The sequence below is a fragment of the Triticum aestivum genome, chromosome 5B (genome assembly GCF_018294505.1).
Source record: "Triticum aestivum cultivar Chinese Spring chromosome 5B, IWGSC CS RefSeq v2.1, whole genome shotgun sequence".
NCBI classification, from domain to species: Eukaryota; Viridiplantae; Streptophyta; class Magnoliopsida; order Poales; family Poaceae; genus Triticum; species Triticum aestivum.
In genome coordinates this window covers 464131676-464203764 of record NC_057807.1, presented here as the reverse complement: position 1 = coordinate 464203764, position 72089 = coordinate 464131676, and the positions used below count along the sequence as shown (strand labels likewise).

Genomic DNA, 72089 nt, shown 5'->3' with positions numbered 1-72089 from the left:
GAACTTCTTCAAAATCTTATCAAGGTATGTGCTTTGTGAAAGACCTATGAGGCGTCTCGATCTATCCCTATAGATCTTGATGCCTAATATGTAAGCAGCTTCTCCAAGGTCCTTCATTGAAAAACACTTATTCAAGTAGGCCTTAATGCTGTCCAAAAGTTCTATATCATTTCCCATCAAAAGTATGTCATCTACATATAATATGAGAAATGCTACAGAGCTCCCACTCACTTTCTTGTAAACGCAGGCTTCTCCATAAGTCTGCATAAACCCAAACGCTTTGATCATCTCATCAAAGCGAATGTTCCAACTCCGAGATGCTTGCACCAGCCCATAAATGGATCGCTGGAGCTTGCATACTTTGTTAGCATTCTTAGGATCGACAAAACCCTCCGGCTGCATCATATACAGTTCTTCCTTAAGATGCCCGTTAAGGAATGCCGTTTTGACGTCCATCTGCCATATCTCATAATCATAGTATGCGGCAATTGCTAACATGATTCGGACGGACTTCAGCTTCGCTACGGGAGAGAAAGTCTCATCGTAGTCAACCCCTTGAACTTGTCGATAACCCTTAGCGACAAGTCGAGCTTTAAATGGTAATATTACCATCCGCGTCCGTCTTCTTCTTAAAGATCCATTTGTTTTCTATCGCTCGCCGATCATCGGGCAAGTCTGTCAAAGTCCATACTTTGTTTTCATACATGGATTCTATCTCGGATTGCATGGCTTCAAGCCATTTGTTGGAATCTGGGCCCGCCATCGCTTCTTCATAGTTCGAAGGTTCACCGTTGTCTAACAACATGATTTCCAGGACAGGGTTGCCATACCACTCTGGTGTGGAACGTGTCCTTGTGGACCTACGAGGTTCAGTAGCAACTTGATCCGAAGTACCTTGATCATAATCATTAATTTCCTCTCCAGTTGGTGTAGGCACCACAGGAACATTTTCCTGAGCTGCACTACTTTCCGGTTCAAGAGGTAGTACTTCATCGAGTTCTACTTTCCTCCCACTTACTTCTTTCGAGAGAAACTCTTTTTCCAGAAAGGATCCGTTCTTGGCAACAAAGGTCTTGCCCTCGGATCTTAAGTAGAAGGTATACCCAATGGTTTCCTTAGGGTATCCTATGAAGACGCATTTTTCCGACTTGGGTTCGAGCTTTTCAGGTTGTAATTTCTTGACATAAGCATCGCATCCCCAAACTTTTAGAAACGACAGCTTAGGTTTCTTCCCAAACCATAATTCATACGGTGTCGTCTCAACGGATTTAGACGGTGCCCTATTTAAAGTGAATGTAGCTGTCTCTAGAGCGTATCCCCAAAATGATAGCGGTAAATCGGTAAGAGACATCATAGACCGCACCATATCCAATAGAGTGCGATTACGACGTTCGGACACACCATTACGCTGAGGTGTTCCAGGCGGCGTGAGTTGTGAAACGATTCCACATTTCCTTAAGTGTGTACCAAATTCGTGACTTAAGTATTCTCCTCCACGATCTGATCGTAGGAACTTTATCTTTCGGTCACGTTGATTCTCTACCTCATTCTGAAATTCCTTGAACTTTTCAAAGGTCTCAGACTTGTGTTTCATCAAGTAGACATACCCATATCTACTCAAGTCATCAGTGAGAGTGAGAACATAACGATATCCTCCGCGAGCCTCAACGCTCATTGGACCGCACACATCGGTATGTATGATTTCCAATAAGTTGGTTGCTCGCTCCATTGTTCCGGAGAACGGAGTCTTGGTCATTTTGCCCATGAGGCATGGTTCGCATGTGTCAAATGATTCATAATCGAGAGACTCTAAAAGTCCATCAGCATGGAGCTTCTTCATGCGCTTGACACCAATGTGACCAAGGCGGCAGTGCCACAAGTATGTGGGACTATCGTTATCAACTTTACATCTTTTGGTATTCACGCTATGAATATGTGTAACATTACGTTCGAGATTCATTAAGAATAAACCATTGACCATCGGGGCATGACCATAAAACATATCTCTCATATAAATAGAACAACCATTATTCTCGGATTTAAATGAGTAGCCATCTCGTATTAAACGAGATCCAGATACAATGTTCATGCTCAAACTTGGCACTAAATAACAATTATTGAGGTTCATAACTAATCCCGTGGGTAAATGTAGAGGTAGCGTGCCGACGGCGATCACATCGACCTTGGAACCATTCCCGACGCGCATCGTCACCTCGTCCTTCGCCAGTCTCCGCTTATTCCGCAGCTCCTGCTGTGAGTTACAAATATGAGCAACGGCACCGGTATCAAATACCCAGGAGTTACTACGAGTACTGGTAAGGTACACATCAATTACATGTATATCAAATATACCTTTAGTGTTGCCGGCCTTCTTGTCCGCTAAGTATTTGGGGCAGTTCCGCTTCCAGTGACCCTTCCCCTTGCAATAAAAGCACTCAGTCTCAGGCTTGGGTCCATTCTTTGACTTCTTCCCGGCAACTGGCTTACCGGGCGCGGCAACATCTTTGCCGTCCTTCTTGAAGTTCTTCTTACCCTTGCCCTTCTTGAACTTAGTGGTCTTATTGACCATCAACACTTGATGTTCTTTCTTGATTTCAACCTCTGCTGACTTCAGCATTGAAAATACTTCAGGAATGGTCTTCACCATCCCCTGCATATTGTAGTTCAACACAAAGCTCTTGTAGCTCGGTGGGAGCGACTGAAGGATTCTGTCAATGACCGCCTCGTCCGGGAGGTTGATCTCCAGCTGGGACAGGCGGTTGTGCAACCCAGACATTTTGAGTATGTGCTCACTGACAGAACTATTTTCCTCCATCTTACAACTATAGAACTTGTCGGAGACTTCATATCTCTCGACCCGGGCATGAGCTTGAAAAACCATTTTCAGCTCCTCGAACATCTCATATGCTCCGTGTTTCTCAAAACGCTTTTGGAGCCCCGGTTCTAAGCTGTAAAGCATGCCGCACTGAACGAGGGAGTAATCATCAGCACGTGACTGCCAAACGTTCATAACGTCTTGGTTCTCTGGGATGGGTGCTTCACCTAGCGGTTCATCTAGGACATATGCTTTCTTGGCTGCTATGAGGATGATCCTCAGGTTCCGGACCCAGTCCGAATAGTTGCTGCCATCATCTTTCAGCTTGGTTTTCTCTAGGAACGCGTTGAAGTTCATGTTGACATGAGCGTTGGCCATTTGATCTACAAGACATATTTTGCAAAAGTTTTAGACTAAGTTCATGATAATTAAGTTCATCTAATCAAATTATTGAATGAACTCCCACTCAGATTTGACATCCCTCTAGTCATCTAAGTGTTACACGATCCGAGTCGACTAGGCCGTGTCCGATCATCACGTGAGACGGACTAGTCATCATCGGTGAACATCTCCATGTTGATCGTATCTTCCATACGACTCATGTTCGACCTTTCGGTCTCTTGTGTTCCGAGGCCATGTCTGTACATGCTAGGCTCGTCAAGTTAACCCTAAGTGTTCTGCATGTGTAAATCTGTCTTACACCCGTTGTATGTGAACGTAAGGATCTATCACACCCGATCATCACGTGGTGCTTCGAAACGATGAACTTTAGCAACGGTGCACAGTTAGGGGGAACACTTTCTTGAAATTATTATAAGGATCATCTTATTTACTACCGCCGTTCTAAGTAAACAAGATGCATAAAACATAATAAACATCACATGCAATTATATAGTAGTGACATGATATGGCCAATATCATATAGCTCCTTCGATCTCCATCTTCGGGGCTCCATGATCATCTTCGTCACCGGCATGACACCATGATCTCCATCATTGTGTCTTCATGAAGTTGTCACGCCAACGACTACTTCTACTTCTATGGCTAACGCGTTTAGCAATAAAGTAAAGTAATTTACATGGCGTTCTTCAATGACACGCAGGTCATACAAAAAATAAAGACAACTCCTATGGCTCCTGCCGGTTGTCATACTCATCGACATGCAAGTCGTGATTCCTATTACAAGAACATGATCTCATACATCACAATATATCATTCATCATTCATCACAACTTCTGGCCATATCACATCACATGACAATTGCTGCAAAAACAAGTTAGACGTCCTCTAATTGTTGTTGCATCTTTTACGTGGCTGCAATTGGGTTCTAGCAAGAACGTTTTCTTACCTACGAATAACCACAACGTGATTTTGTCAACTTCTATTTACCCTTCATAAGGACCCTTTTCGTCGAATCCGCACCAACTAAAGTGGGAGAGACAGACACCCGCTAGCCACCTTATGCAACTAGTGCATGTCAGTCGGTGGAACCTGTCTCACGTAAGCGTACGTGTAAGGTCGGTCTGGGCCGCTTCATCCCACAATACCGCTGAAGCAAGAAAAGACTAGTAGCGGCAAGCAAGTTGACAAGATCTACGCCCACAACAAAATTGTGTTCTACTCGTGCAATAGAGAACTACGCATAGACCTAGCTCGTGATGCCACTGTCAGGGAACGTTGCAGAAAATAAAAAATTCCCTACGGTTTCACCAAGATCCATCTATGAGTTCATCTAAGCAATGAGTGAAAGGAGAGATGCATCTATATACCACTTTGTAGATCGCGAGCGGAAGCATTCAAAAGAACGGGGTCGAAGTAGTCGTTCTCGTCATGATCCTATCACCAGAGATCCTAGCATCGAACGGACGGCACCTCTGCGTTCAACACGCATATGGTCAGCGTGACGTCTCCTCCGTCTTGATCCAGCAAGGGGGAAGGAGAGGTTGATGATGATCCAGCAGCACGACGGTGTGGTGGTGGATGCAGCAGAACTCCGGCAGGGCTTCGCCAAGATGCTGCGGGAGGAGGACGAGGTGTAGCAGGGGAGGGAGGCGCCAAGACACAAGGGTGCGGCTGACCTCCCCCTGCCCTCCTTTATATAGGCCCCCAGGGGGGCGCCGGCCCTGGGAGATTCAATCTCCCAAGGGGGCGGCGGCCAGGGGGGTGGAGTGCCCCCCAAGGCAAGTGGTGCGCCCCCCCCCCCCTCGCCTAGGGTTTCCAACCCTATACGCAGGGGGGTCCAAGGGGGGCGCACCAGCCCACTAGGGGCTGGTTCCCCTCCAACTTCAGCCCACGGGGCCCTCCGGGATAGGTGGCCCCAGCCGGTGGACCCCCGGGACCCTTCCGGTGGTCCCGGTACAATACCGGGTGACCCCGAAACTTTGCTGATGGCCGAAACAGCACTTCCTATATAGTTTTCTTTACCTCCGGACCATTCCGGAACTCCTCGTGACATCAGGGATCTCATCTGGGACTCCGAACAACATTCGGTTTGCCGCATACTCATATTCATGCAACCCTAGCGTCACCGAACCTTAAGTGTGTAGACCCTACGGGTTCGGAGACATGTAGACATGACCGAGACGGCTCTCCGGTCAATAACCAACAGCGGGATCTGGATACCCATGTTGGCTCCCACATACTCCTCAATGATCTCATCGGATGAACCACGATGTCGAGGATTCAAGCAACCCTGTATACTATTCCCTTTGTTAGACGGTATGTTGCTTGCCCGAGACTCGGTCGTCGGTATCCCAATACCTCGTTCAGTCTCGTTACCGGCAAGTCACTTTACTCGTACCGTAATGCATGATCCCGTGACCAAACACTTGGTCACTTTGAGCTCATTATGATGATGCACTACCGAGTGGGCCCAGTGATACCTCTCCGTTATACGGAGTGACAAATCCCAGTCTCGATCCGTGTCAACCCAACAGACACTTTCAGAGATACCTGTAGTGCAACTTTATAGTCACCCAGTTACGTTCTGACGTTTGGTACATCCAAAGCACTCCTACAGTATCCGGGAGTTACACGATCTCATGGTCTAAGGAAGAGATACTTGACATTGGAAAAGCTCTAGCAAAACGAACTACACGATCTTGTGCTATGCTTAGGATTGGGTCTTGTCCATCACATCATTCTCCTAATGATGTGATCCCGTTATCAACGACATCTAATGTCCATAGTTAGGAAACCATGACTATCTGTTGATCAACGAGCTAGTCAACTAGAGGCTTACTAGGGACATATTATGGTCTATGTATTCACACGTGTATTACGATTTCCGGATAATACAATTATAGCATGAATAAAGACAATTATCATGAACAAGGAAATATAATAATAATCCTCTTATTATTGCCTCTAGGGCATATTTCCAACAACGGAATGCGTCGTGCTCATCGGGAGGCAACGAAACGCGTGGGAGCCAACCGGCTTGGATGGAACAGGCGATGGAAACGAGGCCTGGCGTACCGCAGAACGGAGGAAACGGCCTTGTGTTCGACCGGCCACATTCGGAACGGGGTCCTGTTGATCGGGAGGGGTGTGGCATACCGCAAAACGGAGGAAACGGACCTCCTACAGTCGAAATGGGGGTCCTGTTGATTGGGAGGGGTGTGGTGTACCGCAAAACGGAGGAAACGGACCTCCTACGGTCGAAACGAGGGTCCTGTTCATCGGGAGGGGTGTGGCATACCACAAAACGGAGGAAACGGACCTCCTACGATCGAAACGGGGGTCCTATTCATCGGGAGGGGTGTGGCGTACCGCAAAACGGGACTCCACTGGATACTGTTCATCTCCACCGTTGACCTCCTCCAGCCTCCACGGGCTCCTGTTCATCCAGCCTCCACCGCGCGCTGCTCCACCGGCTACTGTTCAACCACCCCTCCACCTTCTATTGTTCATCCAGCCCTCCACCGTCTACTGTTCATCCAGCCCTCCACACCATGGGGTCCTGTTCAACCACCCCTCCACGGCCACCCCTCCACCGTCTACTGTTCATCCCGCCCTCCACACCACGGGGTCCTGTTCATCCAGAGGCAACGCCACCGCTCACTGTTCATCCAACCCCCCCCCCCCCCGCAACACTCACTATTCATCCAACGTGAATCGCTCTATCGGGTTCAGTTAACAACCATCGATCGATCGCTCGGGTTCAGTAACGCATAGCCTGCAGTGCAATCGCTCGGGTTCAGTTAGAGCCCAACGCCTCACTCGGGTTCAGTTAGAGCCAACGCCTCGCACACACGCGTGTACGTGTACGAGAGAAACGTGCATCGCTCAGCCCCCGATCTCCCACCGTAACCGGCAACTCCCTGAAATTTTCCTACCCCTCGCTTCTACCACGGTTTTTTCCGTCATGGACAGCCCAAAGAATGTCATGCAGCTGCGTCTCCGGCCCGCCCAGGACGAAAAGCCCATTTTCTGTCATGATTTTTTATCATAGAAGTAGGATCCCACCACATCTATGATGATACCAGGTTCTGTCACAATTATCGTCATAGAAGTGTCATATGTATGACAGAAAAAATTCGTTCGGCCCAAAATGTCACGGATGTGTCTTTTTTTTGTAGTGTATGGAGTTTCAGCCGGACACTGAGAAAGATAGGGGTTTATTGTGTTGCCTCCCAACTTATTCACCTTTAGGTGATGTCAATAGTAATAGCCCATGCTAACTTACATCCAATTGGATATATATATCATGATCTTTCAAACACGAAGAGCTTGCCAAAGGATAAAATGAAAAAGGGAAAGGTGAGGATCACCTTGACTCAAGCATAAAGTAAAAACATAAAGTAAAAGATAGGCCCTTTGCAGAGGGAAGCAGAGGTTGTCATGTGCGTTTAGGGTTGGATGCACAAAATCTTAATGCAAAATAACGTCACTTTATATTGCCCCTTGTATGTGGACCTTTATTATGCAGTCCGTCACTTTTATTACTTCCACAACAAGATTGTACAAAGCTTATTTTCTCCGCACTAATAAGTCATACATATTTAGAGAGCAATTTTTACTGCTTGCACCGATGACAACTTACTTGAAGGAGCTTACTCAATCCATATGTAGGTATGGTGGACTCTCATGGCAAAAACTGGGTTTAAGGATATTTGGAAGCACAAGTAGTATCACTACTTGGTGCAAGGAATTTGGATAGCATGAGGGGGAAAGGCAAGCTCAACATGTTTGGAAGGTCAATAACAATATACTTTAACTAAGATGTGAGAAAACATAAACCATTGCGTTGTCTTCCTTGTCCAACGTCAACTCTTTAGCTTTTCATACTTAATGAGTGCTCCCAATCATAAAAGGTGTCCAAGATAATGTATTTATATGTGAACCTCTCTTTCCTTATCACTTCCTATTAATTGCAACGATGACCAAAACTACGTTTAACAACTCTCAACAATTTTTATGCCTCATACTTTCTATATGTGAAGTCATCACTAACCATAAGATCAATATGAACTCTTTAATTCTTTCTACTTTCTCAAGATCATAGCAACATAGCAAGTCCCTTGACTCAACACTAATCTTTATTATAGATAGCTCATGGACTCAATTACAAAAAGAGATCACAAAGCAAAGCTCCAAACTACTTGATATCAAAACTTCAATCTACTAGATCAAGATACTACTAAAAGGATCGAACTAAATAAAACGGTAAAGATAGGAGTGTGATGGTGATATGATACCAGGGCACCTCCCCCAAGCTTGGCAGTTGCCAAGGGGAGTGCCCATACCCATGTGATTATGTCCTCGAAGGTGGTGAAGGTGGTGATGATGACGGTGGATAATCGCACATTGAGCGTAACAGCTCCTCCAGCTTGCGGATAATGCCCTTGAGTCCGGCGATATGATCCTTCAACAGAATATTCTCCTGTGTGAGATACTTGTTCTGTATGCGAGCTAACTCAATCATCTTGAAATCTTCAATCTCTGTTGGAGTAAAGAGGTTAGGTAAAGGTTGAGGGATGTCTTCTTCTTTCACCGTCGGATCTTGAACCTCCATGGCCTTCTGGATCCCTTCATCCTTGCGGATCTCTTCCGGTTCTTCTCTTTTCAGCTCTATCTTCAATAGCCAAGCATTCTTGTCTTCATTGTTGGAGGAAGGCGACGTCACGGTGCTATCGTTCTGCAATAGAAATAGCTCGAAACGAAAACAGAGAATATTTGCGTGATACGTTGGTCAAAACCTTCGGGAGTATATATAATGAATTTTTACCGACCAAAATACGTAACTTGCAAGAAAACAGAGTCCGAGGAGGCACACGAGGTGCCTACGAGACATGGGGGCGCGCCCTCCACTCTCATGGGGGCCTCGTGTCCCTTTCGAACTGCTTCTTTCTTCCAAAAAAATTTAAATATTCCAAAACTGATAAAAATTGCCAATGGAGTTGTTTTGGAGTCGGTTTACTTACCATACCACATACCTATTCCTTTTTGGAGTCTGGAACATTCTGGAAAGTGTCCCTTATGTATTCCTCCGGGGTTACGGTTTCAATAATATTAGTTTCAACATTAATAGGATTACCTGAAATATAATGTTTAATTCTTTGACCGTTTATCACCCTCGGACTTGTGCCTTCGAAGTTGTTGATTTTTATGGCACCAGAATGATAGACCTCCTCGATAACATAAGGACCTTCCCATTTAGAGTGAAGTTTTCCTGCAAAAAAACTTAAACGAGAGTTGAATAATAACACATAATCTCCTACGTTAAACTCACGCTTTTGTATCCTTTTATCATGCCAGCGTTTGAATTTTTCTTTGAATAGCTTGGCATTCTCATAGGCCTCGCTTCTCCATTCATCAAGTGAGCTAATGTCAAACAACTTCTTCTCACCGGCAAGTTTGAAGTCATAGTTGATCTCTTTAATAGCCCAATATGCTTTATGTTCAAGTTCAAGAGGTAAATGACATGCTTCTACATAAACCATCTTATATGGAGACATACCCATAGGATTTTTGTATGCAGTTCTATAGGCCCATAATACATCATCAAGTTTTTTGGACCAATTCTTTCTAGATCTATTCACAGTCTTTTGCAAAATTAATTTGAGCTCTCTATTGCTCAACTCTACTTGACCACTAGACTGCGGATGATAAGGAGATGCGATTCTATGATTGACATCATACTTAGCAAGCATCTTACGGAAAGCACCATGAATAAATGTAAACCACCATCAGTCATAAGATATCTAGGGACTCCAAACCTCGGAAAAATAACTACTTTAAGCATTTTAATAGAAGTGTTATGATCAGCACTACTAGTTGGAATAGCTTCTACCCACTTAGTAACATAATCAACAGCAACTAAAATATGTGTATAACCATTAGAGGCAGGAAAAGGTCCCATATAATCAAAGCCCCAAACATCAAATGGTTCAATAACAAGAGAATAATTCATAGGCATTTCTTGACGTCTACTAAAATTACCTATTCTTTGACATTCATCACAAGATAAAACAAACTTACGAGCATCCTTGAAGAGAGTAGGCCAATAAAAACCAGATAGTAGTACCTTGTGTGCAGTTCTATCTCCAGCGTGGTGTCCTCCATAGGACTCAGAGTGACACTTGCGTAAGATCTGTTCATGTTCATGCTCAGGCACACAACGTCTAATAACACCATCCACTCCTTCTTTATAAAGGTGTGGGTCATCCCAAAAGTAATGTCTTAAATCATAAAAGAACTTTTTCTTTTGCTCGTATGTGAAACTAGGAGGTATAAATTTAGCAACAATGTAATTAGCATAATCAGCATACCAAGGAGCAGTACGAGAAGCATTAATGACCGCTAATTGTTCATCAGGAAAGCTATCATCAATAGGCTGTGGGTCATCAAGAACATTCTCTAACCTAGATAAGTTGTCTACAACGGGGTTCTCAGCTCCCTTTCTATCAATGATATGCAAATCAAATTCTTGGAGCAGGAGAACCCATCTAATGAGTCTAGGCTTAGCGTCTTTCTTTTCCATAAGATATTTAATAGTAGCATGATAGTGTGAATAGTAACTTTGGAATCAACAATATAAGGTCTAAACTTATCACATGCAAACACAACTGCTAAGAATTCTTTTTCAGTAGTAGCATAATTTCTTTGGGCAGTATCAAGAGTCTTACTAGCATACTTGATAACATTCAATTTCTTATCAACTCTTTGCCCTAGAATAGCACCTGCAGCATAATCACTAGCATCACACATAATTTCAAAAGGTAAATTCCAATCAGGTGGCTGAACAACAGGAGCAATGATCAAAGCTTTCTTAAATATTTCAAATGCTTCTACACAATCATCATCAAAGACAAAAGGAATATCTTTTTGCAACAAATTAGTCAGAGGCCTAGAGATTTTAGAAAAGTCTTTAATGAACCTCCTATAAAAACCAGCATGACCAAGGAAACTTCTTACACCTTTTATGTCCTTGGGACATGGCATCTTTTCAATAGCATCAACTTTGGCTTTGTCAACTTCAATACCTCTCTCGGAAATCTTATGCCCCAAGACAATGCCTTCATTAACCATAAAGTGGCACTTTTCCCAATTCAGAACGAGACTAGTGTCTTCGCATCTCTGCAAAACTCGATCAAGGTTGCTCAAACAATTATCAAAATAGGATCCATAAACGGAGAAGTCATCCATGAATACCTCACAAATCTTTTCTCAAAAATCAGAGAATATAGCCAGCATGCATCTTTGAAAGGTAGCAGGTGCATTGCATAAACCAAAAGGCATACGTCTATAAGCAAAAGTACCAAAAGGGCAAGTAAAAGTAGGTTTTGATTGATCTCCCGCTGACACAGGTATTTGAGAGAAACCAGAATAACCATCTAGAAAGCAAAAATGTGTGTGTTTGGATAGTCTTTCTAGCATTTGATCAATAAAAGGTAAAGGGTAATGATCTTTCTTAGTAGCCTTATTTAATTTACGAAAATCAATTACCATCCTATAACCTGTAATAATTCTTTGCGGGATCAATTCATCTTTATCATTAGAAATGACAGTAATACCTCCCTTTTTAGGAACACAATGGACAGGACTTACCCATTCACTATCAGCAACGGGATACATTATACCTGCCTCAAGGAGCTTTAGTATCTCCTTTCTTACCACTTCTTTCATCTTGGGATTTAGTCGTCATTGAGGATCTCTAACTGGTTTGGCATCGTCCTCCAATTTAATTTTGTGTTGGCATAACATGGGACTAACGCCCTTAAGATCATCCGGAGAGTATCCAATAGTAGCTCGGTGCTTCTTTAGTGTTTTCAATAATCTTTCTTCTTCTTGCTCTGAAAGGTTAGCACTAATAATAACAGGATATATTTTCTCTTCATCAAGATAAGCATACTTAAGATTATTAGGTAAAGGTTTGAGTTCAAACACGAGATCACCCTTGGGTGGAGGGGGGTCCCCCAGAATTTCAACGGGAAGATTATGTTTCAGCATAGGTTCCTGTTTAAGGAACACTTCATCTATTTCCCTTCTTTCCTTCATAAACATATCATTTTCATGGTCTAGCAAATATTGTTCTAACGGATCAGTAGGAGGCACAACAATGGAAGCAAGACCAATAATCTCATCCTTACTAGGTGATTCTCTATCACGAGGTTGTCTATGAAACTTAGCAAAATTAAACTCATGAGACATACCATCTAAGTCAATGGTGACAGTATCTTTTTCACAATCAATCTTAGCACTAGCTGTATTCAAGAAGGGTCTACCAAAAATAATTGGATAGAAGGCATCTTGTGGGGAAGCAAGAACAAGAAAATCAGCAGGGTATTTAACTTTCCCACACAAAACTTCAACATCTCTAACAATCCCAACAAGTTTAATGGTATCCCTATTAGCAAGCTTAATAGTAACATCAATGTCTTCTAATTCAACGGGTGCAATGTCGTGCATAATTTCTTTATATAAATCATAAGGTATAGCACTAGCACTAGCACCCATATCATACAAACCATGATAACAATGATCTCCTATTTTAACAGAAATAACAGGCATGCGTATGACAGGTCTATGTATCTTAGTATCTGGTCTAGCAATATTAGCAGTTTCATCACAGAAATAAATAACATGCCCATCTAAATCATCATCCAAGAAATATTTAACCATAGCAATACTAGGTTCAACATTGATTTGCTCAGGAGGTGTATAAGTCCTACTATTACTCTTACAAACAACAGTCGAAGTTTTAGCATCATCCTTTATCCTAACAGGAAATGGGGGTTTCTCAACATAAGTAGCAGGAACAATAGGATCACTATAGGTGATAGTCTTTGACTGTAATAGGTGCAACTACTTTCACTTCAACAGGAGGATTATATTTAAACCACTTCTCTTTAGGGAGATCAACGTGAGTAGCAAAAGATTCACAGAAAGAAGCTACTATCTTAGAGTCAAGTCCATACTTAGCGCTAAATCCACGAAAAGCATCGGTATCCATAAAGATTTAACACAATTGAACTTAGGTGTCATACTTGACTCATTACCATCGTCGGAACCCCAATCTTCAGAGTTGTGTTTAATTCTTTCCAATAAGTCCCATTTGAAATCAATAGTCTTCAACATATAAGAACCAGCACAAGAAGTATCGAGCAGGTTGCGATTATTAAGAGAAAGTCGAGCATAAAAATTTTGAATAATCATTTCCCGGGAGAGCTCATGATTGGGGCATGAATATAACATTGACTTAAGCCTCCCCCAAGCTTGAGCGATGCTTTCTCCTTCGCGAGGCCAGAAATTATATATGTAATTACGATCACAGTGAACAAGATGCATAGGATAGAACTTCTGGTGAAATTCCAACTTCAATCGTTTATAATTCCAAGATCTCGTATCATCACATAGCCTATACCATGTCAATGCATCTCCCTTCAAATATAAAGGGAAGACCTTCCTTTTGACAACATCATCGAGAATACCTGCAAGCTTAAATAATCCACAAACTTCATCCACAAAGATAAGGTGTAAATAGGGATGCAATGTTCCATCTCCTCTAAATGGATTAGCTAGCAGTTTCTCTATCATACCCGAAGGAATCTCAAAGTAAATATTTTCATAAATTTCAGTGGGTTGAGGAGCAACTCTTTGCTCTTCTGGTCGGGGTGAAGATACCCCGAACAAGCCCCTCAAAGGATTAGTTTCCATAGTGACAAGTAACAGAAAATTTCAGCACACTATATAAATGTTTCTTTACCAAGTTCCACTCACCAAAAGCGCTACACTCCCCGGCAACAGCGCCAGAAAAGAGTCTTGATGACCCACAAGTGTAGGGTATCTATCGTAGTCCTTTCGATAAGTAAGAGTGTCGAACCCAACGAGGAGCAGAAGGAAATGATAAGCGGTTTTCAGTAAGGTTTTCTCTGCAAGCACTGAAATTGTAGGTGATAGATAGTTTTGTGATAAGATAAATAGTAACGGGTAACAAGTAAACAAAGTAAATAAAGTGCAGCAAGGTGGCCCAATCCTTTATGTAGCAAAGGATAAGCCTGGGCAATTTCTAATAATGAGGAAGGAGCTCCCGAGGACACATGGGAATTATCGTCAAGCTAGTTTTCATCACGTTCATATGATTCGCGTTTGGTACTTTGATAATTTGATATGTGGGTGGACCGGTGCTTGGCTACTGCCCTTACTTGGAAAAGCATCCCACTTATGATTAGCCCCTATTGCAAGCATCCACAACTACAAAAGAAGTATTAAGGTAAACCTAACCACATCATTAAACATATGGGTCCAAATCAGCCCCTGACGAAGCAACGCATAAACTAGGGTTTAAGCTTATGTCACTCTAGCGACCCATCATCTACTTATTACTTCCCTATGCCTTCCTCTTGGCCCAAATAATGGTGAAGTTTCATGTAATCGACGTTCACATAACAAAACTAGAGGAAAAGACAACATACATCTCATCAAAATATCAAACGAATACCAAATTCACATGACTACTAATAGCAAGACTTCACCCATGTCCTCAGGAACAAACGTAACTACTCACAAAGCATATTCATGTTCATAATCAGAGGGGTAATAATATGCATAAAGGATCTGAACATATGATCTTCCACCAAGTAAACCGATTAGCATCAACTACAAGGAGTAATCAACACTACTAGCAACCCACAGGTACCAATTTGTGGTTTTGATACAAGATTGGATACAAGAGATGAACTAGGGTTTTGGGAGGAGATGGTGCTAGTGAAGATGTTGATGGAGATTGACCCCCTCCCAATGAGAGGATCGTTGGTGATGACGTTGGTGATGATTTCCGCCTCCCGGAGTGAAGTGTCCCCAGCAGAACAGCTCCGCCAGAGCCCTAGAGTGATTCCGCCAAGGTTCCGCCTCGTGGCGGCGGAGTTTCATCCCGTAAGCTTGCCCAAGATTTTTTTTCCAGGGTAAAAGCCCTCATATAGCAAAAGATGGACATCAGAGGGCCACCAGGGGGCCCAGGAGACAAGGGGTGCGCCCAGTAGGGGGGCACCCTCCTGGACAGGGTGTGGGCCCCCTGGTGTACTTCTTCTTCTCAATAGTTCTTAATAAATCCAAAAATATGTTTCGTGGAGTTTCGGGACTTTTGGAGCAGTGGAGAATAGGTTTCGAATGTTTGCTCCTTTTCCAGCCAGAATTCCAGCTGTCGGCATTCCCCCTCTTCATGGTAAACCTTGTAACAGAAGAGAGAATAGCCATAACTATTGAGATATAATGTGTAATAACATCCCATAATGCAATAAATATTGATATAAAAGCATGATGCAAAATGGACGTATCAAGGGCTAGCGAGATACCATCTTGTTATATTATATTATGATTGTTTTGAGAAAGTGTTGTCATCTGAGTTTTATTATTATTGCTCGCTAGCTGATTATGCCATTGATATGAGCAATTCTGAGACCTAAGTGTTATTATGAGTATGGTTAGTTCATAATACTTGCTGAAAACTTGAATGATGGCTTTACATATTTACAACAACAAGAGCAAACAGAGTTTGTAAAAGTTTTTCTTTATCACTTTCAGTTTATCAATTGAATTGCTTGAGGACAAGCAAAGGTTTAAGCTTGGGGGAGTTGATACATCTCCAACGTATCTACTTTTCCAAACACTTTTGCCCTTGTTTTGGACTCTAACTTGCATGACTTGAATGAAACTAACCCGGACTGACGTTGTTTTCAGCAGAACTGCCATGATTTTGTTTATTGTGCAGAAAACAAAAGTTCTCGGAATGACCTGAAAATCCACGGAGATATAAAAAATATAAAAAATACTGGCGAAAGAATCAAGGCCAGGGGGCCCACACCCTGTCCACGAGGGTGGGGGCGCGCCCTTCCCCCTGGGCGCGCCCCCTATCTCGTGGGCCCCCTAACACTCCACCGACCTCAACTCCAACTCCATGTATTCCGTTTCGCGGAGAGAAAAATCAGAGAGAAAGTTTCATCGCATTTTACGATACGGAGCCGCCGACAAGCCCTAATCTCTCTCGGGAGGGCTGGTCTGGAGTCCGTTCGGGGCTCCGGAGAGGGGGATTCGTCACCGTCGTCATCATCAACCATCCTCCATCACCAATTTCATGATGATCACCGTCGTGCGTGAGTAATTCCATCGTAGGCTTGTTGGACGGTGATGGGTTGGATGAGATTTACCATGTAATCAAGTTAGTTTTGTTAGGGTTTGATCCCTAGTATCCACTATGTTCTGAGATTGATGTTGCTATGCTTAATGCTTGTCACTAGGGCCCGAGTGCCATGATTTCAGATCTGGACCTAATATGTTTTCATGAATATATGTGAGTTCTTGATCCTATCTTGCAAGTCTATCGTCACCTATTATGTGTTATGATCCGACAACCCCGAAGTGATAATAATCGGGATACCTCTCGGTGATGGCCATAGTTTGAGGAGTTCATGTATTCACTATGTGCCAATGCTTTGTTCCGGTTCTCTATTAAAAGGAGGCCTTAATATCCCTTAGTTTCCACTAGGACCCCGCTGCCACGGGAGGGTAGGACAAAAGATGTCATGCAAGTTCTTTTCCATAAGCACATATGACCATATTCGGAATACATGCCTACATTACATTGATGAACTGGAGCTAGTTCTGTGTCACCCTATGTTATAGCTATTACATGAGGAATCGCATCCGACATAATTGTCCATCACTGATCCAATGCCTACGAGCTTTTCACATCTTGTGTTTCTCTTATTTACTCTTCTGTTGCTACTGTTACAATTCCTACAAAACTATTATCTTTACTTTTGCCACTGTTACCATTACTATCATACTACTTTTCTACTAAATACTTTGCTTCAGATAATAAGTTATCCAGGTGTGGTTGAATTGACAACTCAACTGCTAATACTTAAGAATATTCTTTGGCTCCCCTTGTGTCGAATCAATAAATTTGGGTTGAATATTCTACCCTCGAAAGCTGTTGCGATCCCCTACACTTGTGGGTTATCAGACGATCGGACGAGTCCATGCACACAAACCTTCGTCCGCGGCGGGCGGACGAACCCGGGCATGCATGCGGCGATGCGCCCTTGCCTGGGCTGCGCAAGAGGCTCCCCGACCACTCCATCGCCTGGGGCAGCAACCGGCGGCTGGGAAAAGCCAAATTCGGCGGCCCGCGAGGAAGTGCCACAGATCTGCAAATCCGGCGGCCCCCCGACGCAGGGGGGAAGGGAGAGGAGGCCACGTGCGTGTGGCGGCCTTCCGACGTGCTCCTGTCGGCTGCTGTCGCCGGAATCTTGGGCGGCGGGTGGCGGCGACGCGAGGGGGAGAGGAGGGGTGGTTGGTGGGAGAAAGCGCAGGATGAAATGTCCCCCCACCAACCGCTTCCGCTTATATGCAGTGCACCGCAGCCGCGAGGGGGAAACCCGCGTTTTCCCGGGTTGGCATTGGGATTTTGCCGCGCCCCCTAAAATTTTTTGCGGGCCGGGGTGGGATGTCGGGTCTGATCGGGCTACTTTTTTCGCCCCGACCCGCATTTCGGCGGTTATTTTACGGGTCGGGGCGGGATGCGGGGTCTGCTAGAGTTGCTCTTAGGGACACAATGGACAGGGCTTACCCACTGACTATCAGAACGGGATAAATTCTACCTGCCTCCAGGAGCTTTAGTATTTCCTTTCTTACCACTTCTTTCATCTTAGGATTTAACTGTCATTGGTGATCAATAACTGGTTTGGCGTCTTTCTCCAAATTTATTTTGTGTTGGCATAGAGTGGGACCAATGCCCTTAAGATCATCAAGAGTATATCCAATAGCAGCACAGTGCTTCTTTAGAGTTTTCAATAATCTCTCCTCTTCCTGCTCTGAAAGGTTAGCACTAATAATAACAGGATATATCTTCTTTTCATCAAGATAAGCATATTTAAGAGTATCGGGTAGGGGTTTAAGCTCAAACACGGGATCACCCTTGGGTGGAGGGGGGTCCCCTAGGATTTCGATAGGCAAGTTGTGTTTCAAAATAGGTCCCTATTTAAAGAATACTTCATCTATCTCCCTTCTTTCATTCATAAACATATCAATTTCATGGTCTAGAAAATATTGTTCTAAAGGATCATTAGGAGGAACGACAATAGAAGCAAGACCAATAATTTCATCCTTACTAGGCAATTCTTTATCATGGGGTTGTCTACGAAATTTAGCAAAATTAAACTCATGAGACATATCCCCCAAACCAATAGTAACAACATCCTTTTCGCAATCTATCTTAGCATTAACAGTATTCGAGAAGGGTCTGCCAAATATAATGGAACAAAAGTCACCTTGTGGGGAACCAAGAACAAGAAAATCAGCAGGATATTTAACTTTCCCACACAAGACTTCAACATCTCTAACAATCCCAATTGGTGAAATAGTATCTCTATTGGCAAGCTTAATTGTAACATCAATTTCTTCTATCTCAGCAGGTGCAATATCATGCATAATTTATTTATATAAGGAATGAGGTATTGCACTGGCGCTAGCACCCATATCACATAAGCCATGATAACAATGATCTCCTGTTTTAACAGAAATAACAGGCATGCCTACAACAGGTCTATGTTTCTTAATATCTGGTCTAGCAATTCTAGCAGCTTCATCACAGAAGTAAATAACATGCCCATCAATATCATCAACCAAGAGATCTTTAACCATAACAATACTAGGTTCAACTTTAATTTGCTCAGGTGGTGTATATGTTCTAGTATTACTCTTACGAACCACAGTTGAAGCTCTAGCATGATCCTTTATCTTAACAGGGAAAGGTGGTTTCTCAATATATGTAGCAGGAACAATAGGATCATTATAAGTGATAGTCTTTTCTTCAACTGTAATAGGAGCAACTACTTTTGCTTCAGTGGGAGGATTATACTTAAACCACTTCTCCTTAGGGAGGTCAACATGAGTAGCAAATGATTCACAAAAAGAAGCTACTATCTCAGAGTCAAGTCCATATTTAGTGCTAAATTCATGAAAAGCATCGGTATCCATAAAAGATGTAACACAATCAAACTTAGGTGTCATACCTGACTCCTTACCTTCGTCGAGATCCCAATCTTCAGAGTTGCGTTTAATTCTTTCCAATAAAACCCATCTGAATTCAATAGTTTTCATCATAAAAGAAGCAGTATAAGAAGTATCAAGCATGGAGCGATTATTGAGAGAAAGCCGAGCATAAAAATTTGAATAATCATTTCTCTTGAGAGCTCATGATTGGGGCATGAATATAACATTGACTTAAGCCTCCCTCAATCTTGAGCGATGCTTTCTCCTTCGCGAGGCCAAAAATTATATATATAATTACGATCATGATGAACAAGATGCACAGGATAAAACTTCTGATGAAATTCCAATTTCAATCGCTTGTAGTTACATGATCCCATATCATCACATAGCCTAAACCATGTCCATGCCTCTCCCTTCAAAGATAAAGGGAAGACCTTCTTCTTGATAACATCATCGGGCATACCTGCAAGCTTAAATAATCCACAAAATTCATCCACATAGATTAGGTCTAAATCAGGATGCAATGTTCCATCTCCTGTAAAGGGATTAGCTAGTAGTTTCTCTATCATACCCAAAGGAATTTCAAAGTAAACATTTTCAGTAGGTTCAGTAGGTTGAGGAGCAACTCTTTGCTCTACTGGTCGGGGTGAAGATACCCCGAACAAGCCCCTCAAAGGATTATGTTCCATAGTAACAAGTGAAAGTAAATTTCAGCACACTATATAAATTTTTCCTTACCAAGTTCCACTTACCAAAGGCGCTTCACTTATAGAGAAAAGCGCTCCCGAGGACACATGGGAATTATCGTCAAGCTAGTTTTCATCACGTTCATATGATTCACGTTTGTTACTTTGATAATTTGATATGTGGGTGGACCGGTGCTTGGGTACTGCCCTTTCTTGGACAAGAATCCCACTAATGATTAACCCTATTGCAAGCATCCGCAACTACAAAAGAAGTATTAAGGTAAACCTAACCATAGCATGAAACATATGGATCTAAATCAGCCCCTTACGAAGCAACGCATAAACTAGGGTTTAAGCTTCTGTCACTCTAGCAACCCATCATCTACTTATTACTTCCCAATGCCTTCCTCTAGACCCAAACAATGGTGAAGTGTCATGTAGTCGACGTTCACATAACACCACTAGAGGATAGACAACATACATCTCATCAAAATATCGAACGAATACCAAATTCACATGACTACTTATAGCAAGACTTCTCCCATGTCCTCAGGAACAAATGTAACTACTCATAAATCATATTCATGTTCATAATCAGAGGGGTATTAATATGCATTAAGGATCTGAACAAATCATCTTCCACCGAATAAACCAACTAGCATCAACTACAAGGAGTAATCAACACTACTAGCAACCCACAGGTACCAATCTGAGGTTTTGGGACAAAGATTGGATACAAGAGATGAACTAGGGTTTGAGAGGATATGGTGTTGGTGAAGATGTTGATGGAGATTGACCTCCTACCGATGAGAGGATCGATGGTGTTGACGATGGTGATGATTTCCCCCTCCCGGAGGGATGTTTTCCCAGCAGAACAGCTCCGTCGGAGCCCTAGATTGGTTCCGCCAAGGTTTCGCCTCATGGCGGCGAAGTTTCGTCCCGAAAGCTTGCTTATGATTTTTCCAGGGTAAAAGACTTCATATAGCAGAAGATGGGCACCGGAGGGCTGCCAGGTGGCCCGCGAGGCAGGGGGCGCACCCAGGGGGTTAGGGGGTGCCCCCCACCCTCTTGGACGGTGGGTGGCCCCCCTCTGGTATTTCTTCCGCTCAGTATTTTTTATTAAATCCAAAAATGAGTTTCGTGGAGTTTCAGGACTTTTGGAGTTATGCAGAATAGGTCTCTAATATTTGCTCCTTTTCCAGCACAGAATCCCAGCTGCCGGCATTCTCCCTCTTCATGTAATACTTGTAAAATAAGAGAGAATAGGCATAAGTATTGTGACATAACGTGTAATAACAGTCCATAATGCAATAAATATCGATATAAAAGCATGATGCAAAATGGACGTATCAGTGATATGCTTGATCGATATCCATATGCAATTGAAACCGATATATCATTCGTATCAAGCTACATTTAGAAGCTTGCATATGAGCACTCGAGAAAGGAATAAATGGTATAAATATTAGCACACACACGCACGCGCGCGCCACTTTTGAACTATTAGTTCCTCAACTTGCCTTTCACGTAGCAGTTCCAACCCGAGCCTTCATACAACCAGTCACTTCGCAAAGGCACCAATCAACATGTAGGTTTCTGAGACCGGCTCTACTTTCAAGAGATGACATATTTATTTAGAGGGGATGCGAGTGGCGATCGAGATGGTAGCACACGAGACAAACAATTTACCCGGGTTTGGGCCATCCCTGGAGAGATAAAACCCTACTGCTGTCCCATAATGGTTGTATTGCTCGAGGGCCCACCGACGATTGGGAAGACTACTAGAGAGATATTTTTCTTGGATTATGAGCTCCTATCTGTGGCAGTGGCCAAGGAGCCAGAAGAGGGGTAGGTGAAACCCTAAGCTAGATGACTCTAGAATGTGTTGGAACTCGAATCAGTCTTAGAAGGGCCCTAGTCTGCATTATATACTTGGTTGAGTTAGGGTTACATGGCTCAAACTGGAAAACAAATGAGCTCGCTCCACTAGGTTGAATCAGACCATGTCAGGCTGGTCACCTGCTTCCTTGTCTCCCAAGTTGGTGGAATGCGTGACTAGCGCCTAGGCCCAAGTGGCTGACTTGACACGCTAAGGGCCGATATGGCCGGCTCCTCGCATAGCTAGCACATCCGGGTGTCATATCCTCGTCAAAACCACACCTCTTAAATCTGGTCTAGTGGTTTAGACTATCAAATGATAGTAAATGTTGCCAAAATAAATTCATTCATCAAACTAATTTCTGATTTGTGCAAAAATATCACAAAACAAGTTGTTGCATTAATATGAGTCATGTAACATCCTAAGGCCTTGTTCGGTTCCACAGGGTTTCAAGGGGTTTGGAGCAGATTGGCAGGGATTGAATCCCCAGCAAGTCAAACTCCACATCAAACCCCTCCAATCCTCTCCAATCCCCTTGTGGTGGGGATTAACCGAACAATGCCTAAGAGAAAATTGTTTGTTATTTTTTTAACAGTTAGCGAATGATCATCCTGCGTACCAGAATTTGCATTATTCATTCTCTTGTGTATAAATATTCATAAATATTTTGGTATTTTTTCTAATAAAACTTAAAAGGTTTGACTTTTGCTAAATTCTAAAAATGGGATCACGTAGGCCAATCCTCAAATTAGCATTTCCGTCTGGAATCCTCTCTTTCGCCACTACAGCCATTGCACGGGGAGAAAAAAATTCACCGCTTGCCGGCCAAACCAGGCAGACATTCACACTGCCCGGATGGTGGCAATGCCACCGGTACCACTTGATAATGTGAAACAGTTTCTTTGTTAATCTTATAGGTGCACTGCATGAGATCACCTATGAAGGAATTCCAAATGTGGTATGAAGTATTTGCAAACAATGCCATCGCTTGAAGCAAAAGTACATCGCAAGCCACTGATCACAGCACATGACAGCTCAAGAGATGAATATATATTATAATATTGACACACAAGATATATCATCTCTAAACTTGTGGAATTAGCAAGACCTCAAGACTGAATAAAAATTAACATGGAACAAGATGACAGTCAACTCTTGTCAATCAGACCTCAACCACCCCCATAACCCCCCACAAGGCACTACATATGTACGCCACCCTTTCCAACTATCATCTCCTCAACTTAGCTTTCACATATCAAATCCAAATTAACCTTACCCTGAAAACAATCAATCATTGTGCAAGGCACCAATAAACGACACCTCTCAGGTCACCTCATAATTTCTTGATCTCTTAACATTGTTTGAACTATCAAACGATAGCTCAAATGTTTGTCTAAACAAACTCATCCAAAAACTTCAGACACACCTCTATCTACCCCTCTCATTTGGGAAACGCTAACTTTGTGTGGCCTCGACAACAACATTAAGTCCTCAATCACGTGCACCATCCTTTGATAAATTTGGGACTCTGAAAATGTGGCGGCTTTCGGGGGCGAGATCCCCCCCCCCCCCCTGCCTACTACTATTAGCTATTTTTATTGCTCATTAGCAACACTATTTCACAACCAAACAAACATTCTTTTAATATATTTTTCATGAACATTTAGGTTTAAGCAACCTAGTCAGAAGGTTGCCATCATGTCTTCGTGTGTCTTTCCTCGCGCTCTGGCGCAACTATGTGACTTTGGCCAATTTATTGACGCCTTTGAGTAATATATTCTAGTTGGAATCCTCTTCCCTCGGTGATTGTTAAAAAAACTACAAACACATGCAGCGAGCTCTTAATTAACCTTTCCTCAAAAAAACTCTTAATTAACCTAGGCCGGATCAGTTGACAGATATCCATCCCTGCATAAACTACAAGTGTCTCTCACTCTCGTCAAATAGAAAAGAGTACTCAGTATAAAATACAGAAAAAGAAGGCTTCAAGTATGGCAAGAATGAGCAGTACAGGCATGCAAGCGACAGCTAACATGACAATTTGAATAGTCAACATAAGCAAGAGCCCTAGATTTGGGCAAGAATAGTAAAGAAGAACAGTTTTTTAGGGAATATAATTTTGGGTTGCTCTGACCTGTGAGTGATGCACAAGAATCAGATTTGTGTTTTGGCCACAGCCGCATAAATTGCTGTCCTCCTGTCCCTTTGGTCAAGATTGTGTCCTACTGTCATTGTCGACATTCACAAGACATGGCGCAGTGTTGAGTACAGTGCAAGTCACAGTCCCTGTGAATTGACAAGGCTAAATTAGATCACTGTCCTCTGATTCCAACAATCCCAGTTGCTCCACTTGTATCTTTGTGCATTATGAACCTGGTTTATTTCTTGGAGTAAGTAACAAATGGACAAATAAACACATATGTTTATTTAGCATTATTTTCCTTCCCTCAACTCTTCCGAAGGTTCTTTTTTAGTCCATTATCATTTTTTCTACATAGCTTTTTTTCTAAGAGGACTCTAATCTATTATAGAGTTTCATCAAAAGTACAAAGTAACCCAAACATAATAAAAGTTACATCAAGGTTCATGAACCATCGCATGATCATTGTCGCTGCTAGAACGAGCCGCCAACACGCCGTTGTCGCCGCTCCCATACCGGAGCCGGCCTGACCTAACAGTCAGAAAGTCTTTGTGCACGTGTCCCTAAGGACCGGCACTCTGGAGCCATAGTCGTCGTTGTTAACCCTTGAATCAGTCCGAAGACCAAACACCAAATGGCATCATTCCGTAAGCATGACGAGAAACCCTAAACTCGTCTCCCCGAGGAGTTAGCAGGAATCTTTGTTCTTCCATCTTCCCAAACCGGACAAACTTGGTCCATCCTCAACCGGAAGCGATACTTTCGCTCACCAGACATGGGTTTTGACCTAGCTTTTCTTACGACTCTCCACTTCAGCTTGTTCTTCCCATGGTTCTTGAGTAATATGTAAAGCTCATGTGTGCCATCATGGACGAACATGTGCTAGGTTGGGTGAAAAACAATAGCATGTAAGTAAGGATACCACTTCGAATGGGGCAAGGAGTCAAGTTTGTCCGGTTTAGAAAGACGTTGAACCAAAGGTGAAAACCCAAAAATAAACTTTCCAAACAGTTGAGGGACCAAAGACATACTTGTCTACCTTTATAAACAAAACCCGTTACTTAATCACCAAATAAAAAAAGAATGCTCATTACTGTTCTTGGAGAAAATTGCAAAGTAATTATTTTACATTTTAGACATTTGCTTAGAGGTCATATCTGCTTGATCTTACCTCTTAGTAGTGTATTGTTTTGCAAACTGGGTGTAACTCAGATGGTTAGGTTTCTTATGATAAAATCAAACCATGAGCGTTCAAGTCCTAGACTTGGCACTGGTGCTCCCATTTTTTGAATTTATTTCAGACCTTTTTGTGACGTTCGGTAGGTGGTAGAATACATTCCCGTCAACTACAAAGACGTTGTTGGTGATTTCATCAATCTCTCATAGGTGTAAGATGTGTGTACGTGCGTTTATAGAGATGAGTGTATATGCATGTATGTGATCACCTGAGTATGTACTTCGTTTGTTAAAAAAAATGTACTGTTTTGCCTTTGCCTCTAAACACAAGTGGCACGAGTACTGTTTTCCGAACTTATGTTTTGTCGCTAATTATAATTTGTGCGAGTTGGTTGGGGTTAGAGGAGACCCAGGCCCGGCGCCCCGGCCTAGCTACTACCGATTCTTTCCTGCCTGGCCCGGGTCAAAGGGGGACGGTGGGCCCACCCGACGTGGCCGTATCCAATCGCCTCGGCCCCCACCCCGCACGTGCTCTGTTTGCAGAGGCATTTCTCTCTTCTTCCTCGAGAAACAGAGTCATTGCCTATTTGAACACAGGAGGAAAAGCTTCTTTCCCTCTCATTCTCATCAAAAGGGAAAAAATGAGGAAAAGCTTCTGTTCTTTTCGATGATCACGAACGTACGACCGTTCTTTCAGTGTCTGCCGGGTCCATCGGCGTTCACCACCTGCTGAGGCTCAGCAGCGTCCCATGTTTTCTTTTCGTTTCCAGTTTCTTTTGCGCGTGCGACTTCCCGTGGAAACATCTGTTATTTTATCCGTTCAGTATCCGTCGATGCATTCCTCCATACGTCTGACTTAAGAATTACAGTACTTAGGAAGAAATTACGGACCGATTATGTACAGCCTGCCTGGAAAAATAATATAATCTATTTTTGCCCTAACTCCTTCCCCTCTACGCCGCCTCCCACGGTGTTACAGTGCACCTCGCTACCCTACCCTTCCGGAGCCACCACCTCAACTGAATTGTTGTCACCCTAGCAATGCCCCACACACACACACTTTTTCTCCGACGTCGACAACCTACCCAGGACCCCGAATCGTCGCCCCCCCCCCCCCACCCCCACCCCCTCCCGGGCGCATCGCGACCAGTTTCATCTTGAGTTTGGTCAATTTTGTCTACATATTTTTTTCCCGATAAAGGATGCTTTTATTATCTCAAAATGTACATCAAGCAGATATAAATCATTATGAGTAACATGCGGCCTCTGCATAATTAGAATGCACACGGTCAAACCCCGAAAGTCTGACAATAAGAAATAAAACAAAACCGACAAATCAACAATAGTAGAGCCCTATAGACCGACACTATGCCTATATCGAAAGTGGTGGTGGATTGATCCACAGGTGATGCTGCCACCTATGTCGAAAAGAACCTCTGTAGCAACCTACTTCAATCGATTACACACTGCCTTGAACAACGGTTGGTACTCCGCTCGTTTAGCATAGACCACCTACGTACGCAAGTTTGTACACCAAAAAATAATCTGCAGAGGAGAAGCATTTTTGTCATTAAAAATCAAATCATTTCTACACAGTCAAAGCAATCAAATTAAGGCATACACTCCCACCCTTATCAGCGTTTTGAACCTATTTTGGACATCAAATGGAAGAAATTAATAGTGGGGTATCTTAACTTTGCAGGAAGACCCCGCGGAACATGGATCCAGCTGAAGCTAATTATTTTTCTCCTGAACTGAGCTAGGAAGCTAATTGCGCACAGTTAAGCAGTGCATGGCGCCGCACTAGCAGTGCGCGCGCATGCGTGAGATACACATGACTACAACAAGTAAGCTACAGTAGCTCGCCATGTAGAGGTAGGGGCCGGGCAGGAGAATAGTTATTAGCACGTAGTACACTGGCATGCATATGCATGCAGCAGCGATCGAGATATACATACAGCATATGCACCACTACAGCACCATTACGTACCATATCCAAATATGATAGTATATCCCTTTTTTCGCGGGAAACCATCTATGATATGATATGATATGTCCATGCCACTATATACCGCGGTGAAAAGCTACAGCTGCCAGCCGGAGACGGAGGAAATTAGCCAGCGCGTGGGAACACAGGAGGCCTTGATGCAGCGTGCTAAAAACACATTGATCGATCGCTCGTCGTCGACCTAGCCAGCCAGCTTGTCGCTCACGACCCCGGGTTGGTACGGGCTCAGCGTCACCGGCACATTTTCTATCTCCTCCCCCCTTATATCCTTGCCCTCTTCCCGGGGTAACTCCCGGCCGGTATTTCACACCCACCACTTTGACGTACGCACATTCTTGGGCGCGCTCCAGCCAGCGAGCGAGCAACCTCTAGCGTGTGCGCGTGTTCATCTTCCCCGGCCGGCGCGCCGGTTCCTCTCCTCTTGTGGTGCACCGCGGGCTAGGGCTATCTAGGGTTTTATACCTCGTGCCGTGTTGGTTGATCGGCCGCCTGGTGATTAGATGGAAGGGTCGGGGGCAGGAGGAGGGGGAGGGGGCGCGGCGGTGTCGAAGAAGAAGAGCTCCAAGGAGGGGGAGGAGGAGAGCCTGCCGCCGGGGTTCAGGTTCCACCCCACCGACGAGGAGCTCATCACCTACTACCTCCGCGGCAAGATCGCCGACGGCAGCTTCACGGCCAGGGCCATCACCGAGGTTGACCTCAACAAGTGCGAGCCATGGGATCTCCCAGGTAACTACGTACTCAGTCAGAAATGCTCCTGAGCACACGTCAGTGCATGCGTCCGTCTATGCATGTATGCACGACCAGTTCCCTTCCTTCGACGGGTGTTTCCATGGTTTTGTTTTTCTCCCCTCTACCAAGTACCAAGCATGCATAAGCTGTGCTCTTTTAAAAAGACAAATTGACTAGACTTCATACGCGCGTCGATCATGTTTTTCAAAAGCTATATAAAAGCCACAAACCACCTAGCGTTTTTCCTCGAGAGCATATATGCAGGAGGACTTCATGCATAGATAAACTAATCAAGAATGGTGGATTCTTACAAGTTTAGACAATATATTGTAGAAATTTTGGTTGAACATAGTATACTTAGTAGGTATTTAAAACCTTCATGTTTTGCTCTGTCGTCTCAAGATTATATGTGTCCCTCTCTCGTGGTTTCTTTTTTGGATAATGGAAAAGGACAAATCCCCCAACTTCTGCACTTAAAATGAGGGGAACAGGATTTGCGGTTATCTGGTAGTTAGAAACTATTACCATCGAACAATTAATTGGATGCTTGCACGGTTAAATAAATAAATTAAGGAGAGTGGATTTGTAGGAAGTTTTACAAATTTAGAAAATAGTATATTGTAGAATTGTTTTTTAACATGATATATTGTACAAACTGATTTCAATCTTCTATTGTTACTTAACATGCACCCTTCAATTCATTGTTGTTTGATACAATTTGTTTGGTTAGCTTCTAGCACGATGATACCATCAACAGTATGATAATACATGCATGAATATGCTTTTTGTTTTATTTTGTTTTGCGTTATCGACTCAAGATTAATTGTATGTCTCCTTCTCAGACAACTTACCCAAGTTCTGCACTTAAAATGAGCAGAGCCCTACTAGCAGTTGTATAATTAGAAACTATTACTAGCAAACAATTAACTGGATGTTATATTCTCTCCATGTATGCATACACCTAGAATTACGAAAAAGTGCCTTTTTAGTTGTTATTACAGCTTCATGTATGTAACATGTACTACAAACTAATAATTGTATGTGTATGATAATCGATTGAAATCCAGAGAAGGCGAAAATGGGAGAAAAGGAGTGGTACTTCTTCAGCCTAAGGGACCGCAAGTACCCGACCGGGGTGCGAACAAACCGCGCAACTAATGCTGGCTACTGGAAGACGACGGGGAAGGACAAGGAGATATTCACCGGGCAACCGCCATCGGCACAAGAGCTAGTCGGGATGAAGAAAACCCTAGTCTTCTACAAGGGGAGGGCTCCAAGAGGCGAGAAGAGCAACTGGGTCATGCACGAGTACCGCCTCCACCTGAAGCCAGCCTCCAAATCAAACAAGGTATATACACATCCATTTAAATTTTCTTTTAGAATGTTGGCCCCTAATTTGCGCTAAGCGGTTGCATGCTAATACCACCTAACTCTATGTGCTTTTAAATTTTTACTTGAACTCAATGTTTCTAGGATGAATGGGTTGTATGCCGCATCTTCGCCAAGAGCCCGGGCGTGAAGAAGTACCCGTCGAGCACCAACGCGCACTCCCGGTCCCACCACCACCCGTACACGCTGGACATGGTCCCGCAGTTCCTCCCGACGCTGCTGGGGCACGACCTGTTCGGCGGCGGCCGCGGGCACCACCACCCGTACATGACCCCCGCCGACCTGGCGGAGCTCTCGCGCTTCGCCAGGGGCACGCCAGGGTTGCACCCGCACATCCAGCCGCACCCCGCCGGCGCCGGGTACCTCAACCCGCCGGGCCCCTTCACGCTCTCCAGCCTCAACCTCAACCTCGGGGGCCCGTCGCCGGCGATGCCGTCGCCCCATCACGTCCTCCACCACGCCATGTCGATGCCGATGGGCCAGCAGCAGCAGCAGGCGGGCGGTGCCAATGGCCAGGCGATGACGATGGAGCAGCACATGGCCGCGGGGCTCGGCGGCATCCCGGCCGCCGGAGGGGACGGCGGGTTCGGCGGAGAGGGGCATGCGGCAGGGGGTGCCGGCATGAGGTACCAGAACCTGGACGTAGATCAGATGGTGGAGAGGTACTGGCCTGGTAGCTACTGATGAGTGTACGTAGGCTGTGTACGTGAGACGCCTGGGGTGTCAGGCGATTGTTGACTACGTAGGAGAGCAGGGCGGTTTGAGTGGTGTTTAATCTAGTCTCTTCGTTGTATCATCGTCTTCTCTGTCAGTTATTCTTTGAGCATTTCAGGTTAGCTTTGGTCGTCCGCCTTGTACACAGACTGTTTGCCTTACCTAACCGCGCGCTTGTATACATTCAGGATTACCAGTGAGTTTATAAATAGTATTATTACTTGTACTTGTTATGCGCCTCTGTGCCAAAGTTAAACGTGCATGCTGCGGATTTCTGAAATCGATTTGTTATTTCGGAGTTCACCACGAATTCAGGCCTCAATGGAGATAACCTTGTGACAGAGCCCTCCCGATCCCCTCCCTCCTCGACCCCTCTCCTCGAGCCAATGTAGCCTCTCTTCTCGGTTCCCTCCTTCCCGGTCTGATATAGAGCTTTGAGCCACCGCTGCCCCTCTCCTTGCTGCCGTCGGAGCCCCCGGGATGATGGCGGCGGTGGGGCCTTCCTCTGCCGTGGTTGCGGTGGAGATGGCGCAACGTTGAGGGCCCCTCCGCCATCGATGACTCACCCAGGCGGGGGTGTGGCTCCGATCATGCGGTTTCCCGACAGTAGACGTCGCATATGGGCATGTTGGATGGCGGAGGAGGTTGATCTGGTGGTCCAGACAGGGATGAGCGTGAATTTGCCAACGAAAGCTTTGTTCAGCCTTGGACAGAACCGTCACCAGCGGCGCCCGCGGGCGTCGTTACCTCGTTGGAGGCATTGTGGGCGTCAGCTTTTCCAGATCAAATGATGGCGAGATTCATGCATCGTCACCCCATGGGGCATCATCTTTGGGGTTGTACATCAGCTAGAGGGACAAGTGTTTGGCTTGGTGACAGGGCACAGGTTTCCGTATACTTCTGGTGCGGTGACCAAGGTGGAGCGGCATGCCATCTAACATATCAACGACGACGAGTCTCGATAGCAAAGTGGAGTGGAGTCTTGATGCTGGATATCGTTCACGCAAGAGGTTGGCGTTGTCCGATAGTGCAAACTGAAGATCTGCTAGGCCGGATGATGCTTCTGGCTGGCCGTCGGGTGGCTTGGTGAGGCCACCAGATTTCTTGATGTGCATAGAGCACATCATCAATCTTGTAGGTAGGGCAACAGTTTTCACCATCTATGTACTCCCTCCGTCCGGAAATACTTGTCATCAATATTGAGGATGTATCTAGACATATTTTAGTTCTAGATACATCTCTTTCTATCCATTTTGATGACAAGTATTTTCGGACGGAGGGAGTATTTAATAATGCAATAAAGATGTGTGCATTGGGTAATCCTCCTTTTCAAAGAAAAAAAATTGCAGACAACCTAGTACACTACTCCAGCGTACAGCGACGTTGAATAGTTTTAATCCAGAACTTTCAGTGACAAGAAATGGTACGTACGTTAGGAAGTTGTGAGCACGGATTACCCGAAGTACACTCAAAACACGCTAGTAGCTGCAACATAATAAGTGTCCACTAAAACGAATACCTGCAGATTTAACCTCGTAATCCCTACTCGGCAACGTGATCGTACAAAAACGGCCGCTACAATACATGGGGGCCAAAATGGAGACACGGTTTGCGTGCAGTATAACTCGGGGTATATATTACACATGATTTAACCAGGACCAGGCGTCTCCTCATTTGTATCCAGCAGACTCGTCAGTGAATGAATAATGCCTCATCGTACTTGATCTGCAGAGTGCAAACAGAGTTCAAAGGCCGGGTACAAAACTGACATGTGAATGATTTAGTACTTGCTTCAAAGTTGTATCAAACAATTCAATATTCAAAGTATTAATCAAGGCCCAAGAAAAACATGTTCTGTTGTATCAAATATCAATTAAAAACTTATATACTTCAATGTTCTTGTGAAAATAAGAGGACTGTTCCATTGACCCAAACCTTTTGATGAGAACAAAGAACGCCTACATAGCGTGGGATTTGGATCAGATGTTACTGCTAACAAAGGAAGAATGTGGTACCTTCAACTACAGTGCTGCAGAACGTAGGCAAACAGTATACGGTCTACTTGTCCGCATGTCGGCGCTTGTGTCTCCTATGGCCATTGACCAAAACTTTGCCCTTATCACTCCGTGGGATTTTCTTCTTCTTGGTGATGCTGCATGAAAAATGGAAGGTTTCTGATCGAACAAGTACAGTCACAATTCACCTAAAGCCATGCCAAGCAACTATTAGCTGAAGCGTTTTAAATACACTACTGACCAGAAGACTTCTGTTAGGAGTATGTACAAAACATATACGGGCATAAGGAGCCAAGCAGCAGCCTACCAAGAGAGATAAGATATTTTAGACCATTTTATTTTAATCAGTAGAAACACATGTTATAAATTGACAGTTCAGCTTGTGCTTACCAGAAACCACACCAACTCTCCATTCGCAAATTGTTTTAATAACTCATGTTGGTGCATGTAATCCAAGATAGTTACCTGAGCCTGAAAAGGAAATTTGCTTAGATTATTGGATCCATGACTTGGATCTTCAGGCCATTTTACCGCAGTTGCTTACAGCACAGAGAGATGTAGTATTGTTCAAGGTAAGTACGAAGGTTAGTTAACCATAATGCTGTTTCATCCAGCCTACTTCACCCACTAGCGTATACACAGTTCAACACAGATTAGAGCAATTCAGCAGTAGTAGTAGCATACAAAAAGTACAGTGTCAAAAAATGTCTTATATTTTGATATGGACGGAAGTACATAATAAGTTTCTGGATCAAGACAGTATTTGAACCAACCAATTACCAAAGGTGCACAAAGTTTATATTTATTTTTTGAAAAAATGTAAAAAAATCCCAGAATTGATAGAAAAGGAGTTTAATTACAAGCCTCCCGCACCAGTCACACGCAACCTACAGCAGGGCAAGTGGCAGCCCACAGCTGCTTAAGCCAAAACCCAGGCCCTAGCTTCAGTTTTGATGGCATCCAAGAACTGTGCAAGGTTGGGGTGCACGCCCTTGGGGGAGGACCAAGAGGGAGGGCGTATCTCCAAGAAATTCTGGTAGGCCAGTACTCCCTCTGTATCAAAATATAAGACGTTTTTTGACATTTTTGACACTGCCATAGTGTCAAAAACAGAGGGAGCAGTATTTACCAAATAATCATACAGAAGGCCAAAGTGAAATTATTAAACTATAACTAACTGTGAAGTTATATATATAGGTCTGAAAAATCTCATTAGATTGATTGACGAAATAATTCTATTAGGGGGCTGCAAAATTTACCGATGATACAGTGCAATATTTAGCAGAGAAAAATGCAGATACAGTGCTCAAGGATTATATAAGAATATATGAAATAAGATCACCTAAAAACAGCCCTACAAATTCAGCCAAGTGTTCAATAACTCAAAACAATAAAATTAACAATAACAGAAGCATAAAATGTCTAAAACAACAAAGCATTAATATTTAACTGGAACTGAGAAGCTGGAATACTTGAGATAACAAGAAAATTTAAGAGAAGAAAGACCTGCTGATGGTATAAAGTAGCTGTCTCGCGAAGCTTTTCATATTCCTGGCCTGCCTTTTCAGTGTAAGGCTTCAGGGTGGTTTTAAGTTTGTCAACATGTGGTTTACTGGCCTTAGCAACTTGATCAATATAAGGTTTGGATAACTTCTTGGCTTCCTGAAAAAATATAATCAAGCCACATCAATTCACTACAATGACAACACTATGGCCTAAGTGTAATTGCTAAACAAAGAGGATCTAGTGTACCTGGAAATAGGGATCAGCAAGCTCATGTGCTTTCACAACATGAGGTGAGATAGCATCCTTTGATGCTTGATAAAGCTCTACTGATTTTGCTGAGACCATTTGCACATAAGGTTCCGCCTTTTTCTTTGCCGTAGCCCAATTTTCTTTAATGACAGGAATCCATTTCTTCAAGGATAAAAAAAGCATCGTTAGTGAAAGTGAATACAGATGCAAAAACTCAGAAACATCATGTGATACTTGCCTCACATGACATCCATATACAATAAGAATTGGCCATAACACATGCATAAATGACGTGTTTTAACATTTCAAATAAACTCTGCTTATACAGATTTTCTGACCCACAATCCCAGGAACAAGAATATTACCGCCTTAACAGTTTCTATATGGGGTTCAGCCCATTCCTTCGCCTGCACTGTTTTCTCTGACGCCTGCAGTGATTTAATTCACAGGTTATAAACAAATACATAATGTGTTCAGCTTGGCATATTTCATAATCAAAATAAAAGCATAAATAAGCTAGGAGGCACCTTTTGCAATAAATTGTTGACAGCAGGTTTTCCATGTTCACTCCAGTGACTTGACATCAACTCCTACATGATAACATGATGAGTGTGTTGCGCAAAAGCAAAGTAAGAAGAGGCACAATGCTTATTGCTTAGGTTAACTACTCCACTTATACCATATAGTGAGCTGCATGTGCTGCTAACCAAGGTGGCAACCATGCTCCATGAACCTGCCAAAAAGTAACAATCAGTAAACTACTCGTCACAATAATCACTTGTTAGATGAGGTTCAAAACATGTAAAGTGGAAGGATGAATTACACCCATCACAGGCATCGTCGTCCTCATCATCCTTATCAGGAAGTTCTCAATGTACAAGTCACAACATGTGCCAGACAACAAAGATGCACAGATACACATCACACTCAGGTTCAGTGATTAGAAGATACTGCCTCCGTCCCATAATATAAGAGCGTTTTTTTACACTAGTGTAGTGTCAAAAACGCTCTTATATTATGGGACGGAGGGAGTAGTATGTTATCACTATGTAAAACTTCATATAATTTACACCAGGCTGAGCTGGCAACTAAGTTGCATTTGAAATGTGTTTTTGAAAACAACACTGACATACTGCACTAAGAGTGCGGAGCAAATAGGAAAAGGCTAATCCAGTCTAGAATCTGGCATGTTACCTTACTGACATATTCATATGACAGCAGCTACAACAATAGAATGAAAATTACCTCTCCGAGCTGCTCCGATTTTGCTGTTGCTTCTAACTGCACCTTCATCAGCTCCTCCTACAAACACCAAAACAAAGGATTGAGGAGAATGCATCACGAAACTGCAAAACAAAAATGTACCACTGTAGTCGCATATATCACAAACCTCTGCAGCTTTAAGAGCATTTTTAGTCTTCTGAATCCTAACCTTTTGCTCACCGCTTGTCTTTTGAAGCTATTAAAAGAAATAAAAACATTATCAACTTGAGGACAGTATTCACCTACTCCCTCCGTTCCAAATTACTCGTCGTGGTTTTGGTTCAAATTTGAACTAAAACCACGACAAGTAATTTGGAACGGAGGGAGTAACAAAAAAGGTGGATTCAAGGGATATACCCTTGATTCCACCGAAAGTCTTATAGGACAGCAGGATATGAACCTTATCCCGTTTTTGGTTTCACAACTATAACGTTTTAATAGGGAATGAGGCTCAGCTCTCCCTAAAATTAAGGAGATGATAATATATCATGCAGCCTGTTATATAATACTACGGAAATTCTCACTGTTTTCCAAAACATTTTCTTCCCTCAAACAGCATCATCATCAAATACGCTAAAACATTCCAGATTCTTCTTTAGAATTTACCCTTACTTTTGAGAAGTGTGCTTAGCAAAGTTTTATATAGCATTGGAATCACATACAAAAAAGAAAATAGCAGCATGAACCATCGTTAACCCACTATGAGTCTGTGACAAAGTATCGATCTCCTTTTTAACCATAACAAATTTATCATGTAATAGATGCAGAAACGGCAACAATGACGACTTAAATCAGTGACAACACCACAAGAGTTTATCAAAGGATTGAGCAAATATGATCTTGTCCAAGAATTTTACCTAAATGAAAAAAAATAAAGATGCACATTAGCACAACAGACGACCACAGTCGAATACTTACTCTATCCAGCTTAGCATTCAGCTCTTGCACCTTCTTCTCTGCATCGGCGGCTCTAGCCTCCATGGTCGCCTTTTTGTTATTTTGTGCTTCTATGTCCTTCTTGAGCTTCTCAATCTGGAATAGGCAAGATAAGAAACCACATAATCCTAATTGTTGCACTCAAGTTTTAGACGTTTCACACACCCAATACCTGCTTCTCAAGCTCAATAGCCCGGGCATTGACCTTGCCTGCCTGCTCCTTTGCAGCTATAGATCCCTTTGACTGCATATGTAGCAACAGATGAGCATAATTGCTTTATCAGGGAGCAGGAATATGATACAATATATTGTCCTTCACGAGATGGGTCACCTGGAGGGAAGTTATCTCATTCTGCAGAGTAGCAATGTTCTGTGACATCTCCCCAGTCACCTTTTCCAGTGTTTCGATGCCGCCATCCTTGCTATTCAGCTCCAGTGTCTGTGCTGCAATGCTCGACTCTGCAGGGTGACAAGAGCTGCACTGTTTCAGAAAGGATCAAGTGGCACAAACATGTTGCAATGACAAGAAAAAGATTTTACTCGAACACAAATTCTCAAGTGACTTGACACCATCTATTTCACATTGTAACAAAAACTATTTCAACCAAAGACATGCCCATGGCGAACCTCCAACTGAATCAAACCGGAGTAATTGTGTTCTTAACGCTACAAGCTCCTTCATGCATTTCAATGGTAGTTCAAGCAAGGGGCACTGGTTCCATGGCGAATTCCGGTTAGACTAAATGGCATAACTGGCTCTCTATCCAGCGACAAACTAAAAACGTAGGACTGGAGGAGCAACAACGAAGCTATTGCCCAACATTGCCACCAATTAGCCTGAAGAATTTCCCTTAGCCTGAAGAATTTTCCCTAGCCTTCATCTATCAATCCCTATTCGGCGGCCTTAACACGATATCTCTAAGCCACCGACCAATATGTTCACTAATTACCAAATCCGTCCCCTATCTCGTCAAATCGCAGAAGCGCCTAGTTCGCCAGAACAAATCGACCCCAAAACCCTAGCAAACCCCAACGAAGCCGCTCGAAGCAGCGCCAGAAATCCCAACCAACCACACCCGCCCTCCCCCGGACCGAATCGAGCGGAGCAAGACGCACGCACCTAGCGCGGCGACCTTCGCCCTGAGCTGCCCCAGCTCGGCCGCGAGCACCGCCTCCTCCTGGGCCCTCGCGTTCGCCGCGATCTCCTCCGGCCGCACGTCCCCCGCTGCCGCCGCCTCCTGCGCAGCCGCACCGGCGACGGCGAGAAGCAGCACCAGCAGCGGCCCCGCCGCCGCGAGAAGCCCCGGGATCCGCATCTCGCAGATGGTGAAGCGCTCGGGGCCGAGAAGGAGGAGCGTAATAGGAGTGCTCGCCTCGTAGCCTCGCTCCTCGGAGGCAGCAAGCCCAGATCGTTTTTCAACCGAGTTCAAGAGGCCACACGTGGGTGCGGCGCTGGCTGCCGTGCCGAGGGAGGGGAGGGACAGGACACAGGAGTGCGCGGCACGCGCCGCGTGCGTCTGGGTTGTCTCACTGCCCGGTGGGCCTTAGGGCTTGTAAAATGCAAGGTGTTTAGGAAGGTGCATTAGAGCATCTCCTACTTTCGAAGTTTTTTTTTATTGGCCTCCTGTTGAGGATTGAACAAAGGTGAAAGAAGGCATCGGATCTAGAGCTTTCTAAACTTACTATCAAATACTCATATGTCCGTGCGTTGTAACGGAATTTTTTTTATCAAATTATGCAGGTGTGATAGATGCAAAAAAAAAGTCTGAATCAAATGCTAGGATGAGATAAAAACTTTTAAAATGTTATTTCACAAACTATGTCTGAGTGATGTCATATAATGATATAGGGGACTTTTAAAAAGTCATTTCGAAAACTAAAAATGTGATGGACTCATCACGACTTGATTTCCTAAGGCGCTACAATGGATTATTTCCTGGATGAGCAAACTGCATTGATGGACCCTACCTGAGCTAGATTGATGAATGATGTGTCCCGTCTTGACCTAGCATAGCGGTGTTTACTAAAACCAACAAATAAACATAGTTGTGTATGGAGGCAAAATAGACATTTAGTCATTTTCATATAGCTTACAAAAATTAACCCAGAGAAGTCGTGTCCATTTTTTTGGGGCTCATCCGTGTACAAAAACACAAGACCTTTTTTTTACCCGACGCATATTTACGGATCAGTTCTAATTTTTTGAATATTTTCTAAAATTTCATGGACATTTTTTTCGAATTACCGAATATGTTTTGAATACTAGATCATTTTAAGAAATCATGAACATTTTCTATTTTATGAACATTTATTTGAAACAACGAATTATTTTATAATATGCGAACAATTTTTTGAAATCATGAACATTTTATGATTCCCTGAATGTTTTTTAATTCACAAACATTTTATGATTTCTCAATATATTTTTAGAAAACTCGCAACATTTTGAAGTTTGGTTCTTTTGAAAATTCGGAATTAATTTAAAGAAGGAAAAAAACAGAAAACAGAAATAAGAAAGTAAAAGCAAAACACGATAGAAAAATAGGGGGCGCCACAACCTGCACATGGGCCGGCCCATTACCCGCGTGCGGGAGGAGGTGTGCTAGAAAAAAAGGGAAGACAAAAATAGGGCAGAAGCAGGGGTAGAACCATGGCCTCCCGCGAAGAAGGTTGAGACCTTAGAGCATCTCTAGCCGCGCCCCCAAGAGGCCCCCCAAGGCGATCTTTTAGCGCCGGCGGCCGAAAATCGGCCCAGAAGCGCCCCCAGGATCTCATTTAGCGTCGGTTTGGGCCAATTAACAGCCGGCGACCCCGAGCCGAACCCAAGCGCCCGGGGGTCGCTTGGGGGCGCCGGCAGAAGCGAAAAGGGGCGTGGGGCCGCTCTGTCGGCGAGAGGAGGCCCTTTTCCCATCGTTTCCTCCCGCTTTCCCCCTCAGCTTTCCTCTCATTCTCCATTCCTCCCGCCAATCTCCTCCTCCTCCCTTTCAAGTCGGCCGCCATGCCGCCGAAGAAGTATGTGTTCCCGCGCGCCGCGACGGATACCACAACCGCCGCCGCCACCCAGCTGAAGCAGAGGAAGCAAAGGGCGTCGTCGTCCAAGCCCCCGGGCATGAGTAACGCCGACTGGAAGGCGGAAGTGCAGCGTCGGGAGGCCGTCCCAGTCGATAGACGCAACAGGGCCAAGAAGGCCCAGGACAGGGCGGCGCTCGCGATGGCGGCGGCGGCGGTGCAGGCGGAGCGGGCGACCAAATAAACCGAGACGGCTCGCGCGGGGATGATGAATCCACCCGGCGGCCATGACCCGCACGCGTCTTGGAGCCAGCAAAGCGTCGGATCTCCGGTCGGCTGCTCGTTGTCGCCACAACCATGGGGCTGCATGCCGTCGTCGGGCTACACCGACGGTGACGCGTGCGGCGGGTTCAACCCCAACATCACCTTCCCCATGGTCTCCCGGCCCAGCGCACGCCCTCGCCCGCCTTCGCCGGCGTGCAGTACCCTTCATACACCTACTCGCCGCCGGCCTACGCATCCTCCCCGACACCACCTCTCCGTCGTGGCGCGCTGCTCTTCTCACAAGCCTCCTCGTCGCATCTTGGCGACGCCGACGTGATGGAGGCCGACATGGAAGACATCATCGCAGCCTGCTACCTCCTGAGTTTGCGTTGGTTTTCCCTTGAAGAGGAAAGGGTGATGCAGCAAAGTAGCGTAAGTATTTCCCTCAGTTTTGAGTGTTGGGGAACGTAGTAATTTTAAAAAAATATCCTACGCACATGCAAGATCATGGTGATGCATAGCAACGAGAAGGGAGAGTGTTGTCCATGTACCCTCATAGACCGAAAGCGGAAGCGTTAGCACAACGCGGTTGATGTAGTCGTACGTCTTCATGATCCGACCGATCAAGTACCGAACGCATGGGTTTTTGCCTTATTATCAAAAAGGGGAGTTGGGTAAAGCAAACTCCCTCCTTGGACGAGCACGAGGCTTAGTCAAGTAGAACCGGGTTGCGATCTCCGAGTTTAACACACGTTCAGCTCGATGACGTCCCTCGAACTCCGATCCAGCCGAGCTTTGAGGAGTGTTCCGTCAGCACGAGGGCTTGGTGACGATGATGATGTTCTACCGATGCAGGGCTTCGCCTAAGCACCGCAACGATATTATCGAGGTGGATTATGGTGGAGGGGGGCACCGCACACGGCTAAGAGATCAATGATCAATTGTTGTGTTCTAGGGTGCCCCCTGCCCCCGTATATAAAGGAGCAAGGGGGAAGGCCGGTTGGCCCTTTGGGGCGCGCCAAGGAGGGGGGAGTCCTCCTCCTAGTAGGAGTAGGACTCCCCTTTCCTAGTCCAACTAGGAAGAGGGAAGGGGGAACGAAAGAGAGGGAAAGAGGAGAAGGAAAGGGGGGTGCGCCCCCTCCCATAGTCCAATTCGGACCCCTCATGGAAGCGAGCGCACCACCTCCTGGGCTGCTGCCCTCTTCTCTTCCCTAAAGCCCACTAAGTCCCAATACTCCCCCGAGGGGTTCCGGTAACCCCACCGGCACTCTGGTTTTCTCCGAAACTACCCGGAACACTTCCGGTGTCCGAATATAGTCGTCCTGTTGGGGAACGTTGCATAAAATTAAAAAATTCCTACGTTCACCAAGATCAATCTATGAGTTCATCCAGCAACGAGAGAGGAGTGCATCTACATACCCTTGTAGATCGCGAGCGGAAGCGTTCAAGAGAACGGGGTTGAGGTAGTCGTACACGTCGTGATCCAATCATCGGAGATCCTAGCACCGAACGGATGGCACCTCCGCGTTCAACACACGTACGGTCAGCGTGACGTCTCCTCCTTCTTGATCCAGCAAGGGGGAAGGAGAGGTTGATGAAGATCCAGCAGCACGACAGCGTGGTGGTGGATTCAGCAGGGATCCGACTGGGCTTCGCCAAGCGTCTGTGGGAGGAGGAGGTGTAGCAAGGGGGAAGGGAGGCGCCAAGGTGCAGGGTGCGGCTGCCCTCCCTCCCCCTCCTCTTTATATAGGGTCCCCAGGCGGCGGCCAAGGGGGGAGCCTTGCCCCCCAAGGCAAGTGGAGGCGCCCCCTCCCCTAGGGTTCCCAACCCTAGGCGCAGGGGGCCCAAGGGGGGCGCACCAGCCCACCTGGGGCTGGTCCCCTCCCCACTTCAGCCCACGGGGCCCTCCAGGATAGGTGGCCCCACCCGGTGGACCCCCAGGACCCTTCCGATGGTCCCGGTACAATACCGGTGACCCCCGAAATTCTCCCGATGGCCAAAACAACACTTCCTATATATAATTCTTCACCTCCGGACCATTCTGGGACTCCTCGTGACGCCCGGGATCTCATCCGGGACTCTGAACAACTTTCGATTTGCTGCATACTAATATCTCTACAACCCTAGCATCACCGAACCTTAAGTGTGTAGACCCTACGGGTTCGGGAGATATGCACACATGACCGAGACGCCTCTCCGGTCAATAACCAACAGCGGGATCTGGATACCCATGTTGGCTCCCACATACTCCTTGATGATCTCATCGGATGAACCACGATGTCGAGGATTCAATGAACCCGTATTCTATTCCCTTTGTCAATCGGTACGTTACTTGCCCGAGACTCGATCGTCGGTATCCCAATACCTCGTTTAGTCTCGTTACCGGCAAGTCACTTTACTCGTACCGTAATGCATGATCCCATGACCAGACACTTGGTCACATTGAGCTAATTATGATGATGCATTACCGAGTGGGCCTAGAGATACCTCTCCGTCATACGGAGTGACAAATCCCAGTCTCGATTCATGCCAACCCAATAGACACTTTCGGAGACACCCGTAGTGTACCTTTATAGTCACCCAGTTACGTTGTGACGTTTGGCACACCCAAAGCACTCCTACGGTATCCGGGAGTTGCACAATCTCATGGTCTAAGGAAATGATACTCGACAATTGGAAAAGCTCTAGCTAAACGAACTACACGATCTTTGAGCTATGCTTAGGATTGGGTCTTGTCCATCACATCATTCTCCTAATGATGTGATCCCGTTATCAATGACATCCAATGCCCATAGTCAGGAAACCATGACTATCTGTTGATCAACGAGCTAGTCAACTAGAGGCTCACTAGGGACTTGTTGTGGTCTATGTATTCACACATGTATTACGATTTCCGAATAACATAGTTATAGCATGAATAATAGACAATTATCATGAACACAGAAATATAATAATAACCATTTATTATTGCCTCCAGGGCATATTTCCAACAGTCTCCCGCTTGCACTAGAGTCAATAATCTAGTTACATTGTGATGTATCGAACACCCATTGCGTCCTGGTGTTGATCATGTTTTGCCCTAGGGAGAGGTTTAGTCAACGGATCTGCTACATTCAGGTCCGTATGTACTTTACAAATATCTATGTATCCATCTTGAACATTTTCACGGATGGAGGTAAAGCAACGCTTGATGTGACTGGTCTTTTTGTGAAATCTGGGCTCCTTGGCAAGTGCAATAGCTCCTGTGTTGTCACAAAAGAGTGTAATCGGCCTCGACGCATTGGGTATGACTCCTAGGTCGGTGATGAACTCCTTCACCCAGATTGCTTCATGTGCTGCCTCTGAGGCTGCCATGTACTCCGCTTCACATGTAGATCCCGCCACGACGCTCTGCTTGCAACTGCACCAGCTTACTGCCCCACCATTCAAAATATACACGTATCCGGTTTGTGACTCTGAGTCATCCAGATCTGTGTCGAAGCTAGCGTCAACGTAACCCTTTACGACGAGCTCTTCGTCACCTCCATATACGAGAAACATGTCCTTAGTCCTTTTCAGGTACTTAAGGATGTTCTTGACCGCTGTCCGGTGTTCCTTGCCGGGATTACTTTGGTACCTTCCTACCAAACTTACGGCAAGGTTTATATCAGGTCTGGTACAGGTCATGGCATACATGATAGACCCTATGGCTGAGGCATAGGGGATGACACTCATCTCTTCTTTATCTTTTGCAGTGGTCGGGCATTGAGCCGAGCTCAATTTCACACCTTGCAACACAGGAAAGAACCCCTTCTTGGACTGATCCATATTGAACTTCTTCAATATCTTATCAAGGTATGTGCTTTGTGAAAGACCTATGAGGCGTCTCGATCTATCTCTATAGATTTTGATGCCTAATATGTAAGAAGCTTCTCCAAGGTCCTTCATTGAAAAACACTTATTCAAGTAGGCCTTTATGCTGTCCAAAAGTTCTGTATCATTTCCCATCAAAAGTATGTCATCCACATATAATATGAGAAATGCTACAGAGCTCCCACTCACTTTCTTGTAAACGCAGGCTTCTCCATAAGTCTGCATAAACCCAAACGCTTTAATCATCTCATTAAAATGAATGTTCCAACTCCGAGATGCTTGCACCAGCCCATAAATGGATCGCTGGAGCTTGCATACCTTGTTAGCATTCTTAGGGTCGACAAAACCTTCCGGCTGCATCATATACAGTTCTTCCTTAAGGTGACCGTTAAGGAAAGCCGTTTTGACGTCCATTTGCCATATCTCATAATCATAGTATGCGGCAATTGCTAACATGATTCGGACGGACTTCAGCTTTGCTACGGGAGAGAATGTCTCATCGTAGTCAATCCCTTGAACTTGTCGATAACCCTTAGCGACAAGTCGAGCTTTATATATGGTGACATTACCATGTGCGTCCGTATTCTTCTTAAAGATCCATTTGTTTTCTATCGCTCGCCGATCATCGGGCAAGTCTGTCAAAGTCCACACTTTGTTTTCATACATGGATCCTATCTCGGATTGCATGGCTTCAAGCCATTTGTTGGAATCTGGGCCCGCCATCACTTCTTCATAGTTTGAAGGTTCACCGTTGTCCAACAACATGATTTCCAAGACAGGATTGCCGTACCACTCTGGTGCGGAACGTGTCCTTGTGGACCTTCAAAGTTCAGTAGGAGCTTGATCCGAAGTATCTTGATCATCATCATTAACTTCCTCTCTTGTCGGTGCTGGCACCACAGGAACATTTTCTTGAGTTGCGCTACTCACCGTTTCAAGAGGTAGTACTTCATCAAGCTCTACTTTCCTCCCACTTAATTCTTTCGAGAGAAACTCTTTCTCCAGAAAGGACCCATTCTTGGCAACAAAGATCTTGCCTTTGGATCTTAAGTAGAAAGTATACCCTATGGTTTCCTTAGGGTATCCTATGAATACGCATTTTTCCGACTTGGGTTCGAGCTTCTCAGGTTGAAGTTTCTTGACATAAGCATCGCATCCCCAAACTTTTAGAAACGACAGCTTAGGTTTCTTCCCAAACCATAATTCATACGGTGTCGTCTCAACGGATTTAGACGGTGCCCTATTTAAAGTGAATGTAGTTGTCTCTAGAGCGTATCCCCAAAATGATAGCGGTAAATCAGTAAGTGACATCATAGATCGCACCATATCCAATAGAGTGCGATTACGACATTTGGACACACCATTTCGCTGACGTGTTCCAGGCATGCGTGAGTTGTGAAACGATTCCACATTTTCTTAAGTGTGTACCAAATTCGTGACTTAAATATTCACCCCCACGATCTGATTGTAAGAACTTTTTCTTTCGGTCGCGTTGATTCTCTACCTCATTCTGAAATTCCTTGAACTTTTCAAAGGTCTCAGACTTGTGTTTCATCAAGTAGACATACCCATATCTACTCAAGTCATCAGTGAGAGTGAGAACATAACGATATCCTCCGCGTGCCTCAACGCTCATTGGACCGCACACATCAGTATGTATAATTTCCAATAAGTTGGTTGCTCGCTCCATTGTTCCGGAGAACGGAGTCTTGGTCATCTTGCCCATGAGGCATGGCTCGCATGTGTCAAATGACTCATAATCTAGAGACTCTAAAAGTCCATCAGCATGGAGCTTCTTCATGCGCTTGACACCAATGTGACCAAGGCGGCAGTGCCACAAGTATGTAGGACTATCGTTATCAACTTTACATCTTTTGGTATTCACACTATGAATATGTGTAACATTACGCTCGAGATTCATTAAGAATAAACCATTCACCAGCGGGGCATGACCATAAAACATATCACTCATATAAATAGAACAACCATTATTCTCGGATTTAAATGAGTAGCCATCTCGAATTAAACGAGATCCTGATACAATGTTCATGCACAAAGCTGGTACTAAATAACAATTATTGAGGTTCAAAACTAATCCCATAGGTAAATGTAGAGGTAGCGTGCCGACGGCGATCACATCGACCTTGGAACCATTCCCGACGCGCATCGTCACCTCGTCCTTCGCCAGTCTCCGCTTATTCCGCAGCTCCTGCTTTGAGTTACAAATATGAGCAACCGCACCGGTATCAAATACCCAGGAGCTACTACGAGCACTGGTAAGGTACACAACAATTACATGTATATCACATATACCTTTGGTTTTGCCGGCCTTCTTGTCCGCTAACTATTTGGGGCAGCTCCGCTTCCAGTGACCACTTCCCTTGCAATAAAAGCACTCAGTCTCAGGCTTGGGTCCATTGCTTGACTTCTTCCTGGCAACTGGCTTACCAGGCGCGGCAACTTCCTTGCCGTCCTTCTTGAAGTTCTTCTTACCCTTGCCCTTCTTGAACTTAGTGGTTTTATTCACCATCAACACTTGATGTTCCTTTTTGATCTCCACCTCCGCTGATTTCAGCATTGAATATACCTCAGGAATGGTCTTTCCATCCCCTGCATATTGAAGTTCATCACAAAGCTCTTGTAGCTCGGTGGAAGCGACTGAAGGATTCTATCAATGACCGCGTCATCCGGGAGATTAACTCCCAGCTGAGTCAAGCGGTTGTGCAACCCAGACATCTTGAGTATGTGCTCACTGAAAGAACAATTTTCCTCCATCTTACAGCTGAAGAATTTGTCGGAGACTTCATATCTCTCGACCCGGGCATGAGCTTGGAAAACCATTTTCAGCTCCTTGAACATCTCATATGCTCCATGTTGCTGAAAACGCTTTTGGAGCCCCGGTTCTAAGCTGTAAAGCATGTCGCACTGAACGAGGGAGTAATCATCAGCATGAGACTGCCAAGTGTTCATAACGTCTTGGTTCTCTGGGATTGGTGCTTCACCTAGTGGTGCATCTAGGACATAGTCTTTCTTGGCAGCTATGAGGATGATCCTCAGGTTCCGGACCCAGTCCGTATAGTTGCTCCATCGTCTTTCAGCTTGGTTTTCTCTAGGAACGCATTGAAGTTCAGGTGGACATGAGCGTTGGCCATTTGATCTACAAGACATATTGTAAAGATTTTAGACTAAGTTCATGATAATTAAGTTCATCTAATCAAATTATTTAATGAACTCCCACTTAGACAGGCATCCCTCTAGTCATCTAAGTGAAACATGATCCGAGTTAACTAGGTCGTGTCCGATCATCACATGAGACGGACTAGCTAACATCGGTGAACATCTTCATGTTGATCGTATCTACTATACGACTCATGCTCGACCTTTCGGTCTTCTGTGTTCCGAGGCCATGTCTGTACATGCTAGGCTCGTCAAGTCAACCTAAGTGTATTGCGTGTGTAAATCTGGCTTACACCCGTTGTATTCGAATGTTAGGATCTATCACACCCGATCATCACGTGGTGCTTCGAAACAACGAACCTTCGCAACAGTGCACAGTTAGGGGGAACACTTTTCTTGAAATTATTATGAGGGATCATCTTACTTACTACCATCATTCTAAGTAAACAAGATGAAAAACATGATAAACATCACATGCAATCATAATAGTGACATGATACGGCCAATATCATGTAGCTCCTTTGATCTCCATCTTCGGGGCTCCATGATCATCTTCGTCACCGGCATGACACCATGATCTCCATCATCGTGTCTCCATGAAGTTGCTCGCCAACTATTACTTCTACTTCTATGGCTAACGCGTTTAGCAATAAAGTAAAGTAATTTACATGGCGTTTCTCAATGACACGCAGGTCATACAAAAAATAAAGACAACTCCTATGGCTCCTGCCGGTTGTCATACTCAACGACATGCAAGTCGTGATTCCTATTACAAGAACATGATCTCATACATCACATATATATCATTCATCATTCATCACAACTTTGGCCATATCACATCACAAGACACTTGCTGCAAAAACAAGTTAGACGTCCTCTAATTGTTGTTGCAAGTTTTTACGTGGCTTCTATAGGTGATCTAGCAAGAACGTTTTCTTACCTACGTTAAAGCCACAACGTGATTTGCCAACTTCTATTTACCCTTCATAAGGACCCTTTTCATCGAATCCGCTCCAACTAAAGTGGGAGAGACAGACACCCGCTAGCCACCTTATGCAACTAGTGCATGTCAGTCGGTGGAACCTGTCTCACGTAAGCGTACGTGTATGGTCGGTCCGGGCCGCTTCATCCCACAATACCGCTGAAGCAAAATAAGACTAGTAGTGGCAAGAAAGTTGACAACATCTACGCCCACAATAAATTGTGTTCTACTCGTGCAAAGATAACTACGCATAAACCTGGCTCATGATGCCACTGTTGGGGAACGTTGCATAAAATAAAAAATTTCCTACGTTCACCAAGATCAATCTATGAGTTCATCCGGCAACGAGAGAGAGGAGTGCATCTACATACCCTTGTAGATCACGAGCGGAAGCGTTCAAGAGAACGGGGTTGAGGTAGTCGTACACGTCGTGATCCAATTACCGGAGCTCCTAGCGCTGAACGGACGGCACCTCCGCGTTCAACACATGTACGGTCAGCGTGACGTCTCCTCCTTCTTGATCCAGCAAGGGGGAATGAGAGGTTGATGAAGATCCAGCAGCACGACAACGTGGTGGTGGATGCAGCAGGGATCCGGCAGGGCTTCGCCAAGCGTCTGCGGGAGGAGGAGGTGTAGCAAGGGGGAAGGGAGGCGCCAAGATGCAGGGTGCGGCTGCCCTCCCTCCCCCCTCTTTATATAGGGTCCCCAGGGGGGGCGGCGGCCAAGGGGGGAGCCTTGCCCCCCCAGGCAAGTGGAGGCTCCCCCTCCCCTAAGGTTCCCAACCCTAGGCGTAGGAGGGCCCAAGGGGGGGCGCACCAGCCCACCTGGGGCTGGTCCCCTCCCCACTTCAGCCCACGGGCCCCTCCGGGATAGCTGGCCCCACCCGGTGGACCCCCGGGACCCTTCTGGTGGTCCCGGTACAATACTGGTGACCCCCGAAATTCTCCCGATGGCCGAAACAGTACTTCCTATATATAATTCTTCACCTCCGGACCATTCCGGAACTCCTCATGACGTCCGGGATCTCATCCGAGGCTCCGAACAACTTTCGATTTGCTGCATACTAATATCTCTACAACCCTAGTGTCACCGAACCTTAAGTGTGTAGACCCTACGGGTTCAGGAGATATGCAGACATGACCGAGACGCCTCTCCGGTCAATAACCAACAGCGGGATCTGGATACCCATGTTGGCTCCCACATACTCCTCGATGATCTCATCGGATGAACCACGATATCGAGGATTCAATGAACCCCATATTCAATTCCCTTTGTCAATTGGTACGTTACTTGCCCGAGACTCGATCGTCGGTATCCCAATACCTCGTTTAGTCTCGTTACCGGCAAGTCACTTTACTCATACCGTAATGCATGATCCCGTGACCAGACACTTGGTCACATTGAGCTCATTATGATGATGCATTACCGAGTGGGCCCAGAGATACCTCTCCGTCATACGGAGTGACAAATCCCAGTCTCGATTCGTGCCAACCCAACAGACACTTTCGGAGACACCCGTAGTGTACCTTTATAGTCACCCAGTTACGTTGTGACGATTGGCACACCCAAAGCACTCCTACGGTATCTGGGAGTTGCACAATCTCATGGTCTAAGGAAATGATACTCGACAATTAGAAAAGCTCTAGCTAAACGAACTACACGATCTTTGAGCTATGCTTAGGATTGGGTCTTGTCCATCACATCATTCTCCTAATGATGTGATCCCGTTATCAATGACATCCAATGCCCATAGTCAGGAAACCATGACTATCTGTTGATCAACGAGCTAGTCAACTAGAGGCTCACTAGGGACTTGTTGTGGTCTATGTATTCACACGTGTATTACGATTTCCGGATCACACAGTTATAGCACGAATAATAGACAATTATCATGAACACAGAAATATAATAATAACCATTTATTATTGCCTCTAGGGCATATTTCCAACACGTCCAATATATCAATCTTTACGTCTCGACCATTTCGAGACTCCTCGTCATGTCCGTGATCATATCCGAGACTCCGAACTATCTTCGGTACATCAAAACACAAAAACTCATAATACCGATCATCACTAAACTTTAAGCGTGTGGACCCTACAGGTTCGAGAACTATGTAGACATGACCGAGACATGTCTCCGGTCAATAACCAATAGCGGAACCTGGATGCTCATATTGGCTCCCACATATTCTACGAAGATCTTTATCGGTCAAACCGCATAACAACATACGTTGTTCCCTTTGTCATCGGTATGTTACTTGCCCGAGATTCGATCGTCGGTATCTCAATACCTAGTTCAATCTCGTTACTGGCAAGTCTCTTTACTCGTTATGTAATGCATCATCCCACAACTAACTCATTAGCTACATTGCTTGCAAGGCTTATAGTGATGTGCATTACCGAGAGGGCCCAGAGATACCTCTCCGACAATCAGAGTAACAAATCCTAAGCTCGAAATATGCCAACTCAACATGTACCTTTGGAGACACCTGTAGAGCTCCTTTATAATCACCCAGTTACGTTGTGACGTTTGGTAGCACACAAAGTGTTCCTCCGGTAAACGGGAGTTGCATAATCTCATAGTCATAGGATCATGTATAAGTCATGAAGAAAGCAATAGCAACATACTAAACGATCAAGTGCTAAGCTAACAGAATGGGTAAAGTCAATCACATCTTTCTCCTAATGATGTGATCCCGTTAATCAAATGACAACTCATGTCTATGGCTAGGAAACATAACCATCTTTGATCAACGAGCTAGTCAAGTAGAGGCATACTAGTGACACTATGTTTGTCTATGTATTCACACATGTATTATGTTTCCGGTTAATACAATTCTAGCATGAATAATAAGCATTTATCATGAAATAAAGAAATAAATAATAACTTTATTATTGCCTCTAGGGCATATTTCCTTCAGTCTCCCACTTGCACTAGAGTCAATAATCTAGTTCACATCACCATGTGATTTAACACCAATATTCACATATGTATGTGATTAACACCCATAGTTCACATCGTTATGTGACCAACACCTAAAGGGTTTACTAGAGTCAATAATCTAGTTCACATCGCTATGTGATTAACACCCAAAGAGTACTAAGGTATGATCATGTTTTGCTCGTGAGAGAAGTTTAATCAACGGGTCTGTCACATTCAGAGTTGTATGTATTTTGCAAATATTCTATGTCTACAATGCTCTGCACGGAGCTACTCTAGCTAATTGCTCCCACTTTCAATATGTATCCAGATTGAGACTTAGAGTCATCTGGATCGGTGTAAAAGCTTGCACCAATGTAACTCTTTATGACGGGCTCTTTTATCACCTCCATAATCGAGAAATATTTCCTTGGTGCTCACTAAGGATATTCTTGACCGCTGTCCAGTGATCTACTCTTAGATCAAAATTGTACTCCCTTGCCAAACTCAGAGCAAGGTATACAATAGGTCTGGTACACAGCATAGTATACTTTATAGAACCTATGACTGAGGCATACGAAATGACTTTTCATTCTCTTTCTATTTTCTGCCATGGTCGGGTTTTGAGTCTTACTCAACTTCACACCTTGCAACACAGGCAAGAACTCTTTCTTTGACTGTTCCATTTTGAATTACCTCAAAAACTTATCAAGGTATGTACTCGTTGAGAAATCTTATCAAGCGTCTTGATCTATCTCTATAGATCTTGATGCTCAATGTGTAAGCAACTTCACCGAGGTATTTCATTGAAAAACTTTTATTCAAGTATCCTTATTATGCTATCTAGAAATTCTATATCATTTCCAATCAACAATATGTCGTACACATATAATATCAGAAATGTTACAGAGCTCCCACTCACTTTCTTGTAAATACAGGCTTCTCCAAAAGTCTGTATAAAACCATACGCTTTGATCACACTATCACAACGTTTATTCCAACTCCGAGAGGCTTGCACCAGTCCATAAATGGATCGCTAGAGCTTGCACACTTTGTTAGCACCTTTCAGATCGACAAAACCTTCTGGTTGCATCATATACAACTCTTCTTCCAGAAATCCATTCAGGAATGCAGTTTTGACATCCATTTGCCAAATTTCATAATCATAAAATGCGGTAATTGATAATATGATTCGGACAGACTTAAGCATCGCTACGGGTGAGAAGGTCTCATCGTAGTTAACCCCTTGAACTCGTCGAAAACCTTTCGCAACAAGTTGAGCTTTGTAGATAGTAACACTACTATCAGTGTTCGTCTTCCTATTTAAGATCCATTTATTTTCTATGGCTTGCTGATCATCGTGCAAGTCCACCAAAGTCCACACTTTGTTCACATACATGGATCCCATCTCAGATTTCACGGCCTCAAGCCATTTCGCGGAATCTGGCCTCATTATCGCTTCCTCATAGTTCGTAGGTTCGCCATGGTCAAGTAACATGACCTCCAGAATAGGATTACCGTACCACTCTGGTGCGGATCTTACTCTGGTTGACCTACGAGGTTCGGTAGTAACTTGATCTGAAGTTTCATGATCAATATCATTAGCTTCCTCACTATTTGGTGTAGGAATCACTAGAACTGATTTCTGTGATGAACTACTTTCCAATTCGGAAGAAGGTACAATTACCTTATCAAGCTCTACTTTTCTCCCACTCACTTCTTTCGAGAGAAACTCCTTCTCTAGAAAGGATCCATCTTAGCAACGAATATCTTGCCTTCGGATCTGTGATAGAAGCTGTACCCAACAGTTTCCTTTGGGTATTCTATGAAGACGCACTTCTCCGATTTGGGTTTGAGCTTATCAGGTTGAAACTTTTTCACATAAGCATCGCGGCCCCAAACTTTAAGAAACGACAACTTTGGTTTCTTGCCAAACCACAGTTCATAAGGCGTCGTCTCAACGGAATTTGATGGTGCCCTATTTAAAGTGAATGCAGCTGTCATTAATGCATAACCCCAAAATGATAGTGGTAAATCGGTAAGATACATCATAGATCGCACCATATCCAATAAAGTGCGGTTACGACGTTCAGACACACCATTATGCTATGGTGTTCCATGTGGCGTGGGCTGTGAAACTATTCCACATTGTTTTAAATGAAGGCCAAATTCGTAACTCAAATATTCTCCTCTATGATCAGATTGTAGAAACTTTATTTTCTTGTTACGATGATTCTCCACTTCACTTCTGAAATTCTTTGAACTTTTCAAATGTTTCAGACTTGTGCTTCATTAAGTAGATATACTCATATATGCTCAAATCATTTGTGAAGGTCAGAAAATAACGATACTTGCCACGAGCATCAACACTCATTGGACCGCATACATCGGTATGTATTATTTCCAATAAGTCAGTAGCTCGTTCCATTGTTCCGGAGAACGGAGTTTTAGTCATCTTGCCCAAAAGGCACGGTTCGCAAGCATCAAATGATTCATAACCAAGTGATTCCAAAAATCATCTTTATGGAGTTTCTTCATGCGCTTTACACCGATATGACCCAAACGACGGTGCCACAAATAAGTTGCACTATCATTATCAACTTTTGCATCTTTTGGCATCAATATTATGTGTATCACTATGATCGAGATCCAACAAACTATTTTCATTGGGTGTATGACCATCGAAGGTTTTATTCATGTAAACAGAACAACAATTATTCTTTGACTTTAAATGAATAACCGTATTGCAATAAACATAATCAAATCATATGCATGCTCAACGCAAACGCCAAATAACATTTATTTAGGTTCAACACTAATCTCAAAAGTGTAGGGAGAGTGTGATGATGATCATATTTAATCTTGGAACTACTTCCAACACACATCGTCACTTCACCCTCAAAAAGTCTATGTTTATTCTATAACTCCTGTTTTGAGTTACTAATTTTTAGCAACCGAACAAGTATCAAATACTCAGGGGCTACTACAAATACTAGTAAAGTACACATCAATAACCTGTATATCAAATATACCCTTGTTCACTTTGCCATCCTACTTATCCACCAAATATTCAGGGTAATTCTGCTTCCAGTGACCATTTCCTTTGCAGTAGAAGCACTCAATTTCAGGCTTTGGTCCGGCTTTGGGCTTCTTCACGGGAGTGACAACTTGCTTGCCATTCTACTTGAAGTTCCCTTTCTTTCCCTTTGCCCTTTTCTTGAAACTAGTGGTCTTGTCAATCATCAACACTTGATGCTCTTTCTTGATTTCTACCTTCGTCGATTTCAACATCACGAAGAGCTCGGGAATCGTTTTCCTCATCCCTTGCATACTATAGTTCATCACGAAGTTCTAGTAACTTGGTGATGGTGACTAGAGAACTCTGTCAATCACTATCTTATCTGGAAGATTAACTCCCACTTGATTCAAGTGATTGTAGTACCCAGACAATCTGAGCACATGCTCACTAGTTGAGCAATTCTCCTCCATCTTTTTAGCTATAGAACTTGTTGGAGACTTCATATCTCTCAACTCGGGTATTTGCTTGAAATATTAACTTCAACTCTTGGAACATCTCATATGGTCCATGATGTTCAAAACGTCTTTGAAGTCCCGATTCTAATCCGTTAAGCATGGTGCACTAAACTATCAAGTAGTCATCATATTGAGCTAGCCAAACGTTCATAATGTTTGCATCTGCTCCTGCAACACCTAGCGGTGCATCAAGGACATAATTCTTCTGTGCAACAATGAGGATAAACCTCAGATCACGGACCCAGTCCGCATCATTGCTACTATTTTTCAACTTAGTTTTCTCTAGGAACACATATAATAACATAAGGAAGTAACGACGCGAGCTATTGATCTACAACATAATTTGCAAAATACTATCAGGACTAAGTTCATGATAAATTAAAGTTTAATTAATCATATTACTTAAGAACTCCCACTTAGATAGACATCCCTCTAATCATCTAAGTGATCACGTGATCCAAAACAACTAAACCATGTCCGATCATCACGTGAGATGGAGTAGTTTTCAATGGTGAACATCACTATGTTGATCATATCTACTATATGATTCACGCTCGACCTTTCGGTCTCAGTGTTCCAAGGCCATATATGTATATGCTAGGCTCGTCAAGTTTAACCTGAGTATTCCGCGTGTGCAACTGTTTTGTACCCGTTGTATTTGAACGTAGAGCATATCACACCCGATCATCACGTGGTGTCTCAGCACGAAGAACTTTCACAACGGTGCATACTCAGGGAGAACACTTATACCTTGAAATTTAGTGAGAGATCATCTTATAATGCTACCGTCAATCAATGCAAAATAAGATGCATAAAGGATAAACATCACATGCAATCAATATAAGTGATATGATATGATATAGATGCAAAAAGTAAAGATGCAAATAAAAGTAGATTGAAAGCTTATATGATAAAAGATAGACCCGGGGGCCATAGGTTTCACTAGTGGCTTCTCTCAAGATATCATAAGTATTACGGTGGGTGAACAAATTACTGTCGAGCAATTGATAGAAAAGCGAATAATTATGAGATTATCTAGGCATGATCATGTATATAGGCATCACGCCCGTGACAAGTAGACTGACTCCTGCCTGCATCTACTACTATTACTCCACACATCGACCGCTATCCAGCATGCATCTAGAGTATTAAGTTCATAAAGAACAGAGTAACGCATTAAGAAAGATGACATGATGTAGAGGGATAAACTCAAGCAATATGATATAAACCCCATATTTTTATCCTCGATGGCAACAATACAATACGTGCCTTGTTGCCCCTGCTGTCACTGGGAAAGGACACCGCAAGATTGAACCCAAAGCTAAGCACTTCTCCCATGGCAAGAAAGATCAATCTAGTAGGCCAAACCAAACTGATAATTCGAAGAGACTTGCAAAGATAACTCAATCATACATAAAAGAATTCAGAGGAGATTCAAATATTTCTCATAGATAAACTTGATCATAAACCCACAATTCATCGGATCTCGACAAACACACCGCAAAAAGAGTTTACATCGAATAGATCTCCACAAGAGAGGGGGAGAACATTGTATTGAGATCCAAAAAGAGAGAAGAAGCGATCTAGCTAATAACTATGGACCCTAAGGTCTGTGGTAAACTACTCACAACTCATCAAAGGGGCAATGGTGTTGATGTAGAAGCCCTCCATGGTCGATTCCCCCTCTGGCGGAGCGCCGACGAAGGCTCCAAGATGGGATCTCGTGGATACAGAAGGTTACAGTGGTGGAAGTTGTGTTTAGTTGGATCCCTGGATGTTTTCGCGGTACGTAGGCATATATAGGAGGAAGAAGTACGTCGGTGGCCGCCCAAGGGGCCCACAAGACAGGAGGCGCGCCTAGAGGGGGTGGGCGCGCCCTCCTATCTCGTGGCCGCCTCGGCTGCTTCTTGACTTGCACTCCAAGTCCTCTGGATCACGTTCGTTCCAAAAATCACGCTCCCGAAGGTTTCATTCCGTTTGGACTCCATTTGATATTCCTTTTCTTTGAAATACTAAAATAGGCAATAAAACAACAATATGGGTTGGGCCTCCGGTTAGTAGGTTAGTCCCAAAAATGATATAAATGTGTAAAATAAAGCCCATAAACATCCAAAAGGGGTAATATAATAGCATGGAACAATAAAAAAATTATAGATATGTTGGAGACGTATCAAGCATCCCCAAGCTTAATTCCTGCTCGTCCTCGAGTAGGTAAATGATAAAAACAGAATTTTTGATGTGGAATGCTACCTAGCATAATTCTCAAAGTAATTTTCTTTATTGTGGCATGAATGTTCAGATCCAAATGATTCAAGATAAAAGCTTATAAAATATAAAAATAATAATGCTTCGAAGCATACTAACAAATAATCATGTCCTATCAAAATAGCATAGCCAAAGAAAGCTTATCCCTACAAAATCATATAGTTAGTCCATGCTTCATTTTCATTACAAAACATGCTCCCATCATGCACAACCCCGATGATGAGCCAAGCAATGGGTTCATACTTTTTAACGCGCTTCAGCTTTTTCAACTCTTACGCAATACATGAGCGCAAGCCATGGACATAGCACTATGGTGGTATAAGGTGGTGGTTGTGAGGACAAAAAGAGGGAGAAGATAGTCTCACATCAACTAGGCGTATCAACGGTCTATGGAGATGCCCATCAATAGATATCAATGTGAGTGAGTAGGGATTGCCATGCAATGGATGCACTAGAGCTATAAATATATGAAAGCTCAACAAAAGAAACTAAGTGGGTGTGCATCCAACTTGCTTGCTCACGAAGACCTAGGGCATTTTGAGGAAGCCCATCATTGGAATATACAAGCCAAGTTCTATAATGAAAAATTCCCACTTAGTATATGAAAGTGACAACATAGGAGACTCTCTATCATGAAGATCATGGTGCTACTTTGAAGCACAAGTGTGGAAAAAGAGATAGTAGCATTGTCCCTTTTCTCTTTTTCTCTCATTTTATTATTTTTTCTTTTTTTTCTTTTTTTTCTTTTTTTTTCTTTGGCCTTTCTTTTTTCTTTCTTTTTGGCCTTTCTCTCGTTTTTCTTTTTGTAAAGTCCGAAGTCTCATCCCGACTTGTGGGGGAATCATAGTCTTCATCACCCTTTCCTCACTGAGACAATGCTCTAATAATGAAGATCATCACACTTTTATTGATTTACAACTCAAGAATTACAACTCAAAGCTAGAACAAGATATGACTCTATATGAATTCCTCCCAGCGGTGTACCGGGATATGCAATGAATCAAGAGTGACATGTATGAAAATTATGAAGGTGGCCTTGCCACAAATACGATGTCAACTACATGATCATGCAAAGAGCAATATGACAATGATGGAATGTGTCATAATAAACAGAACAGTGGAAAGTTGCATGGCAATATATCTCGGAATGGCTATGGAAATGCCATAATAGGTAGGTATGGTGGCTGTTTTGAGGAAGGTAAATATTGGGTGCATGATACAGGCGAAAGTTGCGCGGTATAATAGAGGATAGCAAAGTGGAAGGGTGAGTGTGCGTATATCCATGGACTTACATTAGTCATAAAGAACTCATATACTTATTGCAAAAGTCTACTTATACCTCGAAGCAAAGTACTACTACGCATGCCCCTAGAGGGATAGATTGGTATGAAAAGACCATCGCTCGTCCCCGACTACCACTCATAAGGAAGACAATCAAAAGAGCACCTCATGCAACAAATTTGTCACACAACTTTTACCATACGTGCATGCTACGGGACTTGCCAACTTCAACAAAAGTATTTCTCAATTTCATAATTACCCACTAGCATGACCCTAACATTACTACCTTTATATCTCAAAACAATTATCAAGCAACAAATTGATCATAGCATCCAATTCACTTCCTATGATAGTTTTTATTATACCCAACTTGGATGCTCATCATTCTAGGACCAAATTTGTAACCATAGCAAATACCATGCTGTTCTAAAAGACTCTCAAAATAATATAAGTGAAGCAAGAGAGACTAGCAATTTCTTCAAAATTAAGCCACCGCCACGCTCTAAAAGATATAAGTGAAGCACTAGAGCAAAAACTATCAAGCTCAAAAGATATAAGTGAAGCACATAGAGTATTCTAGCAAATTCTAATCAAGTGGGCTTCTCCCAAAAGGTGTGTACAGCAAGGATGATTGTGGTAAACTAAAAAGCAAAGACTAATATAATACACGACGCTCCAAGCAAAACACATATCATGTGGCGAATAAAAATATAGCTCCAAGTAAAGTTACCAATGAACGAAGACGAAAGAGGGGATGCCTTCCCGGGGCATCCCCAAGCTTAGGCTTTTGGCTATCCTTGAATATCTTGGGGTGCCATGGGCATCCCCAAGCTTAGGCTCTTGCCACTCCTTATTCCATAGTCCATCAAAGCTCTACCCAAAACTTGGAAACTTCACAACACAAAACTCAACAAGAAATCTTATAAGCTCCGTTAGTGAAAGAAAACAAAACCACCACATAAGGTACTGTAATGAACTAATTATTTATTTATTTTGGTGTTAAACCTATTGTATTCCAACTTCTCTATGGTTTATAAACTATTTTACTAGCCATATATGCATCAAAATAAGCAAACAACACACGAAAAACAGAATCTGTCAAAAACAGAACAGTCTGTAGAAATATGTAACTAACCGCAAACTTCTGGAACTCTAAAACTCCTACAAAAATAGGAAGTCCTGGACAATTTGTCTATTTATCAGCAGAAAAAAGAATCAACGCAAACGCACATTTCTGTGATTTAACAAAACTAATTTCGTGCGCGCAAAGTTTCTGTTTTTCAGCAGAATCAAATCAACTATCACCATAGGTTATCCTATAGGTTCTACTTGGCACAAACACTAATTAAAACATAAAAACACATCTAAACAGAAGGTAGATGAAAAATTTATTACTAAACAGAAACAAAAACAAAAAAAACAAATAAAATTGGGTTGCCTCCCAACTAGCGCTATCGTTTAACGCCCCTAGCTAGGCATAAAAGCGAAGATAGATCTAAGTAGTGCCATCTTTGGCACTCAATTCATAAGTAGCCCGCTGTTGGAAATATGCCCTAGAGGCAATAACAAATTAGTTATTATTATATTTCCTTGTTCATGATAATCGTTTATTATCCATGCTATAAATGTATTGATAGGAAACTCAGATACATGTGTGGATACATAGACAACACCATGTCCCTAGTAAGCCTCTAGTTGACTAGCTCGTTGATCAATAGATGGTTACGGTTTCCTGACAATGGACATTGGATGTCGTTGATAATGGGATCACATCATTAGGAGAATGATGTGATGGACAAGACCCAATCCTAAGCCTAGCACAAAGATCGTGTAGTTCGTATGCTAAAGCTTTTCTAATGTCAAGTATCATTTCCTTAGACCATGAGATTGTGCAACTCCCGGATACCGTAGGAATGCTTTGGGTGTACCAAACGTCACAACGTAACTGGGTGACTATAAAGGTGCACTACGGGTATCTCCGAAAGTGTCTGTTGGGTTGGCACAAATCGAGACTAGGATTTGTCACTCCGTGTGACGAAGAGGTATCTCTGGGCCCACTCGGTAGGACATCATCATAATGTGCACAATGTGACCAAGGGTTTGATCATAGGATGATGTGTTATGGAACGAGTAAAGAGACTTGCCGGTAACGAGATTGAACAAGGTATTGGGATACAGACGATCGAATCTCGGGCAAGTACTATACCGCTAGACAAAGGGAATTGAATACGGGATTGATTGAATCCTCGACATCATGGTTCATCCGATGAGATCATCGTGGAACATGTGGGAGCCAACATGGGTATCCAGATCCCACTGTTGGTTATTGGCCGGAGATTAGTCTCGGTCATGTCTACGTGTCTCCCGAACCTGTAGGGTCTACACACTTAAGGTTCGATGACTCTAGGGTTATAGGGAATAGATGTACGTGGTTACCGAATGTTGTTCGGAGTCCCGGATGACATCCTGGACGTCACGAGGAGTTCCGGAATGGTCCGGAGGTAAAGATTTATATATGGGAAGTCCTGTTTTGCTCACCGAAAAAGTTTAGGGTGCTATTGGTAACGTACCGGGAGCACCGGGAGGGTCCCGGGGGTCCACCAAGTGGGGCCACCGGCCCCAGAGGGCAGCATGGGCCAAGTGTGGGAGGGGACCAGCCCCAGGTGGGCTGGTGCCCCCCCCACCAGGGCCCAAGGCGCCTAGGGTTTGGGGAGGGGGCGCCTCCACCTAACTTGGGGGGCAAGTTTCCCCTCTCCCCCTTGGCCGCACCCTAGATGGGATCTAGGGGCTGCCGCACCCCTTGGGGTGGGAACCCTAGAGGGGGCGCAGCCCCCTCCCTCTCCCCTATGTATAGTTGAGGTCTTTGGGGCTGCCAATAGATGAGAACTTCTCCCTCCTGGCGCAGCCCTACCTCTCTTCCTCCTCGTCTCTCACGGTGCTTGGCGAAGCCCTGCTGGAGTGCCACGCTCCTCCACCACCACCACGTCGTCGTGCTGCTGCTGGACGGAGTCTTCCCCAACCTCTCCCTCTCTCCTTGCTGGATCAAGGCATGGGAGACGTCACCGGGCTGCATGTGTGTTGAACGCGAAGGTGTCGTCCGTTCGCCACTAGGATCATCGGTGATTTAGATCACGACGAGTACGACTCCATCAACCCCGTTCACTTGAACGCTTCCGCTTAGCGATCTACAAGGGTATGTAGATGCACTCTCCTTCCCCTCATTGCTAGATTACTCCATAGATTGATCTTGGTGATGCGTAGAAAATTTTGAATTTTTGCTATGTTCCCCAACAGTGGTATCATGAGCTAGGTCTATGCGTAGTTACTATGCACGAGTAGAACACAAAGCAGTTGAGGGCGTAGATGTTGTTAATTTTCTTGCCACTACTAGTCTTATCTTGCTGCGGCGGCATCATGGGATGAAGCGGCCCGGACCGACCTTACACGTACGCTTACGTGAGACAGGTTCCACCGACTGACATGCACTAGTTGCATAAGGTGGCTAGCGGGTGTCTGTCTCTCCCACTTTAGTTGGAGCGGATTCGATGAAAAGGGTCCTTATGAAGGGTAAATAGAAATTGGCATATCATGTTGTGGTTTTACATAGGTAAGAAACATTCTTGCTAGAACACCTATAGAAGCCACGTAAAAACTTGCAACAACAATTAGAGGACGTCTAACTTGTTTTTGCAGGAAGTGTTTTGTGATGTGATATGGCCAAAGGATGTGATGAATGATATATGTGATGCATGAGATGATCATGTTCTTGTAATAGGAATCATGACTTGCATGTCGATGAGTATGACAACCGGCAGGAGCCATAGGAGTGGTCTTTATTTTTTGCATGACATGCGTGTCATTGAAGAACGCCATGTAAATTACTTTATTGCTAAACGCGTTAGCCATAGAAGTAGAAGTAGTCGTTGGCGTGACAACTTCATGAAGACACAATGATGGAGATCATGATGATGGAGATCATGGTGTCATGCCGGTGACGAAGATGATCATGGCGCCCCGAAGATGGAGATCAAAGGAGCAATATGATATTGGCCATATCATGTCACTATTTGATTGCATGTGATGTTTATCATGTTTTACATCTTATTTGCTTAGAACGACGGTAGCTTAAATAAGATGATCCCTCGAAATAATTTCAAGAAAAGTGTTCCCCCTAACTATGCACCATTGCGAAGGTTCGTTGTTTCGAAGCACCACGTGATGATCGGGTGTGATAGATTCTAACGTTCGAATACAACGGGTGTAAGCCAGATTTACACACACAATACACTTAGGTTGACTTGACGAGCCTAGCATGTACAGACATGGCCTCGGAACACGGAAGACCGAAAGGTCGAGCATGAGTCGTATAGAAGATATGATCAACATGAAGATGTTCACCGACGTTGACTAGTCCGTCTCACGTGATGATCGGACACGGCCTAGTTGACTCGGATCATGTAATCACTTAGATGACTAGAGGGATGTCTATCTGAGTGGGAGTTCATAAGATGAACTCAATTATCCTGAACACAGTCAAAATGTCTTTGCAAATTATGTCGTAATGCTCGCGCTTTAGTTCTACTATTTCAGATATGTTCCTGGAAAAAAAATTAGTTGAAAGTTGATAGTAGCGATTATGCGGACTAGGTCCGTAAACTGAGGATTGTCCTTGTTGCTTCGTAGAAGTCTTATGTCCTTAATGCATCACTCAGTGTGCTGAACCTCGAACGTCGTCTGTGGATGTTGCGAACATCTAACATACACGTTTTGATAACTACGTGATAGTTCAGTTAAACGGTTTAGAGTTGAGGCACCAAAGACGATTTCAAAACGTCGCGGAACATATGAGATGTTTCGAGGGCTGAAATTGGGATTTCAGGCTCGTGCCCACGTCAAGAGATATAAGACCTCCGACGATTTTCTTAGCCTGCAAACTAAGGGAGAAAAGCTCAATCGTTGAGCTTGTGCTCAGATTGTCTGAGTACAACAATCACTTGAATCAAGTGGGAGTTGATCTTCTAGATGAGATAGTGATGTTTCTCCAAAAGTCATTGCCACCAAGCTGCTAGATCTTCGTGATGAACTATAACATATCAGGGATAGATATGATGATCCTTGGATATTCACGATTTATGACACCGAGAAAGTAGAAATCAAGAAGGAGCATCAATTGTTGATGGTTGGTGAAACCACTAGTTTCAAGAAGGGCAAGGGCAAGAAGGGATACTTCATGAAACGGCAAATCAACTACTGCTCTAGTGAAGAAACCCAAGGTTGAACCCAAACCCGAGACTAAGTGCTTCTGTAATAAGGGGAACAACCACTGGAGCAGAATTGCCCTAGTTACTTGGTAGATGAGAAGGCTGGCAAGGTCGATAGAAGTATATTAGATATACATTATGTTAGTGTGTACTTTACTAGTACTCCTAGTAGCACCAGGGTATTAGATACCGGTTCGGTTGCTAAGTGTTAGTAACTCGAAATAAAAGGCTGCAGAGTAAACGGAGACTAGCTAAAGGTGAGCTGGCGATATGTGTTGGAAGTTTTTCCAAGCTTTATGTGATCAAGCATCGCACGCTCCCTCTACCATCGAGATTGGTGTTAAACCTAAATAATTGTTATTTGGTGTTTGCGTTGAGCATAGACATGATTGGATTATGTCTATCGCAATACGGTTATTCATTTAAGGAGAATAATGGTTACTCTGTTTATTTGAATAATACCTTCAATGGTCTTACACCTAAAATGAATGGTTTATTGAATCTCAATCGTAGTGATACACATGTTCATGCCAAAAGATATAAGATAGTAATGATAGTACCACCTACTTTTGGCACTGCCATGTAAGTCATATTGGTATAAAACGCATGAAGAAGCTCCATGTTGATGGATCTTTGGACTCACTCGTTTTTGGAAAAGTTTGAGACATGCGAACCATGTCTATTGGTGTATATGCATGAAGAAACTCCATGCAAATGGACCGTTTGGACTCACTTGATTTTGAATCACTTGAGACATGCAAATCATACCACATGGGCAAGATGACTGAAAGCCTCGTTTTTCAGTAAAATGGAACAAGAAAGCAACTTGTTGGAAGTAATACATTTTGATGTGTGCAGTCCAATGAGTGCTGAGGCACGCAGTGGATATCATTATGGTCTTACTTCACGGATGATTTGAGTAGATACTGAGTATATTTACTTGATGAAACACAAGTCTGAATTATTGAATGTTTCAAGTAATTTCAGAGTGAAGTTGAAGATCATCGTGACAAGAGGATAAAATGTCTATGATATGATCATAGAGATGAGTATCTGAGTTACAAGCTTTGGCACGCAATTAAGACATTGTGGAAATTGTTTCACAATTAATACTGCCTGGAACATCATAGTGTGATGGTGTGTCCGAACATCATAGTTGCACCCTATTGGATATGGTGCGTACCATGATGTCTCTTATCGAATTACCACTATCGTTCATGGGTTAGGCATTAGAGACAACCGCACTCACTTTAATAGGGCACCACGTAATTTCGTTGAGACGACACCGTTTGAACTATGGTTTGGAGAAACCTAAGTTGTCGTTTCTTAAAAGTTTGGGGCTGCGACGCTTATGTGAAAAAGTTTCAGGTTGATAAGCTCGAACCCAAAGCGGATAAAATGCATCTTCATAAGACACCCAAAACACTTGGGTATACCTCCTAATTCAGATCCGAAAGCAATAGGGATTGTTTCTTCAATCGTGTCCTTTCTCGAGGAAAAGTTTGTCTTGGAAAGTTGAGTGGGAGCATGGTGGAGACTTGATGAGGTTATTGAACCGTCACTTCAACTAGTGTGTAGCAGGGCACAAGAAGTTGTTCCTGTGGCGCCCACACCAATTGAAGTAGAAACTTATGATAGTGATCATGAAGTTTCGGATCAAGTCACTACCGTACCTCATAGGGTGACAAGGATGCATACTACTTCAGAGTGGTACAGTAATCCTGTCTTGAAGGTCATGTTGCTAGACAACAATGAACCTACGAGCTATGGAGAAGCGATGGTGGGCCCATATTCTGACAAATGGTTAGAAGCCATGAAATCAGAGATAGGATCCATGTATCAGAACAAAGCATGGACTTTGGTGGACTTGCCCGATGATCGGCAAGCCATTGAGATAAATGGATCTTTAAGAAGATGACGGACGTGGATGGTAATGTCACCGTCTATGAAGCTCGACTTGTGGCGAAGAGTTTTTTCACAAGTTCAAGGAGTTGACTACGATGAGATTTTCTCATCCGTAGCGATGCTTAAGCCCGTCGGAATCATGTTAGCATTAGCTGCATTTATGAAATCTGGCAGATGGATGTCAAACGAGTTTCCTTACCAGTTTTCATAAGGAAAGGTTGTATGTGATACAATCAGAAAGGTTTTGTCGATCCTAAAAGATGCTAACAAGTATGCAAAGCTCCAACAATCCTTCTAAGGACTGGAGTAAGCATCTCGGAGTTGGAATGTACGCTTTGATGAGATGATCAAAGATTTTGGGTTTATGCAAAGTTTATGAGAAACTTGTATTTCCAAAGAAGTGAGTGGGAGCACTATAGAATTTCTGATAAGTATATGTTGTAAACATATTGTTGATCAGAAATGATGTAGAATTTGTAGAAAGCATGTAGGGTTATTTGAAAAGTGTTTTTCAATGGAAAACCTGGATTAGGCTACTTGAACAATAAGCATCAAGATCTATAAGATAGATCAAACTGCTTAATAGTACTTTCAAATGAGCACATACCTTGACATGATCTTGAAGGTGTTTGGGATGGATCAGTCAAAGAAGGAGTTCTTGCCTGAGTTGTAAGGTGTGAAGTTAAGACTTAAAGCTCGACCACGGCAGAAGAGAGGGAAAGGACGAAGGTCGCCCCCTATGCTTAGACGTAGGCTCCATAGTATGCTATGTTGTGTACCGCACTTGATGTGTGCCTTGCCACATGTCTGGCAAGAGGGTACAAAGGTGATCAAGGAGTGGATCACCAGATAGCAGTCAAAATTGTCCTTGGAGTAATAAGGACATGTTTCTCGATTATGGAGGTGATAAAGAGATCGGCGTAAAGGGTTACGTCGATGCAAGCTTTAACACCTATCCGAATGACTCTGAGTAGCAAACCGGATACGTATAGTGGAGCAACCATTTGGAACAGCTCCAAGTGGAGCGTGGAAGCAACATTTACAATATGACCTAGATATTTGTGAAGTACATACGGATCTGAATGTTGCAGACCCGTTGACTAAAACCTCTCTCACAAAGAAAAACATGATCAAACCCTACAACTCATTGAGTCTTAATCACATGATGATGTGAACTAGTTTAGTGACACTAGTAAACTCTTCGGATGTTGGTCACATGGCGATGTGACCTGTGAGTGTTAATCACATGGCGATGTGAACTAGATTATTGACTCTAGTGCAAGTGGGAGACTGTTGGAAATATGCCCTAGAGGCAATAACAAATTAGTTATTATTATATTTCCATGTTCATGATAATCGTTTATTATCCATGCTATAACTGTATTGATAGGAAACTCAGATACATGTGTGGATACATAGACAACACCATGTCCCTAGTAAGCCTCTAGTTGACTAGCTCGTTGATCAATAGATGGTTACGGTTTCCTGACCATGGACATTGGATGTCGTTGATAACGGGATCATATCATTAGGAGAATGATGTGATGGACAAGACCCAATCCTAAGCCTAGCACAAAGATCGTGTAGTTCGTATGCTAAAGCTTTTCTAATGTCAAGTATCATTTCCTTAGACCATGAGATTGTGCAACTCCCGGATACCGTAGGAATGCTTTGGGTGTACCAAACGTCACAACGTAACTGGGTGGCTATAAAGGTGCACTACGGGTATCTCCAAAAGTGTCTGTTGGGTTGGCACAAATCGAGACTGGGATTTGTCACTCCGTGTGACGGAGAGGTATCTCTGGGCCCACTCGGTATGACATCATCATAATGTGCACAATGTGACCAAGGGGTTGATCACGGGATGATGTGTTACGGAACGAGTAAAGAGACTTGCCGGTAACGAGATTGAACAAGGTATCGGGATACCGATGATCGAATCTTGGGCAAGTACTATACCGCTAGACAAAGGGAATTGAATACGGGATTGATTGAATCCTCGACATCATGGTTCATCCGATGAGATCATCGTGGAACATGTGGGAGCCAACATGGGTATCCAGATCCCACTATTGGTTATTGGCCGGAGAGTAGTCTCGGTCATGTCTACGTGTCTCCCGAACTCGTAGGGTCTACACACTTAAGGTTCGATGATGCTAGGGTGATAGGAAATAGATGTACGTGGTTACTGAATGTTGTTCGGAGTCCCGGATGAGATCCCGGACGTCAGAGGAGTTCTGGAATGGTCCGGAGGTAAAGATTTATATATGGGAAGTCCTGTTTTGGTCACCGGAAAAGTTTCGGTGCTATCGGTAACGTACCGGGACCACCGGGAGGGTCCCGGGGGTCCACCAAGTGGGGCCACCGGCCCCAGAGGGCAGCATGGGCCAAGTGTGGGAGGGGACCAGCCCTAGGTGGGCTGGTGCGCCCCCCCACCAGGGCCCAAGGCGCCTAGGGTTTGGGGAGGGGGCGCCTCCACCTAACTTGGGGGGCAAGTTTCCCCTCTCCCCCCTTGGTCGCACCCTAGATGGGATCTAGGGGCTGCCGCACCCCTTGGGGTGGAAACCCTAGAGAGGGCGCAGCCCCCTCCCTCTCCCCTATATATAGTTGAGGTCTTTGGGGCTGCCAATAGATGAGAACTTCTCCCTCCTGGCACAGCCCTACCTCTCTTCCTCCTCGTCTCTCGCGGTGCTTGGCGAAGCCCTGCTGGAGTGCCACGCTCCTCCACGACCACCACGCCGTCGTGCTGCTGCTGGACGGAGTCTTCCCCAACCTCTCCCTCTCTCCTTGCTGGATCAAGGCATGGGAGACGTCACTGGGCTGCATGTGTGTTGAACGCGGAGGTGCCGTCTGTTCGGCACTAGGATCATCGGTGATTTAGATCACGACGAGTACGACTCCATCAACCCCGTTCACTTGAACGCTTCCGCTTAGCGATCTACAAGGGTATGTAGATGCACTCTCCTTCCCCTCGTTGCTAGATTACTCCATAGATTGATCTTGGTGATGCATAGAAAATTTTGAATTTCTGCTACGTTCCCCAACACCCGCATGATAGATTCATAAGGTAATTTGAATTTCTTTCTTGGAAAGTGCTCCATGCCTTTCCTTAATGGAAATTGGAATCTAATATTCCCTTCCTTCATATCAATAATCGCACCAATCGTTCTAAGGAAAAGTCTACCAAGAATAATAGGGCAAGAAAGATTGCAATCTATATCAAGAACGATAAAATCTACGGGCACAAAATTTCTATTTGCAACAATGAGAACATCATTGATCCTTCCCATTGGCTTTTTAATGGTGGAATCCGCAAGGTGCAAATTTAAAGAGCAATCATCAAGATCGTGGAAACCTAGAATATCACATAAAGTTTTCGGAATCGTTGAAACACTAGCACCCAAATCACACAAAGCAAAACACTCATGATATTTAATTATAATCTTTATAGTAGGTTCCCACTCATCATTAAGTTTTCTAGGTATAGAAACTTCAAAATTAAGTTTTTCATCATATGATTGCATCAAGGCATCAACGATATGTTTGGTAAAAGCTTTATTTTGACTATAAGCATGAGGAGAATTAACAACGGATTGCAACAAGGAAATACAACCTTCTAAAGAACAATTATCATAATCAAATTCCTTGAAATCCGAGATAGTGGGTTCAATACTATTTAAAGTCATGACCTCTCCAATCCCACTGTTACCAAATTTAGCATCAAGATCTAAAAACTGGGACGCCTTCTAACTAAAGTTGACTCATCTCCAGTCCCATTATTATCAAGATTCATATTGCAAAACAAAGATCTAATAGGGGACACATCAATAACTTTAAGATCTTCATCATTATTTTCATGGAAACTAGAAGAACACGCCTTTACAAAGCAATCTTTCTTAGCACGCAATCTAGCGGTTCTTTCCTTGCACTCATCAATGGAAATTCTCATGGCTTTGAGAGACTCATTGATATCATGCTTAGGAGGAAAAGATCTAAGTTTAAGAGAATCAACATCAAGCGAAAGTCTATCAATGTTCCTAGCCAAATCATCAACGTTGAGCAATTTTTCTTCAAGCAAGGCATTAAAATTCTTTTGAGAAATCATAAATTCTTTCACACTATTCACAAAATCAGAGGGCATCTTATTAGAATTACCATAAGAATTATTGTAGGATTTTCCATAATTATTAGAGGAATTACTAGGGAACGGTCTAAAATTAAAGTTTCCTCTATAAGCATTGTTTCCAAAACTATTCCTACCAACAAAATTCACATCCATAGATTCATTATTATTCTCAATCAAAGTAGACAAAGGCATATCATTGGGATCAAGAGGAGTATTTCTAGTAGCAAACAACTTCATAAGTTCATCCATCTTTCCACTCAAAACATTGATTTCTTCTATAGCATGCACTTCTTTACTAGAAGATCTTTCGGTGTGCCATTGAGAATAATTAGCCATAATATTATCAAGAAGTTTTGTAGCATCTCCTAACGTGATTTCCATAAACGTGCCTCCCGTGGCCGAATCTAAAAGATTTCTAGAAGCAAAGTTCAAACCGGCATAATTTTTTGTATGATCATCCATAAATTCAAACCATGAGTAGGGCAATTGCGAATCATCAATTTCATTCTTTCCCAAGATTGGGCAACATGCTCATGATCAAGTTGTTTAAAATTCATGATATCGTTCCTAAGAGTGATAATCTTAGCGGGAGGAAAATACTTAGAGATAAAAGCATCTTTGCACTTGTTCCAAGAATCAATACTATTTTTAGGCAAAGACGAAAACCAAACTTTAGCACGATCTCTAAGTGAAAACGGAAATAACTTCAATTTAACAATATCATTATCCGTATCTTTCTTCTTTTGCATATCACACAAATCAACAAAGTTGTTTAGATGAGTAGTGGCATCTTCACTAGGAAGACCGGCGAATTGATCTTTCATAATAAGATTCAACAAAGCAGTATTGATTTCACAAGACTCAACATCATTAAGAGGAGCAATCTGAGTACTAAGGAAATCATTATTATTGGTATTGGAGAAATCACACAATTTGGTATTATCTTGCGCCATGGCAACAAGTAATCCAACACACAAGCAAACAGAAAAAGGCAAACGAAAGAGAGAGGAGATTGGGAAAGAGAGGGCGAATAAAACGGCAAGGGTGAAGTGGGGGAGAGGAAAACGAGAGGCAAATGGCAAATAATGTAAATGCGAGGGAGATGGGTTTGTGATGGGTACTTGGTATGTCTTGACTTGAGCGAAGACCTCCCCGGCAACGGCGCCAGAAATTCTTCTTGCTATGTCTTGAGGTTGCGTTGGTTTTCCTTGCAGAGGAAAGGGTGATGCAACAATAGTAGCGTAAGTATTTCCCTCAGTTTTTGAGAACCAAGGTATCAATCCAGTAGGAGGCTCCTCAAAAGTCCCACACACCTACACAAACAAACAAAGAACTCGCAACCAACGCAATAAAGGGGTTGTCAATCCCTTCACAACCACTTGCAAAAGTGAGATCTGATAGAGATAGTATGATAAGATAAATATATTTTTGGTATTTTATAATATAGATGCAAAAAGTAAAGATGCAAATAAAAGTAGATTGAAAGCTTATATGATAAAAGATAGACCCGGGGGCCATAGGTTTCACTAGTGGCTTCTCTCAAGATAGCATAAGTATTACGGTGGGTGAACAAATTACTGTCGAGCAATTGATAGAAAAGTGAATAATTATGAGATTATCTAGGCATGATCATGTATATAGGCATCACGTCCACAACAAGTAGACCAACTCCTGCCTGCATCTACTACTATTACTCCACACATCGACCGACTCCTGCCTGCATCTAGAGTATTAAGTTCATAAAGAACAGAGTAACGCATTAAGAAAGATGACATGATGTAGAGGGATAAACTCAAGCAATATGATATAAACCCCATATTTTTATCCTCGATGGCAACAATACAATACATGCCTTGTTGCCCCTGCTGTCACTTGGAAAGGACACCGCAAGATTGAACCCAAAGCTAAGCACTTCTCCCATGGCAAGAAAGATCAATCTAGTAGGCCAAACCAAACTGATAATTCGAAGAGACTTGCAAAGATAACTCAATCATACATAAAAGAATTCAGAGGAGATTCAAATATTTCTCATAGATAAACTTGATCATAAACCCACAATTCATCGGATCTCGACAAACACACTGCAAAAGGAGATTACATCGAATAGATCTCCACAAGAGAGGGGTAGAACATTGTATTGAGATCCAAAAAGAGAGAAGAAGCCATCTAGCAAATAACTATAGACCCGGAGGTCTGTGGTAAACTACTCACAACTCATCAGAGGGGCTATGGTGTTGATGTAGAAGCCCTCCATGGTCGATTCCCCCTCCGGCGGAGCACCGGCAAAGGCTCCAAGATGGGATCTCGCGGATACAGAAGGTTACGGTGGTGCAAATTGTGTTTCGTTGGCTCCCTGGATGTTTTCGGGGTACGTAGGCATATATAGGAGGAAGAAGTACGTCAGTGGCCGCCCGAGGGGCCCACAAGACAGGGGGCACGCCCAAAGGGGGTGGGCGCGCCCTCCTATCTCGTGGCGCCTCGACTGCTTCTTGACTTGCACTCCAAGTCCTCTGGATCGCGTTCGTTCCAAAAATCACGCTCCCGAAGGTTTCATTTCGTTTGGACTCCGTTTGATATTCCTTTTCTTTGAAATACTGAAATAGGCAAAAAAACAACAATACGGGCTGGGCCTCAGGTTAGTAGGTTAGTCCCAAAAATGATATAAATGTGTAAAATAAAGCCCATAAACATCCAAAAGGGGTATTATAATAGCATGGAACAATCAAAAATTATAGATACGTTGGAGACGTATCAGTTACTTGCCCGAGATTCGATCGTCGGTATCTCAATACCTAGTTCAATCTCGTTACTGGCAAGTCTCTTTACTCGTTATGTAATGCATCATCCCGCAACTAACTCATTAGCTACATTGCTTGCAAGGCTTACAGTGATGTGTATTACCGAGAGGGCCCAGAGATACCTCTCTGACAATCGGAGTGACAAATCCTAATCTCGAAGTACGCCAACTCAACATGTACCTTTGGAGACACCTGTAGAGCTCCTTGATAATCACCCAGTTACGTTGTTACGTTTGGTAGCACACAAAGTGTTCCTCCGGTAAACGGGAGTTGCATAATCTCATAGTCATAGGAACATGTATAAGTCATGAAGAAAGCAATAGCAACATACTAAACGATCAAGTGCTAAGCTAACGGAATGGGTCAAGTCAATCACATTTTTCTCCTAATGATGTGATCCCGTTAATCAAATGACAAATCATGTCTATGGCTAGGAAACATAACCATCTTTGATCAACGAGCTAGTCAAGTAGAGGCATACTAGTGACATTATGTTTGTCTATGTATTCACACATGTATTATGTTTTCGATTAATACAATTCTACCATGAATAATAAACATTTATCATGAAATAAGGAAATAAATAATAACTTTATTATTGCCTCTACGGCATATTTCCTTCATTGAGAACCAAGGTATCAATCCAGTAGGAGACGACGCACAAGTCACCGAATACCTGCACAAACAATCAAGAACTTGCAACCAACGCGA

General features: G+C 43.7%; 2 protein-coding genes across 2 annotated transcripts; one reads left to right on the top strand and one right to left on the bottom strand.

Moving 5' to 3' along the window:
- The first annotated feature begins 27511 nt into the window (after nt 1-27511).
- LOC123116449 (NAC domain-containing protein 92) lies at nt 27512-30259 on the top strand. The gene is made up of 3 exons (XM_044537403.1): nt 27512-27927; nt 28998-29278; nt 29404-30259. Exons 1-3 carry the CDS (start codon nt 27702-27704, stop codon nt 30001-30003), a joined length of 1107 nt encoding a protein of 368 aa, XP_044393338.1. The 5' UTR covers nt 27512-27701; the 3' UTR covers nt 30004-30259.
- A 1117-nt stretch (nt 30260-31376) lies between these two features.
- Nucleotides 31377-37437, bottom strand: LOC123112495 (spindle pole body component 110). The gene is made up of 15 exons (XM_044533497.1): nt 37123-37437; nt 36334-36461; nt 36175-36246; nt 35985-36098; nt 35194-35262; nt 35049-35105; nt 34483-34536; nt 34331-34393; nt 34169-34231; nt 33801-33965; nt 33555-33710; nt 32439-32519; nt 32290-32351; nt 32049-32185; nt 31377-31758 (listed from the first exon to the last, which is right to left on the bottom strand). Exons 1-14 carry the CDS (start codon nt 37316-37318, stop codon nt 32092-32094), a joined length of 1374 nt encoding a protein of 457 aa, XP_044389432.1. The 5' UTR covers nt 37319-37437; the 3' UTR covers nt 31377-31758; nt 32049-32091.
- Between the last annotated feature and the right edge of the window lie 34652 nt (nt 37438-72089).

Bases quoted from the DNA above. Each gene is read 5' to 3' on its own strand.
- LOC123112495 (XM_044533497.1), bottom strand. From the start codon at position 37,318: ATGCGGATCCCGGGGCTTCTCGCGGCGGCGGGGCCGCTGCTGGTGCTG. The intron at 36,099-36,174 runs GTATTGGGTGTG...TGCCTATTCCAG, and splicing joins CTATTGAGCTTGAGAAGCAG to ATTGAGAAGCTCAAGAAGGA. The intron at 32,352-32,438 runs GTAAGCACAAGC...CTCTCTTGGTAG, and splicing joins GAGAGTTGGTGTGGTTTCTG to GCTGCTGCTTGGCTCCTTAT.
- LOC123116449 (XM_044537403.1), top strand. From the start codon at position 27,702: ATGGAAGGGTCGGGGGCAGGAGGAGGGGGAGGGGGCGCGGCGGTGTCG. The intron at 27,928-28,997 runs GTAACTACGTAC...ATTGAAATCCAG, and splicing joins CGAGCCATGGGATCTCCCAG to AGAAGGCGAAAATGGGAGAA. The intron at 29,279-29,403 runs GTATATACACAT...CAATGTTTCTAG, and splicing joins CAGCCTCCAAATCAAACAAG to GATGAATGGGTTGTATGCCG.